The sequence below is a fragment of the Rhea americana genome, unplaced genomic scaffold, assembly GCF_003343005.1.
Source record: "Rhea americana isolate MKP2758 unplaced genomic scaffold, rheAme1 scaffold_14, whole genome shotgun sequence".
NCBI classification, from domain to species: Eukaryota; Metazoa; Chordata; class Aves; order Rheiformes; family Rheidae; genus Rhea; species Rhea americana.
The window spans coordinates 9,306,734-9,371,851 of NW_028185483.1; the positions used below are offsets into that span (position 1 = coordinate 9,306,734).

At 44.7% G+C, this 65,118-nt stretch overlaps 4 protein-coding genes across 6 annotated transcripts in view; 2 read left to right on the forward strand and 2 right to left on the reverse strand.

Annotated features, from left to right (window-relative positions):
- Positions 1-9,728, forward strand: part of ATP13A4 (ATPase 13A4) — a 41,482-nt gene extending 31,754 nt beyond the window's left edge. The window contains exons 22-30 of the mRNA XM_085298530.1: positions 343-385; positions 1,313-1,422; positions 2,666-2,762; positions 3,510-3,582; positions 4,841-5,015; positions 5,481-5,698; positions 7,279-7,367; positions 8,914-8,994; positions 9,507-9,728. Coding sequence (XP_085154656.1) covers positions 343-385; positions 1,313-1,422; positions 2,666-2,762; positions 3,510-3,582; positions 4,841-5,015; positions 5,481-5,698; positions 7,279-7,367; positions 8,914-8,994; positions 9,507-9,728 — 1,108 coding nt within the window. The remainder of the gene's footprint in view (positions 1-342; positions 386-1,312; positions 1,423-2,665; positions 2,763-3,509; positions 3,583-4,840; positions 5,016-5,480; positions 5,699-7,278; positions 7,368-8,913; positions 8,995-9,506) is intronic.
- Positions 9,729-19,355: 9,627 nt separating this feature from the next.
- Positions 19,356-55,412, forward strand: LOC146599483 (putative cation-transporting ATPase 13A5). Its single transcript, XM_085298676.1, has 30 exons — positions 19,356-19,418; positions 24,151-24,324; positions 25,482-25,628; positions 25,851-25,921; positions 25,997-26,077; positions 26,654-26,723; positions 30,553-30,687; positions 33,065-33,137; positions 33,910-34,041; positions 34,638-34,808; positions 35,021-35,178; positions 35,424-35,612; positions 35,850-35,911; positions 38,614-38,764; positions 40,578-40,661; positions 41,671-41,827; positions 43,212-43,329; positions 43,738-43,862; positions 43,999-44,162; positions 44,942-45,064; positions 45,573-45,652; positions 46,659-46,701; positions 47,575-47,684; positions 48,526-48,622; positions 49,574-49,646; positions 50,268-50,442; positions 51,498-51,688; positions 53,219-53,307; positions 54,259-54,339; positions 55,173-55,412. Exons 1-30 carry the CDS (start codon positions 19,356-19,358, stop codon positions 55,386-55,388), a joined length of 3,603 nt encoding a protein of 1,200 aa, XP_085154802.1. The 3' UTR covers positions 55,389-55,412.
- Positions 55,413-56,695: 1,283 nt separating this feature from the next.
- On the reverse strand, positions 56,696-60,532 carry PLAAT1 (phospholipase A and acyltransferase 1). Of its 3 annotated transcripts, XM_085298678.1 has the most exons (5): positions 60,441-60,524; positions 59,789-59,867; positions 59,402-59,647; positions 58,616-58,884; positions 56,696-58,211 (listed from the first exon to the last, which is right to left on the reverse strand). In XM_085298678.1, the coding sequence occupies exons 3-5, from the start codon at positions 59,538-59,540 to the stop codon at positions 58,110-58,112; spliced, it is 510 nt and encodes a 169-aa protein (XP_085154804.1). In that variant the 5' UTR covers positions 59,541-59,647; positions 59,789-59,867; positions 60,441-60,524; the 3' UTR covers positions 56,696-58,109. The 3 variants fall into 3 exon arrangements, with proteins under 3 accessions (XP_085154804.1, XP_085154803.1, XP_085154805.1); XM_085298677.1 differs by lacking the exon at positions 59,789-59,867 and having other exon boundaries at positions 60,441-60,532; XM_085298679.1 differs by lacking the exon at positions 59,789-59,867 and having other exon boundaries at positions 59,402-59,650.
- A 2,435-nt stretch (positions 60,533-62,967) lies between these two features.
- The window catches only part of LOC146599485 (zonadhesin-like), a 16,402-nt gene continuing 14,251 nt past the window's right edge, over positions 62,968-65,118 (reverse strand). Inside the window, exons 13-16 of the mRNA XM_085298707.1 lie at positions 64,877-65,015; positions 64,402-64,533; positions 63,384-63,489; positions 62,968-63,133 (exon numbers count right to left, since the gene is read on the reverse strand). Of these exons, the coding sequence (XP_085154833.1) occupies positions 62,968-63,133; positions 63,384-63,489; positions 64,402-64,533; positions 64,877-65,015 (543 nt within the window). The remainder of the gene's footprint in view (positions 63,134-63,383; positions 63,490-64,401; positions 64,534-64,876; positions 65,016-65,118) is intronic.

The window sequence follows — 65,118 nt, forward strand, 5'->3', positions numbered from 1 at the left end:
GTCTGGGATCCTTCCTGTATGAGCTTGCCCATCACCCTTAACCCTTTCCTCTGTTATGAGCCTGCACCCAGTGAATGTGGAAGACTGAGGCCATTGTAGTGAACATAAAACTACACGCTGATGTATTTTTCAGTCCATCACAGCACAAACTCTTTGCTGTAGACACATCTGAGGTGCAAGCCCAGGCACACGCTGAGTCTGGAGTCCTGCACTTCTGGGGCTGCAGTCCTTCARCCTTCCAGATAAACTTTTAACAAAAAACAAGGGGAAGGGGCTTCAGTTGTCTCCTGTTTACCTGTTCACCTGCCCCAGCACTGAACTGCAGGTCAATTTATTTTTTAGTTACTTTGTGGGCATGTGTGGAGATGGAGCCAATGACTGTGGGGTAAGTGAAAACTCATTACAGTATATTTGTTTTAAAAATGAATGCAATGCCAGTAGTGTACCCCAAGCCGAGCACACACTGGAGATGGGAGTCCTCTGCTTATTCACAGAGTGACTGTACAGGCCCCAGTACTGATTCAGATCTGATTCCACAGCATGGTCCTTACCAAGTGGAAGCTATTCTAGGCAGAGATGGTTACAAATCGTGGTCTCAGGGCCTGATTAATTTTTCTTTGCAAAAATATCCAAAAGACTCTCCAAATCCTCCCCTAGGATTTCTAGCAACACCTTCAGTGRCTGAGGGTGGAGAAGATTTGGGTTAAGATGAGTTCCCTCGAGGAACAGCTGTAGCCTCACTGGATTTTTGTGAGTATGTCTTTTAAAAGTACAAGGATTTTTTTTTTCCAAAATGAAGGATAAATATTCAGGGAGGAGCCCATAACTCCTTTTGGCTTCACTAACAGGTTCAGTTCAYTCCTGTGGCTTCACACACCCTTGTGTCAATGGGAGCAATGCCACCCAAGCAGTGAAGCGCTCTCTGATGCAGGGTATATGCACTAACACAATGTCCCAAGAGTTCTCCCGGGGGAAGCAGCCAGAGGATCTAGACTGTGTKCGTAAGATGTGACTGCAGTGAAGCATTGGCAAAGGAGGCACAGCCAAATCTGTCTTCAGCAGGTGGTGTAGATGGTGTTGAGGACCTGTGGGGAATGGACTTTGCTAATGCTGTCATCCCCTTATTGCTTCTGGACGTTGTGCTGCAACCATATCTCACTGGAGGAAMCTTAGGGGTGGAGCACACCCAGGGAATGAGGAGGGACTGCTGTTCACAAAAAGCATCCTGTACTAAGGGGTTCAGTTCTAGGTTGGCATACCAGTCCCTGTGTCTTCCTTGCTTGTGAGTACTGAAGAGGAATGTGCCTTTCAGGCTTTGAAAATGGCACATGCAGGGATATCACTGTCAGAGCAGGAGGCATCCGTGGCTTCACCTTTCACATCACGAACTCCCAACATAGCATGTGTGCCAGAACTAATCAGGTAAGTGTGGATTCTTGTCTCCTGTTATGTCAAGGAGACAGGCCCAAATCCTCCATAATATTAGAGTYTAGTGTTCTCACCAGGCCAGGCTGTACATATAGAGGGAAAAATAAAATTCTTTGACCTTGAAATTGCCTTGAAATTRTTCCTCTCTAAATTTCTTTTAAGGTAAATCCTTTTTTCCCCCCAAAACTACAGGAGGGGGGGCAACTGCAGCTGAGCATTAAATCATTAGCAAYATTTTAAGTTCAAAAGAAATGAAAAGCAGTGCTCTGTAAAGTGAATCCAGTCCACAATAGCACTCTGTGCACTATTATTATGCACAGCCTCTGATATACTATCCAAACACAAAATTAGCATTTGTTGAGCCATTACCTTAGTTAAGTTTTACAAGAAGTAAGTTACTTATTCCTTCCCCAGTAAAGCATGGGGGATCAGGACTATGCCAAACTTAAGCACTATATGTAATGAACATCAGGAATCACAGGAAGTCACTGTCCAAAACCAGGAGCTTCATTAAGAACAGCTTTAGCACTTGATCTACTGCTTACTTCATCACCGAACTTCTTTCTAGAACTTCCCCCAACCACTGCTCAAAGGAGCAGTACCTCTACCTAATACTGTGAGCCAGGGTGAAGGTAGGAAGAGACCCAGCGACTGACTTAGTCCATTGCTCTAACCACTGAACATACTRTCTTCTGAAGAGTCTGTAACAGTGAATAGGATTATTTGTTATTCTGGAGGGTTTTGCTGTTAATTCTACAAACTGTTTGATAGTGCTGTGAAGGCGGCCAAGGTCCTGATTCTGCTTAATGTGGCAGATGAATACTGGAGAGCGTTTGGAAAGAATCTGTTTCCCCTTTCAGATACTGTATGGTCACTGCTGGAGAAGAGGACATGTCAGTTTGAATTGTCTGAGCAGCTGCCTGGCTCTGTGTGCTCTCCCTAGCGTGTAATTGTYACCTGCAGTACTAATGTCAGCAGGAAGACTCACTGGAATAAATCCTAGTCTTGGGAACGTGGATCACTGGAATCAAGTCCTTTTGCTTGCAGCAGCATTTCAGCAAGAGAAAGTTCTTCTTTCGTTCAGGCCAAATTTTATTTAATTCACCTCCCAGCAAAATATTGGCAGGAACTTTTATCCTACTGACAAATGCCCTACTTTTCAATAGCATTTTCAGAGTATTGACAACAGGAGCAGACACTCACCTAACTGATGTCATTTTTTCACCTCTTTGCACAGGGAAGGCCGTGCCGCCCTGGTCACTTCCTTCTGCATGTTCAAGTACATGGCACTGTACAGCACCATCCAATACCTTGGTGTTCTCCTGTTGTACTGGGTATGTCTTGGGAATRTGGACCTTGCTGGCTAGAACTGATTGGACTACTGCTCCCTGTGGGATAAACATGGCATAAAAGCCAAGATAAAACTAGGAAATGAAGTTCTTCCTCTATATGAGCTACAAAATTCTGTAACTATAATGTAATCCTTCTGTATCCTCATCTGAAAACTGTACAAGTTTTCAGCCAAACTTCAGCCAAAAGGCTTAGGGTCCCAGCTGGACWAAAGGGAAGCTGAGATACTGAGCGGTAGTTCAGATGAGGGCATATGTTTGTGGAAAGGGAGAATTTGTCATAAGCACATGATGTTGCAATTTATTCAGCATTAAAGCATGAATTAGCTTAACGGTAAACAAAATCCTCTAGAGTGCCTTAAACCACTTCTGCATGGCTTCTTCCCAGCTGGGGAGGAGGGCTTTGCATTCAGAAGTCATACAGCATTGAGAAAGTACATGTCTCTTCAAATAGGCTTTTTATGTTGCACTGAGTGAACTGGAAGCATCATAAGCCTGAACAATGCACAAAATAAGTATTCACCGCAGGCCCAGTAATGATGAATATATTGGCAGGGTGGTGGGTTGTGTGGTCCCCTTATCTGCTGAATAGCATACTCTTGGATTTTTTCAGAACAAACAGCAGTGCATTAGCTCCATGAAAATAATACAGCTTCTGGAGATGATATAAAAAAGCCCATGGCAAATGTCTGATCTTTTTGTGATTTTTTTTCTTTGTGTTCCTCTTTTCAGCAACTAAACTCCTTTGGGAATTACCAATTTTTGTTCCAAGATCTGGCTATTACCACTATAATTGGTGTGACAAGTAAGCCCCGTTAGTCGTCTTGCATGTTAATAAGAGAACAGATCTCAAATATTTTTCACTTCTCTGGAAATGCATACTCCTATGTATAGCAAGGGAGAAAAGACAGAGACTGTATAGACTACAGGAATTTTAGATCAGTAGAGACAASTTCTTGTTTGAGAAAAGAAAGCTCTGAATTAAAGTGGGCAATTCTTAGTGGTGGAGTTACTGGCCGTGTAGGTTGTTGATAATGGGGATGTTGTCTCTTGAGGGAGAGAAAACAAACATACCTCGAGGGAGAGAAAACAAACAGACCTAATGAAGTAGAAGGGACCATTCAGGCTTTTTCCTGTGGACTTGAGAAGCCAGATCAAGAAGATGGTGAAGGATCCATGCCAAAAGGAAAGAGGTTGCACTGTGTGGAGTCCAAATCAAATTCAAAGCTATGTAGGTAGGAGGCACAAGAGGAAAGAGATATGAAAATGGGCAGGAAAGAAGTGACAGATGTCACATACTGCAGAGGAGAAAGTTAGAAGCCAAGAATGAGAGAGAAGACCAGTTCTGTACAAGGAAGGGAAATGAAAGAAGCAGGTCGGTAGGATAGAATAAATGGAGAAGTTTAGAAGCAGGAATGGMAAGGGCCAGGGCATGAAAAGTATATGTCAAAAGCTGTCTTCCATCCCTGCGAGATCACAGATGACTGGAAAAGGTCTTGATTAAATCAATCCTAAAGGGTCAGCAACCATAGTGGGTGATGAAAGCTATCTTGCTATCAGTAGTCCAATTGGCAACACTGCATCAGGCTTTCTGTAATTTTACTCAAAGGCCCAGTAAGCCTGGATGATGTGATGAAACCTAAGAAGAGAGGACTTGAGGGAAATCTTTTCGGTCCTCTACCAGCTCAAAAAATCAGGCTCTAGGTGCTTAGTCTAGGAGGATACAATATATCCCAAGCCACAGACAACAACAAATCACAGAAACAACTGGAGAGTCTGAGCATATCCTTATATCCTTGGGACTGAYAGTAGACAAAAATCAAGATCCAACTTCTTTTTTCCAAAAGTGTCTAATATTAGTCAGATGCCATTAATTAACTCTCTCTATGACCAATAAGATTTGATGAGAAAATAACTATATTTTGTAATTGAAATAGTATTTCTGTGTATTACAGTGAACCATGTAGAGTKTAAAAGAGCTGGTCATTAATAACAGTCAGTGCTAGACAGCAGCAATGCTGGTATTTTGGACATGCTACTGAACATGTCTSTGCATGTTTCAGTGAGTTTCACAGAAGCCTATCCAAAGCTGGTACCCTACAGGCCTCCCAGCCAGCTCATCTCACCCCCATTGCTGCTCTCCGTCATACTTAACATCCTCTTCAGTCTCAGCATGCAAATTTTGGGTTTTGTGGTGGTCCAGGAGCAGCCCTGGTATTCCAAGACCAATATACACAGGTAAGTCCTTTTCTTGGGACCCTGGGGAACCCAGGCAGACACACTGGACAGGTCTGCATGACACTATTCATCAGCTTGACAGCGATGCCAATCAGCATCTACAGGCAAACTCTGTGTTCCCCCATAGGGTGCAAAGAGAGTAAACAAACAGTGATGTCTGCATGTCCCAGACTCCCCAGAAAGTCTGCTGTGTAGCAGAGAATTTTTCTTCTGAGTGCAAAGAGGAGCATTTAATTGCAGGGGAGGCCAGGGTATCCAAGCAGGTTTGACTCAAACTCTGCCAAGTTCAGCAAACTCAACCCAGTGGGTGAGATTAAGGGCACTGCCAATAACCCATAGCCTTATGATAGCAAGGGCAAATCATGACTATGAGGGAGTATGAGGATTCCTGATAGTGGTAGTGGAAGCTAGGGGAAAAGAACAGATAGTGATAATTTGCTCATTGGAGTGACACTTTTTTTACAGTGCCTGCCTCTCAGGAAATGACAGCCACATGGAGAATTCTTCCACTATTTCCAGCCTTGGCTACCATGGGGTGAGAGATGGAGCCCTTAGTGAAGTGGACAATGGCTATAAGAGCTACGAAAATACTACAGTGTGGCTGCTAAGTACCATCAACTGCCTCATTGTAGCACTAGTTTTTTCCAAGGGAAAACCTTTCAGGCAGCCTGTCTACACAAACTGTAAGTATGGGTAGAAAGGGAGGGATCTGTGGCACACTCAGCTCAGGAGTTCAATTCACTAGAGAAAAATTAAAACTTGACCAGAATGATACTAGCCAAAACATCAGGAGCCCAATATAAGACTCCGAAATCTCTACTTTGTTGACTAAAGGCAACCTTTTCATAAGTTTTAGTCCCAATTGCATCCTGTGATCAGGACCTCTCTGAGCTGGATTGACACTTTGTCCTTCTTTGCTGCTGGAAGTCTGGCCCTGGCATTTGGATTTCTGAAGCAGACAAATAAAAACTGTTAACAAGTAGCAGGCAGGTGATGTTGACTGGCAGAAGTGTCGTGTTACTAAAAAAAGCCTGAATGATGTATCTCAAGAAAAGAAGAGCCAGAATTAGAAGGCCTCACTTTGCTCTTGTCTTTGGGGCATCACAGGGAATCCCTGTCCCTGCAAGACAAGCTTGTTGAGCAGTGTCTGAGGGAGCTCTTGTTCAGGAGGTTCTCTTGGGCCCATAATAAATGAAACCTGTGTGTTTTCAGAATCCTTGTCTCCCAATTCAGAACTAGAGATGTTTGGCAGYTGTTTATTCTATGGCCAGTATCTCCTTTAAAAAGAAAACATCAATGGATGCAGCACCTTGAAGGAGTTCTAATTAAATCTAGCTGCTCTGTTCTGCCTCTGAAAGACTGTCATGTGAAGGGAAGATCAGCACATGTGATTGTGGCAATTCTGGAAGTGACAGTGAGGCATAGAAAGGCTGTTCTTTTTCTCTGTGGGACAAATCGTGCATCTATCTCTCAAGGAAAGCTTTGCTCAGCTTTTCTCTGMTGAAGAGTTAAATGTGTGCTGCAGATTTCATGGCCTGACTGTTCTTGGTATGGACATAGTGAGGTGGGGACAATCCTCCCAGAAAAGGTGAAGAGATGAACTGATTCTTGATCTACAATCACATACGTTAGCAGAAAATTTCAGATAGCAGAGGGTTCATCAATCTCACAAAACCAGGCAAAACCAGAGTGAGTGAGAGGGGGATGAAGGCCGATCCATGCCAGCTGTAAAGAAGATGAATTTACTGATTATTGGGAAATCTGCTTAGGGGTGGAGRGGTCAATAGATTCTCCATGAGTTGGAGTCCTTAGATCCTGATGGAGACTTAAGTCTTGATATCACTGAAATCAAGGGCAAAGCTCCTAATTAATTGGTGAGAGCAAGGCTGCATCTTGGACATCTTTGTGAATGACAGAACAGGAGACGCTGGGCTTAGTGTGAGACATGCCAAAGGCTCTCTGGGTTCTGGGACCTGAGAGGTCAGATTGACTGATTAAAACAATCTCAAGGCCACTTAAATTTATGGCTGCAAGGCTTGTCCCAGCCTCACATATATCTGCTTGACTGAGTAAAACTCCAGCTTTACTCAGTTCTTTTTTTTTTTTTCTTTTTTTTTCCCTGCACATTCTTTTCTATTTCATGGATATTTTCTTTTTTAGTATTTGACACAGAAAATGGTGTCTACATTCCTCTTTAGTTAAGGCAAGCAGTTGAGAATGCTTATAAATCCATTGTTTTATTTGCTTCCTCTTCTCCCTTCAGATGTGTTTGTACTAGTGCTCACAGGACAGCTGGGTGTCTGCCTCTTCTTGGTGTTTGCTGATATTGATGATCTCTACTCAAAGATGGATGTAAGTATTGTTTCAGGGTAGGTTTTAGTATTACTGCAGAGCTTTTGTAAGTGCACTAGAACYGTTTTTAGCACAAGGCACAGACTTTAACAGGGACGTATGGCATTTCTGAAGACAAGTCAAGTTTAAAAGAGGTGGATTTTAGATGCTGAGAATGAAGAACGTTCTGGAGATATGCTAACTCCACAACGATTAGGAGGCTATTGAACAAACTAAGGTCCATGCATTCTAACACCTAGCTGTCTATACAAGGACCTCAATGTGATTGTTTCAGTGCAACAAGAGTCCATATTGCTGAACTTACAATGTTTGGTATGTTGGTGGCTTTATGGTTAGCAGTGAGGCCAGCAGAAGAAAGGGGCTGGGCCCTACAGGTTAAGCTTGATACACTATGTGCTTCTGTTTCTCAGGCTGTACTTGCTCTGCAGACAAAACATGTGAGCAGGATCTGCCAGTCAGTACTCACTGCAGCTCTTGGTTTTCAGTTTCCAACTTTTTCAGGCACTCTGTCTAGATTTCAGAGCTGGCTGGAGCCCACAGTTTCCTAAAGCATCATTTGACTTTAGAACAGCTGTGGAGAAAGACTAGTGAGATTGTCATGGGAACAGAGCATCTGTCTGGAAAGATATCAAGAGCCTGACAGAGGGCAAGATGGGAGCTGCCRTGTACAAATACATCCTAGGGTAGATACCATGGAGGGATAAGAGCTACATCAACCACAGGACAGGGTTGTCAGTGAACCTGGCATGATTACATGTACGCTGGAAACTGGAAGGAAAATGTTAAACTCTTCCAGTGTGACTCACACAGCCTCATATTAGGCATCACAGGAACAAAACAAAACAAACACACAGCTATTCTGTTGGTAAATTTTTGATCAGAACAGTGCAATAAGGTGGCCCTGCATAACAAGTACTGGCCATTGTGCTGCTTAAAGTCCTATATCTTTGGGTAAGTGTTGGAAAGTGGATCTAGAAACAGGAATAATGAAATGTKGAAGCAGATGCATAGGCAAGAAGAACAGACCTGGATTTTTATTGCCAAGCAGCCTGGCTATGGCTACCTCACTGTGTAACAGCTCCYGGAGCAGATGCTCACCGGGAAGACAAGATTAAAGACTCAGCCACGAGATGGCACTTTTAAGCAAGYCTTAGTCCTGTTGTGGCTTGTGGTGACAAGCTCCCAGTCTGTTTGGAGGGAATGCACGGGATTTGTTGGGAAGAGAAAAGGAGGGAGTACCACCAGAAACGTAGTGCCCTGACTGGGAAGTTGGAGCTAGATTTATAGCTTAAATACTCAGACCTATTTCTTATTTCAGGAAGAAATCAAACATTTAGGTTTTCTGTTGCAGTTCTGGAGTATGATTTTCTCTGCTGGATCAGAAGTTTAAATGCTTCTTCATCAATAATTACCTAAGACAAATAGCAATATTAGCTTTTCAGCAATATATACAGTCCRTGTGGGATTTTGGCTTCTGGTGATGCGTGCTCCCACCTGTGCCTGGTGCATGCACACACTGTTGACCACTTCTCCTGCTTTCCTCCAGCTTGTCTGCACACCCACCACATGGCGGGTCTCCATGGTGATAATGCTTGCAGTCACATTTGCTGTGTCCTTTATTGCTGAGGTGAGTGAGCTTCTCTGAACATACCTGTCAGCACTATTAGGAGAGAAGAAAGAGTCGAGTCTCACTCTCTCTCCATCCTTCTCAGCCCAGCTTGGGAATATCTAATAAAACAGGARCCATTGCTGCTACTTCACCCTTCCCCTCTCCTCTCAAAGCTCCACATCAGAATGATCAGATATGACAGTATGCCTGGCCCCAACCGCCTCTTCTTTCTTCTGGTGAGCAGGATGTACCAGGCTCTTCCCAAGGGCAGAGAAATATGGGGAGTGTTTAGTGTTTTCTCCTTAAATCTTGCAGACTGTCAGGAGGAACCAGTCCCAGCTTTCTAGTGGAGAGCTCTGGTGGAGCTGATACAAGAARTGCCCAGTAAAGGACTATTTATGGGATGTGGATGAGCAGGACAGGGAGGAGATCTGGCTTTCCACTACTTTTCCTGTGTGTGTCCTGTGGATGAAGAGGAAAAGCTGCTCTTTAGGTCCTTCAAAATCTTCAATCTGCTTTTACTTTTGCAGGAAGCTGTCATTGAGAACAGAGCCCTATGGCTGCTGCTGAAAAAAACCTTTGGATACTACTCAAAGAGCCRTTACAGAAGGCTGCAGCAGGTGTTAGAGCGGGACTCAGCCTGGCCACCTCTGAATGAAACCTTCTTCTCAGATTCTGTTGCAATATCAGTAGACAAAGTTATAACAGGYCACAGCAATCCAACATTTGACAGCAATGAGAACACACTTTGAAGGAAACGTGTCCAGGACAGTTGCACCTGATGGTGAAAGGACTGTCCCAGAGACATTATAAAAGAGGAAGAACTGACCCACTCCTACCCCTTTATTYTGTTTCTGACCAGATTTGGCTCGAATATACCAGAAGCATAAAAGCTGGCTCTAGTAGCATAAAGCCACTGTAATGGTTCTCCTGTCCCCTAACCAGCAGATGAGTGGCTGATGGCAGCTAGCTGTGAATGGAGTAGCCTGGAAAGAGTGGCAAAGCATATCCATGGTTGACACTCCCAGTGCTGCATCCTTCTTTTAAGCTGCATTATGCTGTCTGTAAGGATGGTGGATCTTCCTGATGACAAGTACTGAATTCAGATTCCAGCACTCCTACTTCCCTTCAGAGAAATCAGATAAAACTTGTTCCTGTTTGAGGCTGMTGAACACAAGCAGTTCCTTGTATTCCTACAGCTCCCAGAGCTTCAGATACCCTACCTCATATCTGGGGTTTGTTGTTCCCTTCTCTGTCAATGCTTTGCTTTCCAGAGCTGGAAGGAGCTACAAATAGCCAGAGCCTTCTCCTAGAAACATCCACTCTCACCACCATCATGTCTTTGCCTTCCTTGAGTGACCATGATGGGAGCAATGCAGAGCTCTTGCTAGCTCCCTGCTACTAGGCAACCCACTTGCACTAGGGGAGAGGGGTGGGACTTCCCAGAGCTATTCAAGGCTTTTTGGAGCCTCTCTATGCCTGGATTTTGGACTGAGAATCTGGTTCTGATCATGAAGATCTTTTTAATCCTCTTTTCARTTTAAATGATGTGGTACTTGCATTTTTCAGGTGAAAACTTATTGACCTATAGAGCAGAATGATTTCATTGTTTCACCTTGTTTCTGAGGAATATGTTCATCTGAGTTGTTTAAAAAAAATAGAATGAAATACATGGTATTGCAAATTATGTTCTCATTCTGTGAAGATACAAGACATGCTAACCCTTGTGGTGTGGAATTTGCTGGACTGGACTAAAGTGGGTGTTGCATAGCTGGGGTGCTGCCTCCCATCGGTCCCCAGTTTATCAGTGGTTAGAAATGGATATTCTAGGGCTTACTACTCTCAAGGGGCTAAAGCCTGAATTAAAAAGCTGTGAACCACAAACATAGCTGAGTCTCAGCATAATTCTGTTAATGTCTGTAACGCACTACTATAAGTAGGAATCTCTTACAATATGACTATGATGTTCTACTACTACTGACCTGGAAAAGACTCTGGGTTAGCAAATGGAAACAAACAGTTTCCATGCATGACAAAAACTCCTTGTTCAAGAATGTCTGGTTCTGCTTTCAAGGTCTCCTCTCTCCAGGAAAGAACACACCAACGAAACAATGATTCTTARTATTTCACAATTTTTCTTCATGCAGTGAAAGCCAGCTAGCCTGAGGGTTATGTGTCTCCGGGTCTGCTGTGAATTCTTGTCTTCTGTTGCACTCAATAAAGCTCTGRTGACCCTGGGCATTTCAGTCTCACACTCACATTAAAACTTCTGCAAGGCCACACAGCKCAGTACAAATCAGAAAAGGTTCACATTTGTTCAGGGCTAGTTTCCAGTTTGTAACAAAACCTATTAGTAGGGGAAGGCTAGAGATTTTAGCTCTTGCTCTATGCAGTCCTTGCAGCTTCAGAAGACACCACAAGAGCAGGCTAGTGGAGCTACTTCTGCCATCTTCTGTTCAAGATACAATAACAATTTCCATGGAAACTACACCCACTGTCCTATTKCTGAACTTCTGCACATAATAAATACATCGCTGTATGTGATAAACTGGCAGCTGCGATAGCGTTGTCAACTTGACAATCTCTATCACAATTGACAATAGTGTAGCAAAGTCAACTCTTGGCAAACCTGTGGCACTGGTAGGATCAACAAGATAAAGAGTACTTGCCTACTGCTGAAATACAGCTTTACCTGCAAGAAAATAGAATTAAGATGGTAGGTGGTATTTAACCTCTGCCACTATATAAGATACCAATCTTTTGTTCCAGCTGCCTACCTAAGTCCAATGTCTCCTATCATACTGGGGTACCTTTAACAAATGAGTTATTCTCATCTCCCCTCTCTGATGTCAACCACTGTTTAATCAGCAGAGCTTTGTGAGTGTCTCCAGTTCCACTGAGCTGCTTACTCAGCACAGGTCTGTGGCCATTAGGAGAAGGAGGATGTGACATATACACCCTTGCTGCAGACCAGCTCGTGTGCACACATCAATGCACATGTGTTCTGGTCCCTCACTTCTGATGAAAAGCCTGTGAGGGATCCAGTCCGCATCTCCATGCCAGGTTGGTTCCCTCAATCTTGTAGTGGGAAAGTATTTACCATCAGGAAGAGGAATAGCTCTAAGTTAAACTAGAAGCTTCAAGTGTGCTTAGGATTCTCTTCTGCATTTTGGATTTAGAGTCTCTCTTATTTGAGAGGTCCTGTATCTTTAGATATCAGGATGGCATGAACAGTAACAAGCTACTGCCTACTGGTATAGTCTGCTTACCCACACAGAGAGCTGCTGTGCCCTTCTTGTTCAACCTCACTTGTCTGTATGTTCAAGAGAGGCAGGTGCAGTGTGGCTATGCAGTTCGGTCTGACTGAACATGCTGCTTGACACTCCCTGCTTGCAACACTAACAGAACAGTAGAGGAACAGTGATCAAACTTGGTCACTGAATGAAACAAGATTTTTTGTAGAGGTGTTATAGGAGAGTTTTGAAAACTCTGAGTCTGCATAAAGGCAGGGACAGGCTGACAAGCCTGGATGTGGCCTCAGCAGTCCCTGCCCRCAGTACAAGCTATCCAAACAGAGATGAAAAAATTCCCTAGAGGACTGAAACCCAAGGCTCACTTTCTCCTTTTGTGACTGGCAGTGGATGCTGGTTAAATAGACCCTCAGTGATCTTTGCTGGCAGACACTGTCTACTCTGGTTAGCTTACTTCCTCTAAACCAAAAAGGCAGAGTCTCTGGAGCACAGCCAATCCACTGAAATGTGCGGCCAGTCTTATGGATAGTTTCAAAATTTAATTTTCCTTTTGAAATACAATTGCCCTAGTTAATGAAAGAAGAAAATCAGTTTTATTTTTGTCCTTCTCTTTTACTGATTGCTTGTTTGTCTTGATACAGTCATCACAATTTTTGTCTGTTCATCAGAACTCTAGAACTCAGTTTGTTGGCAACACACACAACCAAAGGAGGAACAAAGCTCACTCTAAAACACACAGACCCTCACCAATTATAGGTGTAGGTGTGCTATAATATTAACAAGCCCCAACCTTTTTCAGAAAGGTGTCTGATGCCAGCAAATGAACAGGATTTAGAGACTCACTATTCTTTTTTGTGTCCTTTAAGGTAAGTCTGCATGTTGGAAAAACAGCCCTGGTGCATTCTGCACCTGATACCCCACAAAACAGTGCTTACCCCCTCTCTAGCCCTTGTCTAGCTTGCAACCAGATGGCATGCAGTCCCAAAGCTAGCATGGACATACTGTACCATACGATGATTCAGGGCACCCAAGTAACCTGAAGTGGCATCTACACCCCCAAAACATGGGCTAATTGCCGAATGCACATGCAAAATGGCAATGCTCAAACTCAACTATGTGAGTTTGCTTCCTGATTGGCTATTGACCATAAGGACAAGAATCGTTTCCTAAGAAAGTAACCAAATATTAAGTGTTTCTTAAAGAGAAAGACTCGTCCCTGCTTAGGAATACCCCATCCACTATATTTTGTGACCAGTGACCAAAGGAGGTGTTGTTGTGGCAGGCTTGTTAAATTAATTAGTATTTTGTGAATGCCTTTGAGTGGCTGTTCCAGCTCACTGTAGATACAAGAAGTCATAGGGAATTGAGAAACAACCATAGAGACAAATTGCCGTTGATTTATATCTTGTTTGAATCTAACTACTAAACCTCTTCCTGGCTCACTAGCAGACATGGTTAGGATACAAGTGTCCCCTTCACTGTGCATTTGTGCCTAGCCACCTGATAGATAGCTCCAGGTAAAGGAGCATCCTACTTAAAGGAGAAATGATGCTGGAGAGAGAAAGAAGACACTTGGAGATCATAACAAGCCCTTTCTGAACCTGCAGATGACATGGGAGGTGCCAGATAGAAAGGGTGCTTTCATATCTGGGAAGCTGCTTAGAGAGCAGGATACACATGTTTACCTGATGTCTCATTACACCTCTCCGCATCCCACCCAACCCCACCCAAAGTCAGGTAAATCTGATTCAGTAGCTCTACCCATGTAAACCAGCGATGCTCCCTCAGCCATTCCTCAGGTGAACAAAGTTTTGCTAGAACTTCCAGTAGCATTCAGTTGCCACTCACATGCTAGAGAGGGTTTCTTGTCACCGTAAAACAGCAAAGCTCTGCAAAAGGTCACAGGAACTGCACCCATGGGCACTACTATTGGCCTTCAATTCCTTGGTCTGACTCTCCAGCCCTGCCACTCAGTTCCTCCTTGTGATTGCCGTTACACAGAGCACATTGCAACACCATATGCCAACATACACAAGGGCCTTGACCTCCATCTCAGGATGCTCTGTTGTTGCTACCATTAAACCTTCGGAGCCTTTCAGAGCACAAGCCAGACAGGACCAGTCCATCTTTTTGACCAAGCTGGTAGAATGAGAAATGTGGCCTTGACAGCCTAGAGCTTAAGTCCAAGGCTCTGAGCAGAACAGGCATCCATTAACCAGACCCGTCCTTCTCTGTCCCAGTGACCTGTCTGTTAGTGGAGTCAGSTAAGCGTATGTTTCAGGGAACAACATGGGGACATGTGGAGTTTTCTGTGTTAGGTTTGGTGGCCATGTCCTTGTGACAGAGAGAGTTTTTAAAGGGCTGAAGGCACAACAGTACTACTTGCAASGTTTGGGGATGTCAGTATTGCAAATGCCATAGGCTGATGATGTCTGCCCTCTGCTCTGCATCTGAAAACTTGTGCCACAGGGAATGGGCCCCGGCCACTGACAAGATCCTCAGCAGAAATGGAGAAGTCCCCAGGAGCAGCCCAAACCCAGCAGAAATGAGGAATGTCACATATGCACCCTCTATGCCCTGGAAGGCAGCTGGAATGAGTGGCTGATTACCAGCATGTATCCTGTAATGTGGACAGTGAATACTCAAGAACATGTTGTATTGTTACAGGCAAGGGACATTAAATGCTTGTTTTACCTACCCTTTAAACTCCTAGGGAGATGAGATTGCTTATTTGTGTGGAATAGTTTGTGCCTAATTAACTGTATAGTTTACATTGAACACAGACTGATTTATTTGTTGAAATAAATATCAATTTAATTATAAATCTATTTTTGCTTCTTTGGGGACAAAGGGTGCTATTTTACTACGTTCCGTAGATTGCCTACTGGTTTCTTCATACTTCAACAGAACCTTTTGGCATGGCTACAGCTTCACATTTCCTTGTGGCTGAATGGGCACCTGGTGCTTAAATGAAAGTAGAGCTTTATTAAGTGCACAAACAAGAAAAAAAAAAACTGAAGAACAGTAAGGTTGGTCTTGCTATACACAAATAAGGAAGAGAATTCAAGTTGTGAAATGTGGGAGGATAAAAAAGACAGGCTGCTCCAGCATGTCTCTCTCCTGTCTTTCCCCTGTGCCTCCTTTCATCATGTGCTGTGGCTGTGGGCAGGGAGCTTGTTGCCCTTTAGATTTGTCCGGCTCAGGATCTGCCAAGATGCCCTATGCTTGACTAAGCAGGTGAAGATGGACTGGTGTTTTCTGTCTCCAGGACCTATTCAAGGCTGGAGTTAAACTGGAGTGGTTTGGATTGCCCTCAGGATGGGTCTTCTTCTCTTCTGCCCTCCAGGAAAGCTAGAGGCACAGCTTTGAGGTTCAACATGTCAGTTAGGAAGGCTACGAGTGATTCATGGGCAAAATTTCAATCAGCAATCTTGCCTAGCATCTCAGGGGAACGATGGCAAAGGCAGAGCTCTGATCAAGTTCTCCAGGGCTCTCACCTTGCCCTTACTCCCCTTGCTGTCTGAAATACCTGACTGTGCTGTACATCTTCAGTGCCCGAAAAGTCAAGGCAGAGATCCAATAGACTCCAGCTACCTTCCCTGCACTACACCGCAGTCTCTCTCCTGCACATAGCTTTGCAAGGCGACAGTGCAGTAAGCCAATAAGGTAACTAAGTTGGCAGCCTGCTGTTTGGTTTGAGCCCAGCTTGGTGTAACAAACCCACTGTCAGGAGATGGAGCTGCTCCAGAGAGCTATATTGGAGCATTTTATACTCTTTCAGACCATCTGCATGCAAGTGCTGTGTTTTGTTTGCTTTACTGAAAACGRGTGTGTTTTACAGCAATTCTCCATCTCATCCAGCGAGTGAGTGTACACCTAAAGTGTCCCATCTCCACCACGCAGAGCAGCACTCTTCACCTGAGCTCTCCATGGATGAGCTAGCCCAGTACTGGGCCTGGCCCCCAAAGGGTGGCATCCTGTCTGAACTAACCCACTGTCCCCTCCAGCAGGGTGGCTCCGGACATGTGGAGTGTTATAGTGGTACACTACAAAACCTCTTTTACCCAAACTATGCATGGTGCCTGCAGATACCCAYTGAACATTTGACTTCTTTTGCTGTTATAAGGAAATTCACTGTGTTTACTAACAGCATGTTTCAGCCACAGTTCTCAAGAGACCAGGACGAACCTGGATGACTTTTAAGTTATCTGTCAGTTTTGTTCACTTGGCTCCATCACTTGTGGATAAGATGAATAATGCAGTTATTAAGGCTGTGGTCTATTTACAAGCTCTAGAGGTGTTAGTCTTGGACTTCTACTAGGACTGCACTCTGATAATCCACTCTGTGACAGCTGGGCACGCCTGGGTAGAGCTAGAATAAGAGTATTTAGAGTAAGAAGGTGACTGGTAAGGGTAGGACAATGGAGCAAAGGGTTCAAAATCAAAGCATGATGTTGCCTTTCAACGGTCTATGTTCAGCATTTCTACCCGGTTAAATGTTTTGAATAACTTAAGTGTTAGACACATACCACTTGTAAGTGTAAAYCAGATTGGAACCTAGTGAAGGAGACAGAGAAGAGTAGAATGATGGGAACATCAGAAGAAATGCAAAACCAGCAGGAAATAAGCAAGAAAAAGTACGGGTGTGACTGAATAAATATAAGTCCTGACTGACACTGCTGTGTCATGTTTACCTAACATAATCAAAATACAAGTACAGAGAACCAGTAAAACTACCATGAAAATAATACCTTACTTGAGTCACTGGAAGATTACAGAGGCTGTTGGCTAATATCAGGTGATCATTCTTCTCACCATGGGYTGCACTTTATCCCTTTGTGTATGAGCTTTTTGGCACAGGAATGTCCTTGGAGGATGCTATAGAAAGGGCAGAAAAGCCACTGCTACCCAGAACCTAAGAAATGTGCATTTCTTAAACAAGGGACTGGGATGACAAGGGAGCGTATCACATCCTAGAAGCAGCATGACAATGGCTGATGTGCAGAATATGAACTGTAAGGGTAAGGCGGGGGCAACTCCTGGACTCCCGGCAGGGACAGATACACAAAGCTGTGGTCGACGATGAGCGTTTATTACTTCTGTGTCTGAGCGGGGGTTTCCCAGAGATTTGCTAATCAAGACAACAACAACATGGGAGAGTCTCTGGCACTGCGGAGCATCAGTCCATGGTGAAGAACGATGTACTTTTTACACTTTTATGTACTATACACACGCTCAATAAGCATGCTGAGCTCACCACTAATCTTGATTGAAAGCCCAGGTGTAGTGCCACACCGGGATAGGCTCTGCTTCGTGACTATGGGTCAACATGCCCTGTTAATGCTCCTTTTCCAATTAAACTGTCTGGCTAGCTTCCATCACCTATCTCCTCTACGTTCTTCTGCATTTTCCCATACATGAACAATGTGGTGTACGAGCTTGCTGATGCCTTCTTGGATAACAGAAAGAAATGAAAGGAGACTATTTATTTATGCTGAAATATGTCTCACTTCAGTCTCTAGACAGTTAAGAATTACAATGGATTTTCTAGTACAAGGTTTCTTGCTAAAAATATATATATTTCCCCCCCCACACCACTGATTTTTTAGGCTTTTCAAGTGTTTGGTCCATCTTTGCTGATTCATGAGGTCTTGATGGATGTGGCTGCAGCTGGCAGAACCCCACAAAGATGGATCTGGTTGGAAAATGCAAAGCCTCCCCCAGGCAGACTCTTAGGATGCAGCATAGTGACAATTGCTCTTGGGTTATCCTGGGGCCTTTTCTTAGCCTGTTTCAAAGGCAAGAAGCATGAAAAAAATGGTTTCATTTCCATAGTTGTCTGTTTCCGGAAAGGTGCTTCTCTCAGTTGCTTGAGTACTTTCCAGGACAAATCTGCAGATTTTGAGAGACACAGAGGAATTTAGACATCAATCATTGCAGTCCCTGGACACTATTCTCTCTCCTACCTAGGAAAAGGAGAATTTGGAAGAATTCCTGATTTGCCATCAGTGGAGAAAAACATCTGTGCACAAGGACTATATCTCTCTATGGATTTTAAATCCCCTGATACCATCAGTGGTAGTGACTTTCTTTCCCCTGGTTGAGCCAAGAAGGGTTTTTAACAGTCTGAGCAAAGTCAGGGTTGTTGTTTCTATTTGCACAAATATGCACTTTTTATCATGGTAAAAGCACAGCACGTTTTCCCTGCCAGGATAAATGGTTGTTCTCAGACTCTGTAACAGAAGGAGAATGGGGGGGAAGACAGAACAATTTCAGGCTAATGCCTGAAAAACATCTCTGACAACACTGCGAACTGGGGTACAAGAGAATAGGAGAGACACAAAAGGGCTTCAAAGCCTGCCTGTAGCTCCTGCCCCTGCTGGAAGGATTGATGGTAGGAGCCCACTCTCTCTCTCTCTGCCCTGGTGCAGTTCAGATGTCCTGTTGATCAGCTGAGTTTCTCCAGATTAGTCACCCAGCCCCTTTGCTCTTTCCTTGTAATTTGAACATCTTGAACCAACATGCTGGTTTGAGACAAAGCCACAAGCAGTGGGGAGGGTGAGGCTAGACCTACATCTAAAAATCACTGCTCCATCATGCACCTTTACTGGTCTGAAACCAAATCTTGTCCCCAGGCTAGGTGCCTTTCTCTGGTATATTGGAAATAACCCCCAAACTAACATGGCTGCTCTGGGATAAGCTCTCCGCAGTCTTTGGCACTCTCCCACCCTTTCCCTTCTCATGTGTCTTGATTTCCTTTTGAGCTCTGCCCACAGCCCTCTGCCTGTCCGGCAGTGGAGTGGGTTCCCAGGGGCCCTCCCTCCCTTTGCCTCTGGTACTCTGCTCACAGCTTTTTCCACTCTGGCAAGCATATCAATGACAGGAGGCAGAGAAACAGGGATGTTACGTAAGCCAGATACTTAAGAGCTTTACATGTGAAGGTGGATTTTCCTCCCTCTCCTGTGAGCCTGGTAGGAAACGTATGTGCTGTGAGACGTTCAAAGGCAGCAGGGAGAACCGTGGTGAGAGCTAAACTTAACACTTCATTGATTCCAGGTCAATAACAGCACTTGATGTTGCTCGCTCCCAACCAGCAAGAACATCCAGAGCTGAAAACAACGCAGGCTGATGGACAAAAAGTTTTGGAAGGATCATTATATGCTTCTCAACAAGGATGAAGAAAATGAGCTGGTAAGGAGTGAGGGACTTTGCTGAGTTTGGATTTTCTTGCACATCCCTTTTCCCATAGGCTCATTTCTGATATGCCTCTGATTCCTCTTTGTCTTTGCTCCTCATAAGGAACAATCTCTTTGGCATAGTATTGGTGAAGGCAAAAGTCTGGATCAGTCTTTGCTGACTTAGAGACTAGTCTTTGCCAAGTAAAGACTAAGTGAGGAAAGTACCAGTTCAGTCCAAAGGCATGAAACATGGAAGAGATCTCCTTGCTCATCAGGTCAAGGAGGAGTGTTGCTTTCCCACTGTCTTTTCCACTGTCTATTCCAATCTAATTGTGTCTCTCTAATACAAAGCTATCCTTTCCCTTACCGGGTCATCGTATCATCAGAAAGCACATCACAGAAAAGATGCTTAAAAAGGAGTTTCATCCAGGATAATTCTCCAGAGCAGTGATTAAATCATTCCTCCTGACATGTTAGGGTCTTGTCTGATGCTTGACAGGTCTAGAAAGGTTGGGCAGAAGAGCAAAGTCTACTGCTACTCTTATGGCAGGAATCACTTGTTCTTCAACTTTTTATAGAAGCACTTACAGAGCAAAACTTGCTCTTAGAAGACTTAATTAGTGCTATATCGAATATACCTTCTGTCTTTGATTGTGGTGGTCATGTTTGTGCAGCAGCTTGAAATGGCTGTGCTGAAGGAGTGCCCTGCAAACATAGTGAAATGGAAACCTCCTCTACCTGCTAACACGTTGTGATTATAGTGATCCTAGTGAGGGTGGGAGGAAGACTTTCTCCTCAATAGTCTGTGCAGAGAACAACTGGAATCCACATATTGCCAGTGCACAGAAGTAGATGTCTCTGCACAGGTATGCAGTATCTGTATTTGCTAGACATGTGTATGTGATGCATGCATTGGAAGCACAGCAGCATGCTCTCCCCAAAGCCAGAGTCTTCTGTCCTCTGCACGCAGATTACAGCTAGCTGTTGCTTCCCAGCATCTCCACAATGTCATTATTTGCCCAGACCCAGAAACTGAGAAAGTACGTCCACTGTGGAGACACAGGTGCTCTGGGTTTGCACAGGTGATAGAGAACCTGTCTTGCAGCACACACCTGTGTCTCTACAGCAGGAGTCCTCGTGGGGGTACTAATAAGAGCAATGCTTCAGCTTGCTTGGTTTTCTTCAGTAGATATTTGCTGAGTTTTGCTGCTGATATGGGACACCCCTGAGCTTGCTTTAGTTAGGGAGCTTGGGGCAGTTATAGCAGCCTAGATTCAGCACAAGATTAAGATCTTGTCCTGGAAGACAGGTGAGGACTCAGCTAGTGATTTTCTGTCTATGTTGCATTGGTTGCTACAAACAGCGTCTTTCAGTGGAAGGTCATTAGCTGGCATGTGTTGGTGGCTGTCATGTATATTCCTACTAGCATAGGAAGCAGTGAGTGCACTGACTTTGTAAGGAGAACAGAACGCCAGGATGGGTGGATGAAATAAGGCTGTTGCCACAAGCAGTTTTTTAGTTGAGTGCCTGGGCTCCTCAGCTGAGCTGTACCCAAATCCAGGAGACMTCTCTCTTGCCCTGGCTGGCTAATGGCTGCATTTTTGCTGGCAGAGAAGAGCCCTGGCTCTGCCCTTGAAGCTGCTGAGGCAGCCTGCCTTATGTAAGGCATCCAACTTGGGCTGGGCACCGTTTTTCATAAGACTACTTCATAGCGTCCTGTTTGCTAGAGCAGTCTCATTTCCAGGTACTGTACTTCTGGAAAATATTTCTTAAAACAAACAGGTCCTGGCTTGGTAGGGCAGAGCAGCAATGAACTGTTAGTTCTCTTAGTTCCYGCCTTCAGTGCTCTCTTGTAATGCATGACTGTTAAACCTGCAGGTTCCGGGGATAGCCTGTRCTCTCTCACAGACTTCTTTTGTACATTGCCTGTGCTGGATGATCCAGCTGATAAGGGGTAGGACATGGGGCCAATAATGCCCTTTGAGATGCTAAGCAAGTGCAGTAGCACTAATTTGGGAATGATGAAGCTGCCGTTGGAATCTGAACATAGCCCAGCTGGTTTCACCAGGTTTCATTATATTGTTTGTGGTAGTCCATCAGCTGAAGGCATCTGGCTGGGTTTCACCTGGCTCTAAGTCTATATTTTCTTCTAAAGGTTCTTTTGGGGCCTCTCTGTGAGGATCACTCAGCACTTGCTTCTGAGGGGTCCTAGGTGACTGGGGAGCTATTTTTCCATCAAAGACTTGTCTACAAGATACTTTTCATGACTCCCTGTTGCTAATGCCTGCAGTGCTAAGGCTGGATGTTCCTTTCCACTYGTTCTGGACTTGAGGCCAAAACTACTGACTAGCCCCTACCAGGTCTCAAGGGACACTGGCTGGCTTGTGCACCTTCCAGAGCTGKCCGCTTAGGCATTTGCATATCGCTACTGACTGCAACGACTGAGGCTGCCTCTCCTGCCTCTCAGGGACTCAGGCTCATTCCTTTAATGACAAGACTGAGTTCAAGCTCAGCCTTGAGATGCAGGTTGCCCTGGGCAGACTGGTGAGGACCACGTGTGACCCAGCTGTGCTGGGGATCATACAGCCTGTGGGAAGGAAACACTTCTCCAGCAGCCTGAATGCAAAGAAATACATGTCACCGTATTGTCCCTTTAAAATCAGCTCCTTCGGACATTGTATTGTGTACCTTGATGGTTATCTTCCATCATGTGTTTGAGGCATATTCTGATTTCTCAGTTACATGCTTAACATACAGTCATGTGCTAGAGCATCTAGGCAGGAGCATGTGTTTAGTTCATGCTAGAAACCTTTGAATGATCTCAGTGCTGTCTCCCAGCCCTATGTTCAACCAGCTTTAATGAAGCAGCTCTTCCAAAGCCTTGGCTCCACCTTYGACTTCAGACTTTATCCCCTCTAGGCCTTTCTAGATCCTCTCCACAGCTGTGAACRAGCTGTGGTCTCATGCACCTCCTGCTATTCCAGCCACAGCTACAACAGACTTCCTGCTTTCCAGGACTGCATTTTGAGTGTATTTTTAAAGAAATCTCATTATTAAGTCAAACAAATGAAAATTGTTATGGATTTTCTAAGTTGTGGATACTGGTTTGTCCTCCAAGCTTTAAAACAACATTTGTAGTTATTAGTTTAAATTTATGTGACCTTTAAAGAAATAATACTTTGTATACARAAGAGTTGCATATTTAAAAGCTACTGAGATGGTTTGAAATGAATTTTATCAGCTTGGTACCAAGGGCTCCATGATTATCTACATTTTACATGACCTGCATTGATTTCAGCTTAGTTTGTTGATCATGATCTGAGTTCAGATAAATCAAGTTAATTGTGTTCTTAAACCTAGATAGGTGCTTACACTGCTGTCTTTAAATCATTTTAAAATTATGCCTGAAGTCRAACCTGTGTAATTGTTTGTATAAGTCCTCTGCAAGTAATTCATCTTTGCTGCAAACTCTGTCCTATGGAGCAGACATTCCAATTCAGATGCAGATTTTGAAATTTTTTTTACAATTTCAAATGACCTTTTCACCTCCCAAATGCAGAAGCTGTTTCGATAACAGGTTGCATTGCCCCCATTTTATTGTGCACTTTAATTGGCAAGCTTTTCTGGAAAGCTTTCAGTCTTCAATATAGCTAAGAATAGAAAAATAAGAACATTTCCTTTCAATAATTAACTCTACCCACATCTATAGACTTGCTCAAAAACTTCTCAAGGGCAAGTGCATCATGTGTCTGCTAACCTGTGGGTGGATCAGTAATTATCATCTGTGGTCTGGGTTAGGTATTTTACTGTGGTGATGATATCGTGTTGCTCTGTACCTTCTTGCACAGGCATGTGCTGCAGCACCATCAGCAGCGAGTGGTACATCCAGACTCCCAAGCATAGGGAAGGACTAGTTGCATTATAGGCAATAAAGTTATTGTTAGCCCCACAAGCAACTAACCAAACCAAAGCATAAAAGAATTCAAAACTTGTTTTAAGTGAGGGGAGGGAGGGGAAAACAAAGCAGGACATAGGGACTTACAAATCTCCTTTATGGGCAATGGAGCACSGCTATGAGTACTCAAGAGTATTGGGCTATCAAAGTGGAAAGACAAATARCGAAGGTGACATATCACCTGAGAACTAAGGTGGAGGTTCAGAGTATAGTGAGCTGAAAACTTCTCAAGAGCTGAAAGAGCCCTTAAGATGTTTTCAAGATATGGTGTTTATGGTGGAAAATAACACRTAAGTACCAGACACAGGAGAAGAGGAGCCACTTGAGAGCTATACCTTTCTAGAGGGAGATTCCATTCCTTTTCTGCAAGTTGGATTTTGGCAATTGGCACCAAGTTCACACAGTTACACCCTCCTTGGTTGCAGACAAATAGGATGACGTGGTGGTACAGCAGTAGTCAAGTGACACATTMCTGTAACAGGCCAGCTGCAATCTTGATGGTAAAAGCTGCAGAATCAAGTTAATTCTTCAGAAATCCAAGGAGAGAGCTGATATGAAAATGCTCCTTTCACYTGGCAGCCAACTGGCAGCAACTTCGTTTCAGCAGCTCTGCTGTACCCTTAATTATATTATAGCAGTCAGCAAGTTCTTTCATTTCTGAAAATGACCTTGGGGCTTTAGAGGGCCTCAGTCAACAGCCTTTCTTTTCAATAAGCGTGTACTTCCTGCCCTGATGAACAAATGCCAATGTCAAGCTTATTAATAAAAATGCTTTCTCYTTGCTCTGCAGGAGATAYTTGGCTACAAAGCGCAAGGCTAYCGGAAGGCCTTGTGCATTGCTGGGTGTTTCTTGTCCTGCGGGGCTCTGCTGCTGCTGTTTTACTGGAAGCCAGAATGGGACGTGTGGGCAAACTGCATCCCCTGCAGCTTGGAAGAAGCAGATACTGTGCTGCTTAGGACAACAGTAGGTGGACTCTTACAGCTTATTCTTATCAGCAGAACCTATTGTTTCCATGAATGGGGCAACCTGTCTTTCTTTGCCAGCATGATGTAGCAGATTAGTAACATTTTTCGTATTTGGAAGTGGAGTGGTAAGGCTTTACAGGAGCAACTGATTTCATTTGCAGAGTTCAAAGCWCTGCATATAAGATCTTGGTTATCCTAACAATAACCTGGGTACTTTGTCTGAAGGCTGAATACCAGGTAGTCTTCCTTCATTTCTAGCTGTCCAGCTGCAAGATCCAGCAGTTGTGCTCTCTCAATAGCATCTTCTATACAATAACTGCCTGTTCCTTTTCCTTATGTACAGGGGATAGTCAAATAGCTTTGGAGGAGGGATCATCTTCAGAAGTTGCAGCTGTTAGTGTTTCTGCTTTAAACCTGTTGGGAAATGCTGAGGGGATGGATTTTAGAGAACTGGACATTAGAAAACTGAATTTTAGACATTAATTATATTCCAGGACACCATCACTGTAAACTAAAACCCAACACAATTCTACCAGAGCAAATACTTAACATACACTTAGCACTCAATACCACAATGAGATCCCTAAYGTAAATGCACTTAAACCACTTAATGAGTAACCTATTGTTTCTTGTAACTAGTTACATCAAGCTGTATTGGTTAAAGGACAATTCATTCTGATAAGTACATCTGTAGCAGGAAATCTGAGTTGCTTTTGCCTATGGGTATGTAACAGGTATAACATGATAGAAGKGAGTCTATAAAGCAAAGTAGTTGGTGCTGAGGACCGGATGTCCACACAAAACTGTTTCAGAGGGTTTTCACTTCCAGCTAGCTCTGTTCTGGTCTTGTAGGCTGAATACCCAGGAGCTATTGAAATACATCTTCTGGTTTAGTTTCTTGTACTCTAAAATTGCTCTGCAGCATGAATCAAGGCAAATGGAGATGATTGGGAAATTCACTTCAAAGTGTTTTCCTCATTGCCACTAAAACATGGACAACAAAATGCCTGTTACTATGGGCCTACATTTGCTATAGTTGCAACAAATCCACAGTTTTGCAGTTCTCTGGGAATGTCATAAAGCTTCTCAGAATCAGGAAATGTTATCACAGGCAATGTTTAGGACTTGTCACTGAACTCTGTTCTGTTTCTCTAGGATGAATTTCAAAGGTACTCCAGGAAAAAGGTGACCTGGATTGATTTGTCCACATCGCTGCTACCCGAGGGCAGTAAAACAGATAGTCTTCTTGTAGCTGATAAAGATTCTGTTATAAACAGAGCCATAATGAAGCCACAGTTGAAGGTAAGTAATCTGTAACATGGAGGAGAAGGAGCAAGGAGATGGTGAGTGAAGTATAAGAGCCTAGGCACCTGCAGCTCCCGAAGATGCTCTGCCAGCATCTTCCTTCAAATCACATTCACATGAGCTGAAGTTTCTCCCTAGATCATGGAGAAGAGTGTCTGTAATACAATGAGATAGTTTTCCCTTAATGGAAAGGGGAATTTTTGCTATTTGGTCTTGCAGATGAGATGTATCCAGGTGCAGAAAATCCGTTATATTTGGGACTTTTCTGTGAAAGAGTTCAAGAAAGTTGGGTGAGTGTGAACAGCTTGTTACWGAACCCTTTGTGGGTGGGAAGTCCCTTGCCTGAACTTCTCTTGTTATCCTAGATTGTTAGAGGACAGTAACACATGTCACAATATACATCACAAGTTTGGAGCTGGCCTGACAAGGGAAGAACAGAAAATGAGGTACAGTCTACATGATTTCCTTCCTGATGAGTGTTTTTCAGATTTAAGTAAACATGAACTTACTATGAACTTAAGACAGTAAGACATGCAAATTCTCCCTTTTAAATCAATGTGAGCTTCCTGCTACTTACCTTAATGATAAAGTAGTGTAAATGACATGGGCAATTTTCAAAAATATGGAAAATTATCCCTCTCACCTTACTGATCTTGTTTTGTTCTGAGTAATGCTAGGGTAAGTCTGGAGAAAATGCTACCAGCTCTGGCTGGGATTTAGAGCACAGCAAATGCTGTCTGACTTCTTTTGCCGGGATCTCCTTAAAAGTCCTCAGAAAAGGTTGTAACAGCATTTAGCAGAAACCCGAAGACATTTTCATCAAAAAATTAAGCAAATTTTGTCTTCTAAGTAGAATCTTTCTAATTGTTCAGCCTCAGACGTTTGTCCTGCTCAGCCACCTGTGCCTCCAGGAGTTACTTTTTTAGGTATAAGGATTAAAGTTTGTGTGTGGTTTTCTGCATGAAGTCTTATCCTACAAGACAAATCTATAGCACTGTGGACTCYTCCTTATCTTCTTACAGGCAGCTGGTGTGTGGGCCTAATGCCATCGAAGTTGAAATTCGCCCCATTTGGAAATTACTTTTTAAAGAGGTTGGTAAGTTTGACTGCCTTTTGGTGATGCAGATGTAATGTGTTTCCAAGACTTCACTCTGGTGCTCTAGGATGGGGCAACTGATGCCTCACAGGCATAAGCCATGGAGAAAAGTTGATGAGTCATCTTTATGGCTATAAATGATGGTAATATTTTCAACATGTTTCCTGGCAAAAGATTGTTGGGAAGAATGTGTAGCTAGCAGAATRCATGCTGCATACTTACAACACCTAAACTTCTCCTTGTGAATGTCTCCCTACTCAGAGAGCTGTAGTTTGGAGGACGAATGCCCTCGCTCTCCCCTATATTACCCCATAATATCTGGGGGGTAATAATATTTATAATAATTAATTTAATTAATTAATTTAATAATATTTGGGGGGGGAAGGGGGGTGCTCTTGGCTCTAACATAATCTAGCCAAAACCCAAACCTTTTCATGCTTGCAAGTAAACACAGACAATTACACTTACATGCAAAAAAGAGAGAGAGATCGTCACAGATAAATAAAAACATTTGATTCAATCTTCAGCATGACTAAAGTCAAATGTGAAAGTATTCTGTGTACAGAGGTATGAGTAAATATTTGAAAATGGTTCTAAAAACAAAGTTATTTTGTTTAATGTCTAAGCCAGCAGTTAATTCATAAGGGATTCCCCAAGATTATTTTCCTTCATGTACCGTGATGACATTTACAGAGTTTCAGAAGCATATGGAACAAATCTTGAGCTAAGCTTTTCCCCTTCGTAGTCATCATGTTTTAAAGGTACCCRATTCTTGCATTTTCTTGTAAGAGAGAACTGGCATCAATGTATGCATTAACTTTCCTTTTAACCCTCAAGAGCTCCAGACGAGGAAGCAAGGGCCGTGTATGCGCCGAGGAGTTAGCTGAGGCCCTGCCAGGGGTTCAGCTCCTAACTGAACATCTGTCATAAGCTGGGTGATCTTGCACTGTGACTGAGCAGTAACATGCACCTGGAGAGCTCCTGCTTTCTGCAACTGCTAGGGTAGACCATAGCTATGGTCTATGTCCTCCCTTCGTGTTGACTCTTGATAATTGTCTTCTGTGAAATTTCATTGGTATAACTAATGTAGCAATGTAGCAAACGTAGCACAAAGCATCAGAAATGCTGCTGAGGGGCTTACTTCTGGCCTCAACAGCAGTATAAATTGGAAGTAACTTAGAATCATAGTATCAATAAGGTTGGAAGGGACCTTTGGAGATCATCTAGTCCAACCCTCCCTGTTCAAGCAGGGTCACCTACAGCATGTTAGACAGGCCTGCATCCAGGCAGGCCTTGAATGTTTCCAGAGAAGAAAACTCCACAACCTCTCTGGGCAACCTGCTCCAGTGCTCCGTCACTCTCACAGGGAAGAAATTCCTCCTCACGGTCATCCGGAACTGCCTGTGCTTCAATTTTTGCCCATTGCCTTTTGTCCTGTCACATGGGACACCTGAAAAGAGTTCGTCCCCATCCCCTTGACACCCTCCCTTCAGGTACTTATCCACATTGATAAGATCCCCCCCTCAGTCCTCTCTTCCCCAGGCTGAAGAGGCACAGCTCTCGCAGCCGTTCCTCACAGGGCAGGTGCTCCAGCCCTCTGATGATCTTTGTAGCCCTRCGCTGGACTCTCTCCAGTAGCTCCATGTCTCTCTTGTCCTGGGGAGCCCAGAACTGGACACAGTACTTGAGATGAGGCCTCCCCAGGGCTGAGTAGAGGGGCAGAAACGCCTCCCTTCAACTTCAACAGTGACATTTACATTTCACTCGGTTTATGCCAAGATAAGCAAGGAGTCTTGATCTGACTGCAGATAGACACACACCAACGGTGCAGCTGTGCGACTTCAGACTATGAACTCATATCTCTGGAGGCAAATGCAGTATTTTGAATGGAGACAGTCCAACAGTAAAATGATGTGATATGGAGGAAAACGCTTCAGTGATCCAAAAAGTGCACTGTTTGCTTGGACAAATGTCCATCAGAGYACTCCAGTCACAGAAGGAGAAATGCAACCATAGAGACACATACTAAGAGACACACATGGAGACACAATTTAAGAATGAAAGTAACTTTTTTTACCCAAGTACTGCACTAGGTAAACATTTTATCATCTTAAACTGCTTTTGCCTTTTGAACAAGAAGTRGGACCTCTGATTCTGTATCCTAAACTCTTGGTCTCCCTACACAGTGCTACACAGTTGCTGTTAYGTGTATGTGCTTTAGAATAGAAGTAAGTATACACAAAATTAATATTTTTAAATTGCTTTATTTGTCTAGTAACTTCCTTTTTTCATATGACATAGAGACAAGTCAATTTTGCTGTCTGTGTAAGCAGAGAAGACCCACTGTAACATTAGTCATCTTCTACAGAGAACAAAACAAACGCATCTTGTGGATACGAGGAGAGATGCATATGTGGACGGTTACTTGATGAATTGATATCTAGAGATGCTGGATATATATTTTACTAGCTTATAAGCAAAGTTTTTGCAAACAGTGCATTATATTATATGTGTACACATTAAAGGACTATGGATACTATACAAATGTCTTTAAAATAGTGAGAGTTATGAACGATGGGAATCAAATCTAGTATGTATCATGTGTCAGTGCAGTCAGAAGCATAAGTGGAATTGGTTTGAAATACCCTACAAAATACATGAAAATCTCCAGGCTTCCTGAAATTCATTTGACTTGGTTTTTCCAGCTTTTCACTGTCCCCTGGAGATGGTCTTGAAGAAAACTCCAGTCTAGCACTTTAAAATGGTTTTTTAATATGAACTTTGCACTTCCATTCAGGTTTGAGGCTTCATGTTTGAAATTTTAATGGTCATGCCTGGAGGCAGAGTAGGCCTCATAAGGCTATGATATTTCTGTCCAGATACTGCTTCAGTGGCTGAGGACTGGCATCCTGATTTAGTGTCTGTCTCTTTGTCCTGGTGAATGTCAAAATGCATTAAATTTTCATTGAGGGACAAAATTTGTCAGAGGAGTATTTCATCTCAGTTCTAATCTTATGCCGATAGCTCTTTCACTGGCTATTTGGGTTATATTAATTCTACAGGCAAGTCTCATTTGTTTGGATGGACAAGTAGTGGTCAATGCTCAGAAAAAATTCATCTACTGCCATTATTTTTCGAGTTAGATACCACAATAACCAAAATTATATTCTCAGGTATAGACTTCAGTAGAGCTAGTTACTGATTTTGATATAATGCATTCAAGTCTATGATTATTAGTACCAGTAAGGCTGACATCACGTACAGTAGCCAAAAGTGTGCAAATGTGAGGAATCAAGCCTTCACATTGGCTATAGTCTGAAACTGATTATCTAATGGCTTCACAAACCWCTGTTAGTTTCTTCATCATCATTTTTATTTTTTGTAGAAGTCATATCCACAGTGATGCTTTCTAAAATTGCAAAGTATTAAAAACATTTACAGCAAATCAGTCCTTTCTTTCTTTCACRTTGGATAGTGACTCTTGTGTGAAGATCAGAAAATCCAAAATGGTAAGATCATCTTTGTGAGATGGCTGCAGTGGGAAATGAGTTTAAGCTGGCCAGCATAGTTGCTGCTGCATAGTAACTGGCTAGCAACAGCTCTTAATTGCAAACAACTTGAATGGAGTGTAAACTGGTAAGTTAGGAGACAGTCTGTTAATGCTCTGAAACCACTGTGGAGAAATTTGGCCTGTGATAGCAACACAATCCTTTAGTGTTTAAGACTTGTAAACATTATAATGAAATGTTCTTGCCTCTTTTCACACTTGTTTGCTCCTGACGTGTTATGGCCATCTCCTGACAAGTATTTCATTTGTGTTTGCAGATTTTAAACCCCTTTTATGTGTTCCAAGCCTTCACCCTCACTCTGTGGCTGAGCCAAGGTTATATTGAATATTCTGTGGCTATCATAATCCTGTCAATCATTTCTATTGGCTTAACCGTGTACGACCTCAGGCAGGTGAGTCTGCCGCTCAGCCTGTCGGCTTCCCGTGCTGCATTCTGGCAACAGTTTCATTTATTGCAAAGGGAATGAGTAGCTATTTCCATGCTCTGTTTTTCTGGATAATTATTTATTTTTTGCTACATATTCTGTGCTATAACTACAGATTTATTCCTACAAAAAGTAAAAAGTTCAGACCTAGTGGTCTCAAACTTCCCGTGAATTAGGAAAGAGGATTGATGTTTGATATGTAAATTCATAAGGCTTTGTGGAAGTGGAATCTATCCATGAGTCTGCATTCCACCGTATTTTTTTCTTAAGATTTGTTGAATAGCAGGTATTAATGAAAAAAAAAGAAGCATTTCTTTTAATTCTCAAATTCTTTCATCACTTTCGTCATAGAGTTCCTTAGAAACATTTGTCAAATGTCTCAGCTCATTCATTCTTTGAACTAAAGCACTCATCTGTGATAGGCCTGACATCCTCTGTCTCCATGGCAAAGGAAAATATATGAAGTTCAGTCTTTCACAATATTTGTCTGCCACTGAGTATCTTCATTCAGCTGGGATAAGTGAATAGGTGACCTGAGATTCATGGTGCTTCCTGTTGGAAATGCAGAGCTCTCCCTTTGAAAYCCTCCCTTTAGTCTCTGCCCTCTTTAAATATGCAAGGAAGGTTAAAAAACAAACAAACAGACAAACAGAACACACAAGAAAAAAGATACAGTAAGGAAAAAAGGAGGGAAACAATGAAAATRAAAGTACAGACAAAGGGGAAAGAAATTGATAGGAACAGCATCTTGGTAGGCAACATCTTAGTCTCTCCAGGCCTGTATTTCAGACACTTCTCTGTATTGCCAAGACTTAACAGCATTTTTCATTCCCYTTTTCACTTTTAAAAGTTTATAATCTACTTAGGAAATTGGGGAAAATGGATTGGAGATTCTTGTGTCCTGGTAACTGTTCTGCTAATTTTCAGGAAAAACATATGAGTTAGAGGACAACACTGAAAAAATACAGTTCCCATGGGCTGAGTGCGATGTGCCATACAGTGGGGTGCAAGGAAGGCTGCTATGGGGCGCACAGAGCTAAAGGTCGTGCTTAAAGCTCACCYAAGCCCTCATGGGCTGCTCCAAAGCCAGGCACAGCTTGCATTGCCTCTGAATTAACCTTTCCTGCACTGAATTATTGRGGAACGGCAAGAATCAGCCCTTAGAAACGCTCCCAGGCTATAGCTCTATTAAACGCTACTGGAAGAGGTAATAAATTGCCTTGTGGGGGGCTGCTTTGGACTAACCCTGCTCTCCCCCGCCGCGGCTCCGGCGTGCAGCCCCTCGCCCTGCGCGGGCTCGGCGGGCCGGGGCGACGCAGGGAGGGTGTGCAGCGCTGGCAAGGCGTTCCTGCGCACCCCCACCTCGCCAGCGCTTTCAGTGCTGCGGCTTACCCGGCCCTCGCACTGGTCTCGGCAGGGCGTTTTGTGTGCGCCTAGGGCTACTGCCAGCACAGGTGTGTTGGCCGGATACCACGTTTTTGTATCTGCGGCTGAAATCTGTACGCTGCATAGCGCTCCCACGTTGAACCGGTGCTCAAATCCTCTAAGAGCACCTTTGTGAACAAAGTGCTGGTGCCACCTCCCAGTATTGCAGAGCACCAGGAGCAGATATGGTCCGTTCAACTTTCTTTGGCAAGGCTGGTTTTATTGTGAGACTGGTAATTTTGACATGAAGAATTATAACGTTTGGAGCCTCAGGATATTCTTCAAACTGGTTTAACACCCTTACAAGACCAATGCTAATGAGGAAATCCGCACTTGGGGATGAGGTTTTTTGCAATTGCGGTTTCTAAATCAAGATGACACATTCTGTGTCCACGCAATGGCAGTTGACTTCATCATTATCTCAGGATAGGTAATTGTCTGAATTGGATTGCAAAAACTGGCGAAGTACTGACACCCAGCTAAATTAGAATTTGCTTTTCTTCTTGCAGTGACGATTTTTAAATGACAGTCTCTACAGTTTTGTGGTTCTGTTCATAATCCCTGGATAGAACTGACAGACATAAAGAAATTCACCACTGAGGGACTGCAAATACTGACRTTGCAACTAAGGAGACAAACTCTAGCTGCTCTGGAACAAGCCAGAAACAGCACCTTCAAAGTGGAGAGAGGAATAGGGGCATCAAACGGAAGAGAATTAAAAATTAGATCCGTGTTGTCACAGCAGCTTGTTCTAGAATAACTCTAGGAGCTCATGTCCTTACTTTCGATAAGGGATGTGAAACCTGCCCTTGATAATTTAATCAGGTTCAGTTTCTGTGTCGTTAGCATGATCACGAAACAGTAACATAGTGCTGAATCTGAGTATTGGTRTTTCAACACTCCAACTGCTTTCCAACAGCAATCTGCCAAACTGCATGACCTTGTTGAGGCACATAACAAAGTCGAGGTTACGGTCTGCACGAAGAATGAAGGTGAGTCATCTGTGTCTCTTTGTAATTGCTAACCTGTATAATTAACGTGTTGAAATGAGTGCTGATTCCCATAGAAGGAGCATACAGAGCGCTGATCACAGCAGGAACGGGGCGGGGGGGCAGGAGGAGGTGGGTAGAGCAGGGCAGCGAGACCTGTGGGAGCAGCTGTGCYGCTCTCCGCAGTGATGCAGGGAAACCTAGCAGTTTGGGTTAAGAATCGAGAACGGATTTGGAAATGAAATTTCAGAAACAAGTAGCTGGATAACAAGTCTAGCCTTCAGAGACCTGCTTTCCTGCACTCTCACAGACTACTTCTGCGATCTTGTCAAGTTGCTTGTGGATTTTCAAGGAGTCCAGAAATATGGCACCCACTGAGGTGTGGGGTTTTYCTGCCTGTATCCAAGTTTTTTTGTCTATAAAATAGAGTATAGCATTTTCCTGCCTCCCAGGATTTTGAGATGTGCAGCTACTTGGGTTATGGGTGAGGTAAGGACCTTAGATAGTGTTTTTTTTTTTTTTTTTTTTTTTTTTTTTTTTTTTTTTTTTTTTTGTTCTAAGTATTTTATAGACACTAAACAAAACTCAAGACTATGACTTGGAGGCTGATGTTTAGACAGGGCCCAAGTACTTCTGCTTTTCAGTCAGTTTTCCTAAGGAACACTGGCCTTGTATCATGCAGTGCAAAACTTAGGTGATGTTATGCATGCCTTGAAACTTTTCTTATTGCTCAGAACTTGTGAACAAGTKAAGTTCATTTTATGTTGTACTACAGGTTGCAAAAAGCTAGAGTCTCGTTACTTAGTCCCAGGAGACATGTTTATTTTGGATGGAAAAAAGCTTTCTCTCCCATGTGATGCGGTACTGATCGATGGGAGCTGCATTGTGAATGAAGGCATGCTCACAGGTACAACCTTGGAGTAGGAAATGCTACCACCTCCCAGCAGGTTGTCCACCAGGGAGAGGCCTCTGTCTGTTCTGATAGTGATTTGTTTACTATTTGTTAGACGAGGCCATGGCAGGAGTAGGAAAACTATGACTTGAAAAATTTACAGTTGTCTTGGGTTATTGATCACTACCATCATGTRATGTACATTTCTTATCTGTATGAAAAACAAGTAGGTTTACTATGCTCTCAGGAGCAGAAATTGTAAATGTTCAAATACACAGCACGTGTATCTTTTTTGAGTTTTAGGATTCTGATCTTGCAGCAGCTCTGTTTAAGCATAGGTGTCAGTGTTACACACGAACATCTAGCCTCTACAAGGTACAAACTTGGGCTGGGGCAAAATTTGATCCAAACTTGTTAATGGGAAAATCTCAGAAAGCTGATATACTTTGAGACTAAAATTATAATGGTTGTCACCATAAACCCACCTGTGTGTGTCTATATCCAAGCTAATCAGGCACGTTTAAGTGCCCAAAGGGTGCTGTCACTTTTTTAATACACAGAATCAAACTTTGAAATCCCTCTTAAGTGAAGTTGCACAATATTGTTCTTAGGTGAAAGTATTCCAGTTACTAAAACTCCCTTGCCTCTTGTGGAGAGTCCGATGCCCTGGAAAACCCACAGCATGGAAGACTATCGGAGACACGTCCTCTTCTGTGGCACAGAAGTCATACAGGCGAAGCCAGTGGGCAGAGGGCCAGTGAGAGCTGTCGTGCTGCAAACTGGTTTTCTTTCATTTTTTCCACTTCTRGAGGGGAGGTGGCAGCCCAAGGGACTGATGGGAGCTCTTTACTCTTTGAAATTTAAATTAAGTGTAGATCTGTTGTCTCTAAGAAAGATTTGTTCCCATCTGATGGCTGTAATGCTATCTGTCCCCTAACAGCACTGATTTGCTGTTGGGTCGGGTTCACAGTACGCGGCATGTGTCTTCACACAGGGTTCAATACAGCTAAAGGAGACTTGGTGAGATCCATCCTCTACCCCAAGCCTATGAACTTCAAACTCTACAGAGATGCCTTCAAGTTCATTTTAGGCCTCTCTTTAATTGGCATACTCGGACTGATCTACACAGTGTGTGTATTTGTCTACCACAAAGTAAGTACAAGCAACGCAGCTCTGAGCGCTCGGCAGCTCATGGTCCTTCGCAATATTGTTCACTTCTGCCGTCAGTGCTGGGGAAGGAGGGACACAAAAAGCAGGTTGCGGTTGTCATCCCAGGAGGCAGGGCCTGGCGTGCACAGTCCCTCGGCAGTGTGGCAGGGTCTCCCGGCTGCAGTGGGATGGGGCAGGAGAGCGGCTGTGTCCATCCTGCCGCAGCCCATTGCTCTTGCTGTTTGCAGAAGCCGGCGGCAGAGGTAGTGACTATGGCTCTCCTGCTCCTCACCATCCCCGTGCCTCCAGCTATCCCTGCTGCCTTGACGACAGGAATTGTTTATGCCCAAAGGAGACTGAAGAAAAAGAAGATTTTCTGCATCAGCCCACAGAGGATTAATATCTGTGGGCAGGTCAACCTTGTGTGCTTTGACAAAGTAAGGTGCTTTCCACAGCGCTGAAAGGTGCTTTGGCTGCTAGGAATGGGGGTATCCCCTGTCCCCCAACTCCGTCTGCCCTTATTTACTCCCAGGGACAAAATTCTCTAGAGGTGCCTRTGTGGGAGGTTCACCCTGCCCAGGAATGCCACAAAGGACCTCTGGGGCCATGGCAAGGAGAAGAGGGTAGGCAGTATCAAATGATTATTTACATAATTATTCTTTATTTAAATTTAGACTGGCACAYTGACAGAAGATGGACTGGACCTGTGGGGTGTCATCCCTTCAGAAGSAAGCCGGTAAGGAAGGTTTTAATTTAGCGAGGAGCTCATGTCCCACGCAAATGCAGTGCACAAATACGTGGTTAGCAGAGAGGCACTTGCATAGAAAACAGAGAGGAATAGCAAATAAAACGTACCAAAGACGGGCGCATTCAGGGGAGGTGGAGGTGCTGAGGGTCCCATATAGGGCTTTCTCACCACCACCTCTCACTCCCGGTGCACACATCCTTCCTCAGCAGCTCCCAGCTCAGCTCCCCCTCTCAGAGGAGAGGGATCTGGGTGCTGCTGCAGGAGATGCAGTAATAAATGCATCACTGCTAATTCAAGACAAACATACAGTCCAGAAGTCAGCAGCAGCAGCACGAGTGCTTATAATTACCCTGAGGGGATTTAGACAATATGCACAGAGCTTTTTAATTGTCATTTGCAGCATAGTTCAATAAATATTTTTAATCTAGTCAATAAACCTTTCATCACTTAAGTGTTAGGATAATGCTCCTTCTGTTGAAATTAGCAGTGTTGCCAGCTTAGCCCTCTGAATCTCTGCTATCTTCTGTAAATACTGTGAAAAAAATCAGTGAGCCCACAGAACAGCTGAGCTCAAATGTCCTTAGACTCCCTCACACCCACAGTGGAGCCCATTTCAATTCCAAGCCCAAACCACACCAAAATTCTCAAGTAATAACCAATGTGTAAATAATAAACTAGACTATACCCAGAATTACATCATTTAATCAAATCACTGTAATACAATCAACATGTGGTGCAGTCTGCATGTTATGCCAAACTTAAATATTCATCTTATGCAGTGGCCAGGACAAATCATATAAGCCGTATCCACCCCTAGATTTCATTAGTAGTTTCTAATGCGTCAGATACTTAAGCCTCAAGGAGATAATTATGCCATAATGAATGAAAGGATAAATTCATCGAGAAAGAACGAAAAATTACGTTCCCAATAGTTCCTTGCAAGACAATTACTATCTGATGCAAATTAACAAGAAAGGATTAGTTAAGTGACACCCAATAAAATATTCTTCTACTAGGACCAAAGCACAGGTATATGATACAGTCTCTTGCTCCCACCTCGTGACTCAGGGAGGCTCAATAGCTACATGTTCAATGGGCAGCTTGGAGCCCCCAAAGAGGCTGGAAGTCACAGCAATGCCAAAATTACTTCCACTGAGCTACTCTTGCAGGAGCATCTGCTCACGTGAGCTGCAGAACAAAATTGGATATGTATATCAGAATAAATTCAGATAATAGAAAATTCTGTAAGGTGTCAAAACATAAGGATGTTTTTGCAGACATGTCCAAACGTCAYGTGCTGGGAGCCTGTGCTGGTGGCTTGTCAAAGTGCGAGGAGGAGCTATTGCTTTCTGCATTGATCTCACTAGTGTATTTACACAGTTGTTATTTCTTAAACACTCACGTTCTTAAACATACTGTAAGAATAACTGTCAGCTAATCTGATTACTGCTAGGCAACTACAGTAAAGGAATTTTACTCGACTTGCAAAATATCCTTTTGTGCATTTAATAATATATAAATATTTGCTGGTTTTGTATAGTATTTAGTGCTTTCACAGCATCTTCCAAGTGTTCGTTAATTAATAAGCCAATTATGACCAGACTGAGATCAGATACAATTTGCTGGAAACACAATAAACTCCGATGGCCCAGAGGGATGAYAGGTGCTGGAATTCATTGTTCTTTTTGGTAGAATTCTACATGTCACACTGCTGAATTTCAGATGTTTTTCGCTGCTTCTGTTCTACTAATGTGGTAGTTAGTAGTAATCAAGGGTAAATATAGTATTTTAAATTTCTCCTTAGTGTGGCAGCCTAAATAGTGACGGCCTATGTTCTGGTCTAGTAGACATATAGCCTGCCAGTTTCTTAGAAGGAAAAGTGTTTATGYGAGAAGAGAGGATTCTGAGAAATAACTTTCATGATAAAATTAGAGCCATCATGCAGCCTAGCCTCACGCATGCTCAGGCTGTACCGCAGAGATGAAGAGCGAGTGTACCTCAAGGCTTTCCACTGAAAAAAAAATTGATGCATAAATCTTTTACAGCGTGCCTCAGTGTAGCTCAATAGGAGTCAATCAACTTAYTCAATTTTAAAACCAAGGTGAGGGACAAGCAAACAGCTTCTTTGGATTTGTAGGTGTGAATTCTCCAAGGGGAAATGAAGCTTGCACCCTCTGGCTCTCCCACATGGCTCGCAGGGGTGCTGAGCGCAGGCTGGGCAGCGCTCGCCCGCCCACGGTGCGCAGCACGGGTGTAAACGGCAACATGGAGCACAAGGCAGAGCAGGTGCACCCCATTTCCATACCTGGGCTTCAGAAAATTTTTTGCTCTGGCATATTGCCGAGTATCTTTGAGAGCCCTACTGCAAGTTACTTCTTTGCAGGTTGTGTCTTCTCTCTGCGTTATCTCATATTCAACAGCAGTTGCCAAGCAGGACTCCAAAGTGTCTGTGCTAGCCAACCTGGTTTAGCATCAAGTTGAACTCTGTGCTAATTAATTTTCAGATGCTTTTTGGTCTGCTGAATACATCCAACCTGTTAGTGGAAGGACAGGCAGAACAGTGCTTTTTTTGCTGTCATTGGGCTCAGCTGTGCCACACGCAGCAGACCAGCACCTGTATCCACGAGCTGAAGACATGTGTCTGCATTCATTTTACAAGCAGTCTCACCAACCCTCTGCTTTTTAACCAGGTTTCAGAAAATCCATAAACTGCCATCCAGTATGCCTTTGCCCTGGGGACCTGTGTGTGGAGCCATGGCAAGCTGTCATTCACTGGTTGTTTTGGATGAGAAGATACAAGGAGATCCACTGGACCTGAAAATGTTTGAGGCCACACACTGGGTAATGTGACTTCTCCTCCCTGTGCACAGCCAAACTGCAGACAGCTCTCACCCAGCCCACAGAAAGGCTCACTCTTCAGCCAATCTCAAATACCTGCCCATTAGGGAAACTCCTTTTCAGTGTTTGTTGCAACAGCCCTGTCCTAATCCAGGCACAGCTGGAGCTGGCTTTGTTTCTAATAATTGTGTGGCAGGTTGGCGGCACTCCAGCAGCTTTTTGATACTCTAGCTATTATTTTCCTTGGGACTACTTGCATTTGCTCTCTTAATTTGATTTGGAAACAGCAGAGTAAGGAAGCAGAGGAGGAGCCTGGTCCCCACTTGCTGAAAGCAGAGGCTTGGACCCTACCGTGGCTACRTGGTGCAGGGACAGCAAGCAGCCAAGGGAGCGCACAAGTGGATCTTGCATACCCTTAAGCTAAGGGCTGCTTCCTCTAATAGTAAGGTGTAGTCTCCATACAGAAAGCAAGGCTGGAGCCGTATGACCAACAGTTCCCRGAGAGACCTGGGCAGAGGCAGGAAAAAGCCTAGAGGTCCCTCCAGGGTGGTGGAGGGAGTGTGACAGGAGCCTGGGGCTCAAGGGGGAAACAGCTGCTCTTCGCAGACTGTTGCGGCTCCCTGTGAGCTGCGAGGCAGCACCGCAGGAGGCGGCGATGGGCGGGCGACCGTGCTAAGGCCATGCCCAGGGGATGTCTTTGCCCATGGGAACGTGGCTCTGGCAGCCCGGTGCAACGCCCGCGCTCCTGCAGCGGGGCTGCGGCAGCCGCAAGCTTCCTCAACGTGTCGGTGGTCCCCTTGGCTGCTGTGCCGAGCTCATCCCAGGAGAGAACCGATGGAAGTCCTGATGCAGCAGGACTGCTCTCCTCTTTCCTTGCCATCACGCGAGAGATGCAGTGAGCCGGCCCTGCCTCCTCCCRGCTGCGTCCTAAGCAGGAGGGGGTCTTGGGGCATCACAGTTAAACGCTCCATCATCTTTTCTCCTCTAACGTTTTGCTCAAGAGACATTAATCAATAAGCAAAACAGACAGCAGGTCCTTCAGCAGCCTGGAGGAASGCACCAGCCTGGTGCTCACTTCTACAGAAAAACAGCAGAGCTGCACAGCAGCAGAAGGGGGGACTGCGAGGGTGAGCAAGCCTTGGCATGAGTAAAGTAACAGAGCTGGAGGGCTAAGCAGCCCGCAGTTAAAATTGCCATCCTGCTTCTGCACAGCAYGTCAGTGAGAGTCTTTCAAAAGCAATAACATAGAAGATAAAATTGGCTAGATAAGGATAATTATTTCTTTCTTTTAGTCATTGATTTAATACCTGGACAGATCAAGGTAGAACTGGAGTTCAGAAAAAACATAACATTTCACATTTTTWAAAAAATAAATACATTTAAAAAAATGAGTAAGGTAAACCATGCAGGACCATGTGGGCTTCTGCTAAGGACAAGGCTGCAAGGAGGCTGTCACCTGCTGCAGGTGGACAGCTGTACTGGATTATAATGAATCACTTCTACAGCTTGCTGCCAACAGCACAGAGGAAACATACTCCCATGTGCTGCTGTTCCTGCTTTTAACAGACAGGTGTGAAGTTTGAAAAAACACAGCTAACAAGCAAACAGAAACCCCCCTGCCTTTTGTCAGAAATRTGCAGAGAACAAAGACAAACCGATGAAAATTTGAGGGTGGAAATTGCTCTTTGCAGCACAGGTAAGGCTTCCTTAGAGCTTCCGTGAGCTGAGGATGGCCCAGCAGCTGACAGCTTCATTGCAGGGTTCCTCATGGACACCAGCACCCTGAGACAGCACCAATAATGTTTTTCTTTTACAGGAGTTAGAGGATTGCAGTACAGCTCAGGATGGGGCCARTGATCTCAACACTTGCGTGGTTAGACCTGGACCAAAGGCCAGCACCGTGAGTTCAATTCTTTTTGAGAAAGAATATTCTGTGTGAATATTCTGAATATTCTATTTTATCATACAGCATATGTAAACTTCTAGCACATGTATTATTTACCTTGGCTAGCAGCTGTAAAATGCCTCTCAACCACTACTTCAGTGCTGTACTGTATCTTCCCCCAAACTAGGCCAGCTGGAAGCTTTTAGGGCCTAGAAAGCAAATTCTGTTTAAACTGGAAGAGCTGCTGCGCCAGGCCTTTCTGCCAGCCTTTTAGAGAGAGAGAAAGGACAGTAAAGCTCTCTCTCGAGAGTTAAATAAAACTGACAAAAAAAAATAAAGGACAACAAGGAAGAAAATGCTGCTAAGACACTGGAGACTAGCAAGAACAAGGTAAGCTGGAAAGAAAGCGCAGAAGAAAGCGCAGTGATGAGAAAGAGGGGCTGTAGTAACAGCCATGGGCAGCAGCAGAGCCTGGTTCATCCCTCACTAGAGGGAGGAAGGTGCTAAGGGAAGAAATACCTACTGGGGAAAAAAAAAGAGACTCCTGCTGGTGGTGGGCTTTAAAACATAAGCGACTTGGAAAAGGGCTCAGGTGTCCAAAAGCTCATGATTTCCAACTCTGCCACTTGCACTAATAAGGTACTGACTTATCTTATTTCTAGGATTGCTCTGCTCCCCTGGTATTGTCACTGTAACACATCAGATGTCAGCTTCCACATTTGTAACTCCAGGAATCAATATATGCTTATTAAGAGAAACACCGAGACAAAGCCTGGAAAACACATTAAATATAGAGAAGAGCACTGAGGCCTCTGGGAAGCATTGCTGGGAAACCAAATGTGTCAAGGCTGTGGTTCCCAAACCTGCAATCAGTGGTCTGATCCCACAGGCAGAAGGCAGTAAAAGTGAATAAATCACCTCAGCCAGAAAAACCCAAGCAAGCAAAAGCTCGAGATGGATTCTCTTTGTGTAATCAGTGAATCAAGTACCCAAATAACAGCTCATTTTCCTGACCTCTTTCCAGGCTCCTGTGGAAGGAATAGCAATCCTGCATCGATTCCCATTTTCTTCAAGGTTGCAGAGAATGTCTGTTGTTGTGCAGAAGATCGGAAAGGAACAGTATGACCTGTACATGAAGGGAGCACCAGAGACAGTAACCAGCTTTTGCAGAAAAGAAACTGGTACACAACTGGGAGAGGGTAACTTTGAGGGATTTTTTTTTTGGACTTGTTCCAGAACAGAGTTTCTGTTGGTTTTCAGTACTCTCCCAACCAGTACTGCAACAGCTCTTCCCACAAACAACCATTTGAACCCATGCAAGAGTTAAATGTCATTAGTTAATTATCAATAAATAAATAAATAAATAAATAAAGAGCATTACTTGTTTGTAAGTTCAAGATGCACATGGCCCAGAGGCTAGTGAGATGTAAAGACTGAGGTCTGGCCACTATATAACACTGAGCTGATTTGCAGCAGCTGGAGCTACAGCTTACAAATGATGCTGACATGTCAAGACACTCAGTGTAGATGTAAGATCATGGTAATTGCATGTGTCATAGCAAGTGTGATGTTGTATACACTTCCTTAACTTTTCTGTTATTTTTTTGACCTGTAAATTCAGCACTGAACTACTGCTCCATCTCAGTGATGGGAAACTTGCTGTAGACATGTAAATTACTATTTTTAGGGATAATTGTCATTAGCACTCCAGCCAAGACTTCTATCTTCCTTCTGTAGACAAATAGAAGCTTTTCTTTTTGCATGTCACCAATATCGTAGGTCTGATCTCAAATTTGTCTGCAAACTTGAAAATTGGGTAACATTTACTTGAATGCTTCAGCAGGATGCCAAGCAAACAAGGTGCAAATGGTCTGTGGCTCCGTGGTCTGTTATTTCAGATAGCAGTGACCTGAGAACAGGTGAAAATGGTTTTGAGGAACAATGGAAAGATTTAGTTTAACATCACCTAAGATGTAATGATACAAACCTCCAAACAGTTAACAGTTAGCAAGAAAAATATCTTTATGTTCCACTTTCTCAGGTATCTAAATATCTCCTCTGACCCTGTCTTAATTATTTCTATATTGCTTACAGCTTGATAATTAGGTACTGCACTGTAAGGTTTTGATTGCAATATGTAGCGGTTACAGAGTACTGCAAAATTAAAAGCAACTCGTTGCTTTTAGAGTCACTGGAATGATCAGGGAATCGAAAATTTAGTATTTGGGAGAATTTGCCTATTAAGGCACGAACTTAAAAGTAAACCTTGGCTTGTAGGTAGCAAAACTCAGGCTAGAATGGTGAAATTGGGTCAGTCCTCTGCCTAGTAATTTATCTTACTTACCTGCACCTCAACATGTGTTTAAAAGCATGAAATACATGGATAAATCACTTGAACAGTCAGTCATAGAGCCTTGGTACAAACCAGTTGACTTGTGTTATGAGAGGGCACAGTGCTTCCAAGTAAGGCTACAATATGTCCTAACGGACAGGCACTTACCCCCAGAAAAAGAAATCTGCAAGGATGAGGTATTTTAACCATGAAATGTTCTTCCTCATAAACAGTCCCGGCTGATTTCTTAAAGGAGCTCGAGATGCACACGAGCCAAGGGTTCAGAGTCATTGCCCTGGCCCATAAAGCGCTGAGCCTGGGAGAGGATGCAGACGTGGGCAACCTGAAGAGGTAAGGCTTGTCCCTGAGCTGCTAGCATCCCTGCCCCGTTTCTTCCCTCGTGGCCAGCCCCCGAAGGGCCCGTCCTGCCCAGCCCTTTCCCCGTCCTGCCCCTCCTTTCCCTACAGAGGAGGCGCGATGGCAATAGCTGCTCCACATGACACCTTCTTCCTGGCAGATGGTGATTACACTGTTAATTACCCAATAAACTAGTGCTGGTGTAAGGCTCACTGAGGCGAGTTTCAGAGGCTGCTGCCAGACAGTAATGAGAGCTGGTTATTGCCTTGCAATAAGGCAATGAGCTGGGACGGCGATAGGAAGTAACTCTGCATGTGCCGCAATCTGGGGGCTTCTGCCAGGCTGTTCCTGCAAGCATCTGTCCCCGGCAAACGGCACGTCTGCTTCTGTCCTTGCTCCAAGGGAGGTGGCAGAGTCCGACCTGGCGTTCCTGGGCCTCCTGGTCATGGAGAACCGCCTGAAGCRGGAGACGGAGCCTGTGCTGAGAGAGCTCACTGCTGCCCGCATCCGGAGCGTCATGGTCACGGGTAAACCCCCAGCTGGCCCTGCACCTGCAGCCCGGGAAAAGTCTTGCAGCATCTCCGTGGCCTCCACCTYGGCGGCCTGGGCAGTTGCGAGGCAGCGGCAGATGTTAGCGATCTGCCTGGCCGGTGTCGTTTGCAGGGGACAACCTTCAGACGGCTGTGACGGTAGCCAGGAGCGCGGGGCTCATTCGCGGGGCCAGCCGAGTGATCCTCGTCGAGGCGAGCGAGCCGGAGGGCTCCTCTCCAGCTTCCCTTTCCTGGCAGCTCGCAGACGACAGCAAAGCAAACACAGCTGGGCTCAGCGTAAGCACAGCCAGGGACAGTTGCATTTGAGCGCCAGCTGGAATTAACAAAGTTTTAAAAGTGTAAAAATCAGCTGCTTTGCTCAGACTCCTTGCCGGGCATTTTGCAGCAACTAYGAGGAGCAGGGGAAAACCCTGGGACTCGGTTATGTCTGCTCCAAGGTGCACAGAGGTGTGATTCGACCTGTTCGCCTGCCAGGGAGAAACAGCTAATACAGTRGCTCTTTGCTCCAGATAACATGTAAAATAGCAGTGCAATAGCTGCCTGTGCTCTTCAGCTGCAGTGGCTGCTCCACTCACACTTTGGGTGCTCAGAAGTAGCACAAATTCTTGCCTGTTTGGCTATTTGCTGGACCAAACTTCAGTATCTAAACTAGCAGGACTACGTGTTGTGGCTAACAAGTATTAATTACACATGGAAATGCAGCTAGAAAATCAGGTGTTGCCAGGCTCATGGAGACTGGCCCAGGGTGTTGCACCAGGCTAATCTCCCCAGTAGCTTAGTGGGAGGCTGCAAGTGTTGAAAYGAGCATTTCCGAGCCCTGCGGCATGGGTCAGGCAGCAGATCTGGGTGTACAGCAGCGATGGGCGAGGGGGCTTGCTGCAGGGCTGGGCTGCTCCTTTGCCACCGTGAGCTCTGAGTGTTCCCAGCCAGGGCTGATTATCGTCTCGGAAGGGGAGATGACTCCGGAGACAGAGCTGTCCCAGGACCACCCCAGGCACCAGGGCTTCAAGATGTTATGACTTCAGTCTGAGAAAAAAATGCTGTCTTATTTCTAGGAGATATGTGTTAATACTGAGGAAAAGGTGATCTTGGAAGGAGAAACCTGCAACTACCATTTTGCGATGGATGGAARGACCTATCAAATCATTATAAAACACTTCTACAGCTTGCTGCCAAAAGTAAGTTGAGGGGGAACAAAACGCCAGCTTTCCTYTCCTTGYTTTWTTTAAAAGGGAGCTGTATTCAGGCCATTCCTGCCTGAACCATCAGTACCTATAACACTGTTACTTCACGTGTTGACAACTCGGGCTGCTTCCCAACGTATCTCGCATTTAACCTGAACAGCTTACTTGCAGCATCTGTTCTTTTGAGATTTCAAATGGCAAGGTTAGTTGTGCTGTGAGCAGCTGCACTGCTCCATGGTCACCTTCTCAGTTTGAGTTTAATTAAAAAAAAAAAAAAAAAAATCAGCCTGCCTCCTCATGTACCGCTACCATAGCTGGCAGTGGCTTCTGCTCAGCGGTGGCATCAGAAACATAAAATACCCCCATCTAGGAGCAGAAATCTTCAACTCTTGTCACTCAGTCCATAAAATAGCTGGAACTGAGACACATACTGTTTGGCCAGATTTTCAGGTAGGAAAAAAATTAGGCTTAGTAAAAGACACGCTGCTACTCTTTCTTGCAGATACTAGTGAATGGGACTGTCTTTGCCAGGATGTCTCCCGCCCAGAAGTCCAACCTTGTGGAAGAGTTTCAAAAACTGAAGTAAGATTTTTTTTTTTTTAAGAAAAACAGTAAAATGCTTTGTTTGAAGTATAATTCTATCAGCCAGCWCTGCTCCAAACCCAGCTCTCTGAAGCTCCCTCCCTCTGTGCACAGTCCCCGTTCATGTCCTTTGTGGCCACCTTCCTCCCAGTCTGCCTGCAAGAATCCTGCCCGTCAGGAGTAGCTTTACCTGTTGACCAGTTTTAGCCACTGCTTCTCTCTGCTGCTGTACAGTCAGCAGCATTATCCAGGGATGAGACAAAAATACAGATCCGGGCTCTAGCCCATGCARATACCCCCTGCCACCCACCAGCAGCTCCTGCACGCTTGCTGGTACTGCCGTGGCTGCAGCTTTAGTAAAGCTGAAGAGAGCCTGAAGCAGGAAGGAGTTTGACTCAAAAGATGCTCTTTGCGATACCTTCCGAATGAACGATTCCTTCCCCCCCATAAATCGCACTAACCGCACGTGTCACTGGTGAGGACAAACAAGATGTGACGCCTTTCCGAAAGCAGACTGCAAAGTGATCGGTCGTGAGGTGCTTCCTCCGGGGAGGAAGTCCCCAGGGCTCTCGGAGGGACCTCTTGTGGCGGTTTGGGAGCGGCACTGTTATTCTAGTAGTTCCTGCCTTGTTGGGCCTTCAGGTACATTAGGGACAAAATGCCACCAGAAGTCAAGCTGCAGCCCCAGGAACAAACGTGCAGCCCTGCTGCCTTCCCGTATCACCTCGTACCAGAGCGAAAACACTGTCTGGAATAAAATGACATTGTTTCCTTTCCTGTTATAATCTTTTTCTAAATTTAATCCTAATTTTGCTCTCTGCACTCTGCCTCAACCMCTCCCCATGTGTGAGTCTCCTTATTCCCACCGCATCCATCTCCCGTAGTTGGGTAACGTGAGTCCTGATCTAACGTAGCTGCCAGTCCTCTGCCAGTGAGCAGCCTGCTGTGTGATCAAGTAGTTGCACGCAAAGCTTACGCGTTTGTCTGTCTTTTTTTCCCCCGTCAGTTACTGCGTGGGTATGTGTGGCGATGGAGCTAATGACTGTGGGGTACGTACAAGTTAATGTCCCACTTCTGTTTGAAGGTTCAGCTCATTCAGTCTAGCCAGTACCGTTGCAAGGGACTGTGCAACAAAACATTTCAGCAGCATTTTCCGAGTCAGCCTGTGRGTACGTTCAGTTGGTATGTCATGGTAAAATACAATCCACGTGTTTTTTTTTCATAATGCCATAAAAAAAAAATAGAGGAGCATTACTTTGGGGGTGTTTTTTCTTTTATTTTTTCCCAGAAACTAGGGGCAGGAATATTTCTTTTTACACATTTGTTCATATTTACAGTTATTCCGATTCATCATCTGGGACTAGAACATAAAGCTAATGGCTTTAGTTAGAAAAATAATTATATCATCTATTATATTAACTGTTATTATATGAATAATGTAATAATATATTGCTATAATAATGGTTTTGCAAAAGTTGCCCACAGCTCACTGCTGAGTACTAAAGAAGAGGTTCTGAGCTCGGGTTACTGGGAGCTCATAAGAAAGCAATAGAAGAAGTATGAAGAGAGCATTGACAGGAATAGAAAGAAGAAAGAGGAAATGTTAATATAAGTATTTCAACAGAATATTTATTTAACAGAAGAGGTATACACAAATTCCAGTGTGGGGGACAGCCTACAGCACTGTTCAAAAGACTGTAAATCTGTAAATAGATATAATGGGATTAAATGAACAAAAGAGATACTTAAGCCATGGGGGAGGAATACGATCTGGAAAATGAGATCAGTTAGGCTATAGAATAGAGGAAGATCAACCACAAAGAACATCTGAGGCGAAGCTTGAGAAGCACCGGTAAAGGCAGGGCGCAGGGTGCGAGGGGTGGAAGGATGTCTCTCCATCTGCCTTTTCCTGTGGATTTCAGGCTTTGAAAATGGCCCATGCAGGAATATCACTGTCAGAGCAGGAGGCGTCCGTGGCTTCCCCCTTCACGTCACAAATTCCCAACGTACAGTGTGTGCCGGAGCTGATCAGGTCGGTTTGCTCGGCGCAACGTGCGCCGGGCTGCTAGTGGGAGAGCACAGGAGTGAGCAGGATCCCGAGGCAGCGTGGTGACAACGAAAATAATTTGTATTTACCTTTTTATATTTGCATGGTTATCTGTGTAAATACACACACAAAGAGAGAGGGGGAGAGATCACACGCACGTGTTCACCTCCAGGRTGCTGAGAAACCGATTTCCCAGTAAACATGCAAAACAAAGCAGAATTTTTTTTGCTGRTGTTAGTGGTGGGTGTTTTGAATCTTTAAATTGAAGTGCTGTGAGTGTTTTTGTGTTTTTTAGGAGAGCTTTGCCTGTGGTTGCTGATTTTTTTTGGAATAGGCACAAGAATAGAGTCACATGAAAGGGCAGATGTAGCAGTGACCACAGAATAGATTTGCTTGTCACTTCTTTAAAATGTTGACATCCACATGCTGTACCCAGTCACGGAGCAGTCTATTGAATCTAAATACATGCACAGACTTATATTTTTGTATAGAAAAGGGACTTACATTTTTGTATAGAAATGCCCCTTGTTCCCAGGTAAAAAAAAAAAAAAAATAGCAGCAACTTAAGCCAGATACTAAAAATGTAGCTGCAGCATAAAAGCAAAGAAACAAAACACTGCAGATGAAGGAGTAGGTAGCAGCTCTGCAGTATCTTAAGGCCAAAATGTTTGTCTGTAAGAAGAACGTGAAAGAGACTGAATTCCAAAGACCCCACACAAAAGTTGCTGCTCTTTCGAGCTGATCCCGTCTCTAGCACCAAGACTGCAGAGCTTAGTCTGCAGCTGTAAGGGCGAGCTGGTTTTGTTTTTGTTTTCTTTCTGAGCAGGGAAGGTCGAGCTGCTTTGGTTGCTTCCTTTGCTGTGGTTAAATACTTGACCCTTTATGGCTTGATTCAATTCTTTGGTACTGCTCTGCTGTTTTGGGTAAGTGTATAATACCAATCCCCTGTCACTGAACTGTGCTTTTCTTGGATTTTGTCTTTAGCAATATAACACAGCTGGAGCTGTGTAATAGAGGGCTTCAAAGAATAACACAGATGTGAAAAGATGGATAGTCAGCAACACAAGGTAGATTGGTTATAGAGAGTCCCAGAATCGGTAAAAAAGCTTGATGATACAACTCCATCTATTCTAAAAGAAGAAAGGGGAATTATAAAGGGGGGTCAATACTCCCTGGGTAGTGGAGGCCCAGGAGCAGAACTTGCTATAAAATGGATGCTTTGGAGGGGCAGCTTTCTCCCTTGCTGGGAAAAAAAATTGAAAAAAAGTTTCTCATAAAGATGAATAAAGTTGACCTTTATTTGTCACTGCTGTATAAGGAGTCTTCTGAAAAATCTTAGAAAATTAAAATAGTGAAAGAAATGGCTTTTACTCAGGGCCACTTCTCCTAACCATATCCATGGGTATCTTCTGTGTACAGTCCCTCAGAGGGTGAGGGGCRTCAGGCAAATTGAGCTGCTGTGACTTGTCAAAGTATGGCCCAGCCTTGGTGGGAAAGTGTGGGTCACTGCAGACTGACAGCACATGGTGGCTTCCTTCTGAAAATAGCTCATTAGGGAATCAAATTTTCAGGACTCCTTATCAATAAAATAGTTAAACTATTTCAGGTAATATCAGAATTGTTAAAATATATATATGAAATCAACCTGCTTACCCAGCCACTAGCCTGAGTSTACCACCTTTGACAGTGCACCCGTTACCCAAAGACATTTCAAGACTCTGGTTCTTGTTGCTGTTACTGTGTGCTAGGAGCACTTGCCCTGGTCTGAGTGGTCCATCAGGGCCTTGATGATGCTTTGAAATAGCAGTTAGTGCTACAGGTTGTATCATCAAAGTTGATACCTCTTGTGATGTGATGCTTTGTTTTTCTTCCAGCAACTGCAAATCTTTGGAAATTACCAGTATTTGATACAAGATGTTGTCATTACCCTTCTGGTTTGCCTAACAAGTAAGTAGCTCGGGGAAACCAACTGTGTGTGTGTGTTTAAGAGTCAGAGTGTAAACAGTCAGCTTCATTTTTCCAGTAAAATTTGAAATGAGGAACCAAGTTCTGCTGTCAGTAACATCAAAACCACTGATGTTAGAGCGATCCCTAGGGCCCAGAGAGCAGGATTTGGCTCATAATTCTTTGCAGGCACAGCTACAGGAAATCCGTACAGAGCAGAGTGTTTGGGTGTGCGACTTTGTTGGAAAAGGAGCATTTGCTGTTATGTTAGCTCCCATAGTTAGACTATGGTAGTGGGGCTTGGAGAGTGCAACTGTGTCTCTTGGCTTGCCTGCATGTTCTTGATGTGAGAGGCAATATGGTCTTGGACTCCCATGGAGATCCCCATCTGCAGGTGGCAATGATATTCCCTATTTCTCCATGCATTTTCCTGTGGGGATGTGGGGATTTGGAGAAAATCCAGATGGAAAATAGTGGTGATCAAAGCCATTCCTTGCTTATTTATTAGGGCCAGACTTTGCAGCTCTCACCTGCAATGAGCATGTGGGTGACCTATATGCAGCTCTGCTCTAGCTAACACAGAGGGATATTAGCAGATGAGAAATGTCTATGGTTTCTTTCCAGTGAGCTTGACCGAAGCTTATCCAAAACTGGCACCCTATCGCCCTCCTGGCCAGCTCATCTCTCCTCCCTTGCTACTTTCCGTTGTCCTCAACGTGTGCTTTACTGTAGTCATGCAAGCCTGCGGCTTTCTTCTGGTGAAGCAACAGCCCTGGTACGCAGAGCTGGCTAGCCAGAGGTAAGTCCCTCTTCTTGTCTCTGATCCCCAGCTTGCAGATCAGACTGCCAGCTGTGCGCTGTAGCTGTGCATCGGCAGCACCCCAACCCTTCCCGCTGCCTGCAGCGGTGTGCACTGCCTCACCAGCACACAACAGTTACCTTTTCCCCGTGGAGCACATACTCAGCAGAGCGTTGCCATGACAGTAATAAGTTGCTGCAGATGCCAGGATAGAAATCTAAAAGCTAAAACACCTCTGTTCCTCAAAGGTGTCTTTTTCCTCCGAAGCACGCAGGGCTCTGCCTGTCCGGGGATGCGTGGCRTAGCAGCACACCTGCATTGGCACCCCTAGGGCGGTGCTGTGCAGGGCTCCTGATGCTGCCCGGCTTACAGCGCCTTGTGCCCTCTCCCGGGGCGAGGGGCTGCAAGATGCAGAGAGACACCAGAGGGGTGTCATCAGCCACGACATTTCTTTCTCTCTGCTTCCCTTCACTGCCCTCTCTTGGGGTCAGACCATAAAGCTCTTCTGGGAAAACAAACAGTCCCTCAAATTTTTCTTGAATCTATCTTGGCTTAAAAAATGGTTCCAGGTTTGGAAGCTGTCTTGTTTTCTGTGTCTCTGTAATGTAAACATCTCTGGCCATGCACAGGAACTGGTTACCTTATGTTGTCATGCAGGAATGAATTTGCAGGGTAGGAAACTCAGCAAGATAGTTCAATGGGAATGCCCATGGGTACTCAGGGCCAGCCAAAGCCACTGCACTGCCACCGCACTGATGTATCATTGGACATATGCTTCCTAAATGCTGTGCAGGCAGCTCRGGCATGTGCACACATGTTCAAAGGCTGTCTCTCTTGTACACTGCTTTTGCTCACCTGAGAGCAGAGACTTCAACATAGACAAGGAAATTAACTGATGGTTTTCTTTTCTTGAAACAAACTTAAATACAGATTTTGATTTTGTGGATGATATTAGGTTATTATAGGAGGTTGGGTAAGAAAGAAGAGGGAATGACTACTTGCAACTCATTCTTCCTGAAGAGAGCAGGAAGAAAATGCCAGGTATTTTCTTACAGACATTGCTCTGTGGGAAACCAGACTCTGACATCCATCAGCCCAGGAGGAAACAGTACCACCAGCAGCGTCTACAGCAGTGTCCTCAGTTACGAAGATACTACACTGTGGCCACTATCTTCCATCAACTGCATCATTGTGGCCTTTGTCTTTTCCAAAGGAAAGCCCTTCCGGAAGCCCATCTATACCAACTGTAAGTAGAGCTAGATTAACATATGCTCTGTAGACTCTCATTCCTGCCGCAAAATAAAACTGGCAAGAGAGGCTGCCAGGAGAGTGATGCTATGATTTTTATCTGTACCCACAATATTGACTGGCATGTAAAAAAATTGTTGATAGATGTTAGCTCCTATTTCACTGTCTCTAAAACAAGCTCAGCTACCATGTCTTACATTAGCTTCTTCCTTGAGACAATAAGCAGCACAGCTGAAAAAGGAGACTGCAACTTTGTTTGGAAAATAACATGCTTTCCAGATGATGATGTGCTGGACTTGATGCCAGATCTATCTATTCTCATGAACACAGAGACCAAACAAAGATGAGAGGTATTTGCTTGGAAATCCACAGAGCTACAATCTTGCCTTGCCTGACCTCCATTCCTAGAGATGAGAGAGAAAAGGCTATGATGAAATTACTGTTCAAATCCTCTCACGATAATCCTTCTTTTTCTGTTTTGCAGAGATGATTTAGCCCTACTTGCCTTCAGTTACTGATAGCTCCTTTGCAATTGCAGCTTTTTACTCATGATGAGAGGGCAGGGTTTTGCTTAACCTTAGCAGTGTTGATTTCATTTGGTATTTTGGGAAAAGGCAAGTCTCAAATGTGTTTCACAAAGCATTGATCACCTGCAGAAGATGGACAACAACTAGAAATAAAATGCCTTGAAAGCAGTCAAGCCGAGTCAGGAGAGAGGACACTTTTAGCTGACTAATGTGCACATGCATCTCTGTTATATTCCTTCTTGGGGAAAATTACTAGCAGGAAACAAAGGCAAATTTGCTTGTTTTTGCAACCCATTCCATCCTGTCCCCTTTCTACCCTCTAGTGAACAAGACTGCCAAATTTGGGAGCTACTGACCCAATCTGCCGACTAGCTTTAGGTGCCCAGCGCCCAGTACCTGCCTGGAGTTTGGCATCTCCAAACCTCTGAGCCACCTGTGAGGGCTCTGTGGCCTCCAGCTTCTCTGGAGAAGGGTGCAAAGACAGACATCAGCTGGCTAAACTCTCCTTATGGAAGGCATTTGCATAGCCCACCTTTGTCTCATTGACATAAATCCCTGGAGCACCTGGCCCTGCCTTAGAGGGAGCAGCCTACAGGAACAAGAGCCAGCACGTATGGCTGCCTCTGCTGCCAGAGGTCTGGGTGGACAGCTGAGCACATGGAGACAGCACAGAGGCAGGGATGCTGATGCTGCACTGTGCTTTTCTAATGAAGACTTATGACTTATAGCAATGCCTTTTTGAGGCAGTTTCTTTTGGTCATATAAGAATGAGAATATGTCAAAAAACTTGCRCAGTAAAATTAGTGCAAGTAGAGAGCTTTGCAGCAGGCTGGTGGAGAGTAGCTTTTCTGGGTTTCAACTCTCCTTTTTGGCAAAAGTAGGATTTTAGACTGGCAATTTTACATGAGCATTTGCAGCTCCTGTCAACATGCATGCAGAGTTAGAACTATTGTGGTCACTAACTCCTCTCCTCAGAGCCACAAGTGTTCTTGTTTCCCTAGATGTGTTTTCAGTCTTATTGGCCCTCCAGCTTGGAATCTGCCTCTTCCTCTTCTTCGCTGACATTGATGCTGTGTATAGTGGCATGCAGGTAAGTTTAAATAAAACATGCATGTCCTTCTCATGCTGCCTGTTTCATTGACCCTTTACCTGAGCATGCAGAGCACAAGCTACAGCTATGGTCATCTTTGAGATGAATCTGCTGGTTTGGTGCTGACTGAGCAAGCCCTTTGCAACTTCTCTAATATCCATCTGACAAGGATTTGATCAATGAGGTATTCAGCTTCTGTAAAGGGAGAAGAAAAGCGCTCATAGCTTGCTGCCTTTTCTTTCTAACAGAAAAGCACAATAGTGTTGATTGTGTTTTGGCATGCCGGGGGAGGCTTGCTGGCTAGAGAATCAAGTGCGCAGGGAGTCCTGCTGCTGCTGCCACCCCCTCCTGGAGCACAGTGAGCCCACGCAGTGCTGCGGGGCTGCTGCCTTCCTGGCACCCTGATCTAGTGGAGGGGCACCAAAGCCAAAGCTCTCCTGTGAGCTCAGTAAGGGGCAGAGCACAGATGGCAGCTTCCGGCAGCACAGCCCAAACATGGGCAATGACCTGCAGAGGGCTCAGGGCAAGGGCTGGTCCTCACTRCAGCCTGAGCAGCTTATTCTCGACTGTCCCCAAGCAGGCTCTTACACAAGGTTTTGTTAGTGTGGAGGCTGGGCGTTAAGGGTTAGCACGCAGAGGACAAGATACACTTTGCACGTGAACTGTAGCTCCCCAGAAGTATTCAGGCACTGATCCAGGCACCTGATCACTGGTTTCAGTAGTATTTTTAGTAGCCAGGGTGAGTTAAGCACCTATGTGCAATGGAGAAGCTGGCCTCAAACTTTTCAATATCTCTATAACAAGAGATATTACTGTTGCAATTTCTGTTACTTCTTACTGCCTCCTCTATGCTGGCCATTGGAAAAATGTTAGCCTCTTGAATCACTGGGAACAGACACAAATCTTGGCAAGGCATTTAAACCTAGTTGCGGTTCATGTCTTTTCCAACAGTTTCTTTGCACTCCTGTGATCTGGAGAGTTTATGTCTTATTGATGCTCTTGGTCACCTTTTGTGTATCTTTTTTTACAGAGGTGAGTACATTTATTTACCTTCTTTTCCCTGAGGGTAAACAGGAGCAGTTTCTTTCTTCCCTTATTGGCAGTCTCACTCTTCTGCAGAAGTATAAACCCACAGGCCTTTTATTTTATTTTTCACTCCCTTTGTGTCAATCAAATCCATTTTACACAGCACCAGAGGCTTTAGACCAAGTCTCTTAAGCCTTCAGGGAGAGAAATAAACTGAGCATTGCCAGTAAGGAAGCCCACTCTCCTTAGCTGCTGAGAGCAGGACTGGCTCTGGGGAGAGTGGAGTAGACAGCTGCATGTGCAGATGTCTGATAGGGACTTGAAAGCCCCTTTCCTGTTGACCTAAAATTGTCCGGGCTAAAGACTGCATTGGCTAGTGCAGTTGAATATTTCAGTCATTAAAACAAAAAAAACAAAAACCAGGCTCACAAGTAATGTTTTGTGGGTCAGGGATGGCTGTGTCTCCCCAGATGAGGTCATGCAGCTGCATCCAAAACTGGGTATTGTTTCTTGCAAGGAAACAAGAGTGTACAGTCATCCTACAGCTCCAGGAGGAAAATCTTGTCCCTGGTTCTCCCCTTCAGCTAAAGAGAAGTTAGTGCTGCAGARACACAGAGTCTTCCTATGAACTAGGAAGTGTGATGTCCACGTAACATTCGAGAACTATTTTACTCGATGGGAGAGCATGCAGACTCCCCATGCTATGCTCCCCGTTGCCTTTAAGAGCAGAGGCTCAGGGGATTTTTGCACATGTAACAGGGGACAGCTTTCATCTGCTGAACACTTCTCCCTCTTTGGGAAGAGCAACAGCACTGACTCTGCTTTGTGTCACTCCACAGGATGTTATCTTGCAAAACAAACACCTCTGGCTGCTGCTCAGAACCTTGTTTGGATTCCAGTCAAAGAGCCAGTACCGGAAATGGCAGAGGAAGTTGCAAAAGGATCCAAACTGGCCTCCTTTAAATGCAAAAGACTTTGCAACAAAAAATACAAATGAGGTTCACATTAACCCAATATATGAACACAATGAAGGGGATTGGGGTGAGAACCTATAGCTGGAAATGGGACTGCACAGTGGCTGGCTTGTACTGAACAGTTCATAYTTTCATGACTTGATATGCACAGGATTCAGATTTTGGAAATGCATGAACAAACAAAGCATTTCAAAGGCAAACTGGGCCTGCTGTGGTTGTGCCCTAGAGCATAGGCGAGCAGCATTCGCTCAGTTGCTGGTAAAATAACTGTGGTTCCACTCTGTGGCCATGGCAGATCTAAGGCCTTGCCAACATCCCCTATGAAGTCCCAAGAAATACTGAYTGAAGTGAAGTGATGGTTTCCACTGTGTCACATCATGATCTCACTCCAGGTTTTGGCCACCACTCCACYGAATTCTGTCAATGTATCCACTGAACCTGATGGAAAGCAGTTAAAAAATCTGTGACCTAATCTTGACTCCATGGAAGAGCAAATATACAATTTCAAAATCCAACATTAAATGAGACCCTGCAGCTCTGAAGGGCTACAAGACAGACCCATGTATCACRTAATTCTAGCTTTCTTACATCCTGTAGTGAATTACAGATGTGAGCAGGCACACGCATGTACTACCTGCCCCCCCGTCTTGACAGTTTCTATACAAATATAACTCACTGAATACAGAAAAGGTGCTTAGGGGAGTCTGGGAAGGCCAGCAAAGTATTTACCATAAGGATATGTCCCACTCAAGCTTGTAAACTCCCCAGTCAGAAGAGCTGCCCCCATCCCACCATGCACAGCCCTCCCATTCAYGCTCTGCCACAGACCCGGCCAGGGGAGGGTCGGTCAGATAAGCCATGAGCTTCTCCATCATGCCCGCACGCTTCAGGCCGGCCTACGGAGGGACCAGTTCTGTCCGATCTTGGCTACTGATATTGCCACTTTTGCTGACTCAGGCTCATACACTTTGAGCATGACACCCCTGAGAACTAAACGCTGCCCTCAGTTTGACATCACGTAGCACTACTGCTTTCAAAGACTCGCTCAGTGGAAAGCAGCACCGRGCCTTAACGTTTTGCTTTAAATAGGTCATGCTAAGAAGCAAATGTTTTAATGTGCTCTAGAGCTCAACTGCTATACAGGTACAATAAGCTGAACCCCTCTAGATTAGTTTTTTCATTTTTAATTTTTCAGTGACCTAATTAGCCATCCATGAAAGAATTTTTGATTCCATTTGCAGCAACTGAAAAAAGCCTTTCATATTCAGATTTGTTATAATGTGTTTCCCCATATTAAAAAAGAAGACTCCTATTTAAATGCAATAATTGAGGGTACTACCAAATATGACCAGAATTCTTTGCCTTGTTATTTCAAACTTTGGAATGACTGATGTTTAAAAAAAAGCTTCTAATCCAGCTATGYACATGTTAAAAGCAGACAAAAATAGCAAACCTTTTACAACAGCTCTTTTACACTCCTCTCTTCTTATAGTCCAGGCAGTGGCATAGGGCAAAAGCAACACAGGATTTAATTTCTTATATACAGTCTGCAAATAACATGGTTCCAAACRTGCAAACCAAATACTCCCTTCAGACAACAATAAACCACAACTTTTCTAACTAGTTTTCTTATAAGAAGAAGTCACACATCAGCTTTGTGACTGAGAAATAGTTGGGCTCTCTAGATTTTGTGAGACATCACATAGATGCTGCACAGGTGCTTCACCTACGACCCTGCAGGGAAACTGGGCTCACCTTACTGCTGGTCTGAGGAAGACCTTAATTGTGTTAGAGCAACAAGTTGCTTAAACTTAATTTTGGACACTGCAGAGAAAAACGACCCCTGCTCCAGACATGGATCAAAGGCTCCTGGCTGACCTTGCAACTCACTACAGCCTTATGTTAAGCCTCATTACTTTGTGAGACCAAGGAATAAGCTTGGTCAGGTCCAATACCAACAGTTACTTACTGCATTTAATGTCTGAAGAGGGAAATTTCAGCTGCACCATGGTCCCAACCTGGAACAAACAAAACAGCTGCCAGATAAAAAGCACTTCTCAGAGCAATCAACAGGTGGACCTACTGCTTCCAAAAGGAGTCAGGAACCAGGGAAAGGGACATTTTGCAGGTGGAATAAAATTGAGCAAGACACCATCATGCCAAAAACAAAACAGCAATTTAAACCACTGAGAGAGACAACTCTTATGACCTGCCCTTCCTTCCTGCCTCCCTCACTCTCAAGAGCAGCTGAGAGTTTAGGAATCCCAAGTGCAAGGGCCAGGACATAATATAGTTCTTGTCTATCATTTCACAGGCAGTCTCATGCAAGTCTAGGCAGCTGGGATTTTCCACTTGAACAGGCCATCGGTTGGAGGACGCATAATAACCCTTAGCAATATTTTTATGCTACTTTTGTATTCAAAAGGAATAAAAATGTTTCTTCAAATTTGTTTTAAAAAGTTATTAACAAGAAGAGCTCACAGGAAGCAGTCTATAAAAACAGCATGTATACGAAGACTGTTCGCAGGCTCACAGGACCAGTCCTTGGCAAAGCAGTAGAGGGGTATGCATGTGTGTGTGAGAGAGGCTAAGGATGAGGAATTTGCTTGCTATCTCTGCAAGACTAGTGTGGAAATCATCACAGGCAATGTAATGTAAGCAGCTGTGGCAAATAGGCTAGTGCTGGTCTCATCAAGAGTGACACATTTGTTAGTAAGTCTTGTCTGCAGCTACAGCCACGAACTGTCCTGGTTCCATCCCAGCCAGGGATCCAGCCACCTTGCACTGACCGCTGGGAGTCCGTCAATACTGTCTTTCTCTGGATCTGCTTCGTAAAAAGCCTAGCAAGGTGACAGCGCTAGCAGCAGCTGTTACAAACCCAATGGCACTGACGGCTCGGTTGGCCTGCAAAGGAAGAGCAAAACAGAGACTGGAAACACTGAGCTGTTTTTTTTTCCAGGCACGCTAATGATCACCAGACAGTCATAAGCTGGACAATRCATCGAATATGAGAGACACACACACCCAATAAGCAGAACGGGACAGACCTAAGGCCCAGACCCTTACTCTCCTGTCGGTGATTCAGCAAGAGGGGCACTACTGGAGCTCAGACTATAGCAAAYCCTGTGTTCCAACGTCTCAGCTAGGTAGGGGGAAATGACAGTTAGGGCTCAGTATCTGAGACTTTGCTGTCCCCAAGGGGTTTGTTGGGTGTGACCCAGTCCAAGGATTCATCAAGAGAATTTAAGTGCATGCTTTGCAAGGAAGAGCTATAAGAAGCATGCATACAATTACCCAATATTACTTACCTGCTCAGAGATCCCCTCACCATAGCGGAGCAGCGTCACAAAGTGCTCACAGTTGTTGCCAAGCAGGTCGTAGGACACTTCCTGGTCAATGAGGTACTCGGCACGTCGGATGATCTCCTCCACAGGAAGCGGAGGGTAGGTGTCGTCGTACTTGTTGTTGATTTGGTAGGTATCATTTCCCACCACATCCTTCAGGAGCTGCATCCTCACCCGGGCCTTTCTGCTGAAGACTGACTTGGCACTGGCGAATGAAGCCGCAGGCCCTTCATCTGCGGAAGGTAGAGTCGGTATGAGCCAGGCCTGCCCCTCTAAGACACCAGAGAGGAGTTTCTGCCTGTCTCCTGGAAGTCCTACGTGTGATACGTGCCTGGAGCCCCCCCCCCCCATGCACATTGGTGTCTCCAGGAGCAGTGAAGGGCACAGTGGCAACCTGAAAGGAACCTGTATACGACCCACAAAGCACTGAGGGCAGCAATCTTCCCCCAGCCACAAGCTTCCTCCAGAAAAAGGATGTGCCTCCTTTGCAAAACCCTCTGGAGCCTACCCAGCTCCTCATACAGGTCTTGAGATACCGAGCATCTCCGCTCCACTGTGAACAGGCTTTTGAATCAGTCAAGGCTAAGGATGGGCACAAGGTCACACAGCAGGCAACCACTGCTCCTTCCTTGCTTTTGACTTCATGTGATGCTGCCAAGAAACCCAAAGCTGCTCAAACATCTGCCCTTGGAGCAAGGACAGGCTCCTACATGACCCCAAGGCACTCTGCCACCTTCCTGTAAGCCTTACCTACAGGTGTCACATTGATGATGTATCCATCGCCCAGGTAGAGGGCCCAGTGCTGATAAGCTGGCCGGAAAATCTCGATCAGGTCCCCAGGCTGGGGATTCCCAGGGTGCGTCACGCTGAAGCTCTCTGTAGCTGCCATCTCAGAGGGAGGGGGAGCTGGTGACGGCTCAGGACATGCCCCTYTCACTGGGCAGGCTCAGCACAAGGCACAGAGCTGTGGGGAGGTCTGGCGTGCGCAGAGGCCATCTGCTTAGAAATCGCAGGAAAAGAGATCATTAGGTGCAGCACTGGCCATCTGCAACCCACCCTGTGACGCATCTTGTCCCGTGGCCAGCAGGCACTAGCCGACGGATGCTGCCAACTGCTGYGCTGCTGCAGGCCCCCTACCTCAGCGCTCCTGGGGCTGCCTGCTGGCAGCACGCTGACATATCTCTGGAAACGCAGTCACCACCCCTTCCGCGAAGCACTGCAGGGAAAGGGTGAAGCTGTGTTTCTGTGCACTAGCACCTCCTGCCACTGCAGGCCGGTGTCTGTCTCCCACTGCCTGTTCCTCCAGCGCAGCACAGTCTCTCCCTCCCACGGCAAAGCGCACAAGCAGCCTGAGTTATTCTTACTGCCTCCTCCCTGCAAGACTCTGATTTGTCCCTCTCTACCCACCCCTGCTTCTGCTCCTTTTGAGGCCCTGCTCAAAACACCACGGCTCGGGCTGGCACTGAGCCAGCTCTAGCGGAGGGTCACAGCACTGGAAGGGCTCCGGGGACGCAGGGCTGGGGAGAGAGGGGCACTCGGGAGTCTCCACCGTGGATGCCAGGGCCCTGGGTGCCACGCTCGTTCTCATGCAGGTAGGGCTGGTGTCCCAAGGCAATGGGACACCCCTGGGAGGTCGGCAAACCTGAGCCTGTCACCAACACCCCTGCAGCACACTCCCAGCAGCACGAATGGGGCTCCATCCTGCTGGCAGCTGCCTGCTCCCACCCTCCCACCTCCCACCCCGGACCTCCCGCAGCTCCCCTGCATCCCTCCCTAGGGCCCTGCTCACCCCTAGTGCCTGTCCTGCTGTGGCCGTGCCCGGGCTGCCGCCCCGGGCAGCCCCAAGCGAGGCCAGCAGCGGAAGCTGGCCCAGCTCCTGGCTCCTCCTGGCCGCTATAAATAGCGAGGAGCCAGGCAGGCTCTGGGGTGGGTGGTGCTTGCACTGTCCCTTGGGAGCTGCCTGCCAGCAAAGCAGCTGGTCTCCAAGGCTGGGGGAGACTCACCTCCTGGAGGGTGTTTCTAAAAATGGCTGTAGTAGAAAAACTCCTTCTGTCCCCGGAGAACATGGACAATCACCTCCTCGCCAGGAGCTAGTGCACACCTCCCTCACCCTGCCAGCTYCAGATGTGGGCTCTGGTATGCAGAGCAGGGGCAGCTGTCCTACAGGGCCAAATGGTAAGTGAGTCTCTCTTACTGGAAATGGTGTCTTTTTAGAGGGAGAGGCAATGCAGAGCTGCTGTTTCACGTCTCTGCTGCCAAGGGGATGTAAAGGAGGTGGAGCTCAGTGTAAATTCAAATTGCCATTTTAGGGCAAAGAGATTTCTCAGATGATTTTTCGTATCTTTCATGTGGTGGCCAGAGATTTCCTTCAGGACACTGAAAGGGTCTCGTGGTCTCAGCTGATTGTACCCAATGTGAGCCCTGTGAACAGAGGGGCAGGAGAGCACGGATGTCCTGAACAGAGATGGCTGTTTGCTTTGCTATTGCCAGTACAGCATGCTAAAAAGGGCGGGCGGGTGGCCACTGTCAGTGAAACTGTCCTCTGGGTGAGTTGAACTAAGCAGTATATTAAGCTCAGCATTTTGAAAGTCAAGTGAAAGAGCAGATATATTATAGGAAGATGAAAAGATCAGAGCAGCAGAAGAAGGTACAGAACATGTGGCACCTCTTGGTAGCCTCACTGYCTGACCTGGCACTGCTGGAGGCAGACAACACTAACACTTCATGAATTTGTTCTCTTTCTGTCTTCTATTGACATGCAATAGTTAATCCAGTGAAGCGCTGAATTGCAGTTCTGCTTTGTGTAGTACCTCCTGTTTCAGATCTGAAGTATTTACAAGGCTTTACAATGGAAAACCAAGGGAATTCTTGTGGTACTGAAATAGCAAAGTGTATCCATGGAAACCTAGGAATCCGCTTTTCATGGGTACATACARGCCCTGTTGCATGAAAGTGCTTTGGCTGTGAACTTGTAGGATACATACTGGCCTTTGCTCCCACTAACTACAACAGAAGGGGAGCATGGTCAGCACCACACAACATTCATAGAATTGCACTGTTAGCAAGTGCATGAGGGCAATAGGAAGCTGCTGCTGACTAGGCAGGAAAGATGCTTTTATAAACACTGTGAAATTCCAGCATAAGGTTTTCAGTTCATTTGTGCACAAATAGGTCTCTCACATATTGATTAATTTTCATTATAAATTGAGGCTGAAAGCCCCTTTTCATTCACATCTACTCCTCAATAGCTGTGTGTTGTTCATATATGGTCAGCTGATATGTTCTTGAATGGCCCAGAATAAAATTCCTTTTATCCAGCTAACCATTCATGGAGGTTACAAATACTTTTCTGGCTAATAGCATGCATGAGTTTATGGGTACAAGGGAACGAGCAGGGAAAAGGGGCAACTAAATAATARCTAGCATTATGGAAGAAACAATGGGAAACCCACACTGTTCCTCACCTCTGGCATAATCAAAAGGGAACCTGCAGAGAACTGGAAAACAGACACACAATAACGAAACTTCTGTTATCCCTCAGAGGCTTCGCTYATGGCACTGGAAATTTCTTTAGGGCTGGCACAAGGCCTAGGCGCTCTCTCATTCCCCCAAGCTACATTAGAATTATCTGTCATGGGGTGGGTGTCTCACACATTACATGTTATTTGGCCTTGCCACAAGCAGCTTTTAATATTCTGCTTTTAGGGRTCCTTAGCATGGGTTTAGGACTGAGCTGATACAGATCTCTAACCGTGCTCATGACACCATGGCAGCTTCAGAATTTGCCAAGATTCCCCACGGAAGTCACCTAACCTCCTCAATRAGAACTAACCCATCAATGAGAAATCAACTAACAGGACCTTGTTCTTCGRGGGTATCTATCTGTTATGTTACGCTTTGCTTAGCACCCACAGGCACAGGGATGATGCTCTTTGTTCTCCCTGATCACAAGGAGGCAGCTGCCATTCAAACAGTCATCTCTTTCAACCCAGCACTCCAAAGAGAATAGATGTCACCCCTTTTAGTATGCCAGTCACCAGACAAGCTAGGTGTCTTCATGTATATTTCTCTCCCCACCTGGACATCCCTTCCCRGAAGAGAAGCAAGAACAACATAGTCTCTAATGTAAGTTAGCAGTCCTTCACTTCAAGATGGGTCTACAACATGAGGTCCTAGATATGTTAGAAGAGTGATTTCAAAGGTCTTCAGAAAATGCAATGGTTTATTTGGTATTATTTCTTCTCAAAGTATTAGAAATACTATTAAAATACAAGAGAAAAAAGTAATACAAATAAATGTGAAAAAATAATTGCTAACTAGAAGCGTGTATTTTGGGGTTCATTTTGATCAAATGCAATGTTCGCTATGCAGCCATAATCTTGCTCATATACGCCGACATCCAGTGCATCTCTGGACCGGTTAAAAGATGAATCCCCTCTTTTGTCAGTTCTTTCCAATGAATGCTTGTTCTTCCTCTTCCTTCTGTCCCCAAAAAAATAAAATAAAAGCAAACCATGTGAGCATGAGTGAAGTCAAATTCTGGAGATTCCTAAGTTTTGTGATAGTGATGCATAGGCTTTATGTAATAGAAATAGCCTATGTTGATTCTCTGATTCCTTTCTGGTCCTGACATAACGTGACTAGTGGGAGTCCTGGGGTATAGAGGTGCCAGAAAGTATGTATGTTTTGTCTCTGTGGAATGTAGCAGAGCTGGCAAAGGCCTTACCTGCACATGTATACTGCAGAGGAGATGAGAATGAGGACAACAACAACACCTGCCACAACTCCCACAGCAATGGCAACTGTATGGTCCTGTTTCTCTTCGGGAGGTGTTTGATCTGAAGAAGAAATAGGAGCCTTGTCCATAAAAGCTAACTACTGCAAACAGAAGCTTTTTGAAGTGTCAAACTGCAATCTGTGCAGCAAGCAGATATGCTTGTCTGCTTGGTTTATACTGTCTTTTCTGGTGAGAYGGCTTTCTAAGCTAGAGTATCTGACCTCTGACCACTTCCTTCTGCTTATATAGTCATAGGCTCTCACCCACCATAAGCAGACAGAACTGCATAAACATATTACTTGCTAGCTGAATGCAGACTCTGAGCAACCTGTAGCTATGGGATGGCTTACCATGCAGAAAAAGTACAGGCCCTTCTTTGTGACACCTGTCCCAGTGGAGCTGTTTAYTATGTTGTTTTAGCTCTCAAAACCAATCTTTAAATCCTTTTGCTTCTGTTAATGTAAACATTGCATCYGGTTCTTGTCACTACTGTCTGTGCTAATCATGCAGCAGATAGGCAAAAATTAATCAAACACATGGTTCAAGCCAGGGATATCCATGTAGCATTCCGGAGTATTTTTTTTTTTTGAAGTGGACCCCAACCTCTGTCAAAGTTTCATGCCTGAGGCTTGTTTTAGACTGGAGCCAGACCATGAGCTGACAGGCAGTCAAAGTGAAGTGCAGGCACTACGGGCTTCTGAGGTAGGTCTGGCCAGAACAGACTGATGTAACAGTACAGACATGCCCACTTAGTCTATGGTACCAGGGGGGCAATCTTTACTCTCAGGCAAAGYGTCAAGGACTTGTCTGGGAGTACATGCAGCGGAAAGGTTTCTGTGGTCTGCCTCCACCCTGCCTTCGATTAAATCACAAAGTGCCCACTGAAAGATATGATGACATCCCTATCTGATCTAACACCTGCCTCTCTTTGTATGTATAATGTTGCCAGGGAAATCCAAAATAATTTTGTTACCTATCCGTTCAACCTCACAGTTAGGTCCTGTGTATAATTCTGGACATTCGCAGAAAAACCTGAGAGAAGTATCATTGGTAATCTCAGAGCAAACTCCATCATTCTGACAAGGACTTGGCATACATGGTCCACCTATCAAAAAGGAAGAACAAACACTTCAGAATCTCAGAAAATCCAACACTGAGAGAACTGCTCTTAGTTAGCTTACAYTGACTCTAACCTATGCTAGATACACTCCATATTGTAAGGCCCATTCTTTCTCATACTTGACAATAAGAGTGGAGCAAAGAAATACTGTTTCTAACATGAAATATCATAGCTAGATCCTCAGTATATTTATGAAGTTCTTTTTTTTTTTCTGTTTAGATTCTGCCGCGACTATCCCAGGCACGGTGATGAATTCTGCTGCCCTAAAAGCAGTAAGTCAAGACTTCTTAGTGCCAAAACTAAGTGATAGGGTTAGTAGTTGACTCACTTCTGTAGCATCCACGAGTATACTCTGAAATGCCACAGATATCATCAGATGCACACACTATGTTAGAGCAGGAGACAGTGGAGCTTTCTGTGCACTGGCATGTCTGAGAGCAGTCATCAGTGGTAAATGTTTCTCCAATCTGGAAGACAGCAGTTAAATGTTAAAAAACATCAAATAAAATCAGCCATAAATACATGAATGGAGCACTGAGGCCCCTTGCTATTCCCTCTGAAGCATTCTTT

Excerpts from the sequence above, each read along its gene's own strand:
- PLAAT1 (XM_085298677.1), bottom strand. The coding sequence starts at position 59,540 with ATGGCAGCTACAGAGAGCTTCAGCGTGACGCACCCTGGGAATCCCCAG. Across the intron at positions 58,885-59,401 it reads CATCAATGTGACACCTGTAG|ATGAAGGGCCTGCGGCTTCA; the intron begins GTAAGGCTTACA and ends TACCTTCCGCAG. Across the intron at positions 58,212-58,615 it reads GTGAGGGGATCTCTGAGCAG|GCCAACCGAGCCGTCAGTGC; the intron begins GTAAGTAATATT and ends CTTCCTTTGCAG.